General features: G+C 46.1%; 2 protein-coding genes across 2 annotated transcripts; one reads left to right on the top strand and one right to left on the bottom strand.

Annotated features, from left to right (window-relative positions):
* The first annotated feature begins 30,201 nt into the window (after window positions 1–30,201).
* Window positions 30,202–34,046, top strand: LOC109774797 (uncharacterized). The gene is made up of 2 exons (XM_040403507.3): window positions 30,202–30,837; window positions 32,159–34,046. Exons 1-2 carry the CDS (start codon window positions 30,543–30,545, stop codon window positions 33,058–33,060), a joined length of 1,197 nt encoding a protein of 398 aa, XP_040259441.3. The 5' UTR covers window positions 30,202–30,542; the 3' UTR covers window positions 33,061–34,046.
* A 280-nt stretch (window positions 34,047–34,326) lies between these two features.
* On the bottom strand, window positions 34,327–37,570 carry LOC109774806 (transcription factor MYBS3). The gene is made up of 3 exons (XM_020333585.3): window positions 37,088–37,570; window positions 35,179–35,387; window positions 34,327–35,078 (listed from the first exon to the last, which is right to left on the bottom strand). Exons 1-3 carry the CDS (start codon window positions 37,377–37,379, stop codon window positions 34,509–34,511), a joined length of 1,071 nt encoding a protein of 356 aa, XP_020189174.1. The 5' UTR covers window positions 37,380–37,570; the 3' UTR covers window positions 34,327–34,508.
* Between the last annotated feature and the right edge of the window lie 34,519 nt (window positions 37,571–72,089).

The raw sequence follows: 72,089 nt of genomic DNA, 5'->3' as shown, positions 1-72,089 counted from the left end.
TGGAGGTGTCGCTTTAGAGAATATGGACTTCGGGTGTTGTCTTGGTGGTGGTTCGTGCTGCGGTTACAAGGAATTGATCACTCTAGCAGGATCTTTCTTTTTTCTTCTTCTTCTTTTTGTTTTTGGGTTGTGTGCACCCGTAATGACCTTAGCACATTTGCAGAGGATGGGCGTAATTGATATCTTCGCGATATTAATATATTCCCCTTAAAAATGAGATGGGATACAATTTTTTTACAAAAAATAAAGAAATTAAAATGTATATGATCAAAAATAATTAAAAAAGGGAGAATAGGGTTGGATGGAATACAAAAGATGTTAGTTTGTGATTAAGGTGGGTATGCAATATATGATACATACTTTCATCACTCTATCATAATATTTATGCATAAAAAGGTTTAAAGCATAAGTATGTTCAACAGGAAAAAAATATCTTAATTCGTTTGGAAATTTTGATGGCAGTGAAGGGTATTTCTGAAAATAGTGGTTGATGTAAATCTCACTTCCCCTTTCCTAATTTTGTTTTGGTTTAACCATTTAATGCGCCCACACAAGTTAAAACTTTCTAATTATGGGCACTTTTTTTATTACTCTTACAAAATATATTTGAGACATAAGTGCATTATGGAATAGACCAGCCATTTTGTGGGCCAAACACAAATTTAAAAACTTCCAATTATTTATACTAATTTTTTAACTTCTTCATAAACCATTTTGTCGCTAAATATGTGCTATTTTTATTTGTGTATATCGTTCATTATGTTGTGTTACATATTTGTGGTTCTACAAACATGTGTATATTGATAATTCTAGATTATGTATCCTTTTATGATATTATGTGTTCTTATGTATCCTTTTATGTAGTATCTGATTTTAGAGTATAGGACTATCCATCTTAGGTGGAATTAAATAGATAATTCTAGATTGTACGAGATATCAAGTAGCTATTTGCCCTCAAATCCCGTAGTATGCTCTTGCTTGGTGGTTCCACGGGCTCATGCCTCTTATGTATTTTTATAAATGTCATGTTAATATACAATAGTATGTAGAATTCAAACTTGGATGAATTGCAGCATTACATGCCTAAGTTGTGTACCCATTAAGAGATGCCAACAATTTGGCATTTCTCTATCTAGTTTAATGCCAATTCAGATTGCCCTTTGAAACCCACCCAATCTGGTAAAATTTATATTCTCATAGGCTAATTTCAAAATGAAAAAGTAGTGCAACTCTACCAAATTGCTTGGGTATGCAATCGTGGGACATCCTACTCGTGTACTCTTTGACATTTATGGCTTGTGGCTCTTAATATAAAGATGTTTGGATGGGTCTCCTTGATGCCTTAGCTTAGGACTAGTCATCGCCTGTTTGTCACCTGATGTAAAAGATAAAAAAAGGACCATACCACAATTGTATTTTCTTCGGCTGGGTGAATTTTATTGATTCAAAATGAAGCATCAACGGCATACAAGCATAATGAGTACTCACTGGCATAAGTAAGGTGCACAACACTAATGCACGAACACAAAGATCACACGGTAAAGAGCAGAATCATACAAGAACAATGTTATGCCTAGATGGATGAAAAAGAAAAAAACTACAAAGCGATCACAATAACAATCGTTGGCTGAACTATAACAACGACCATCCACGCCAACTATATCATGACATAACAAAGACAACAAGATAAGTTTTGCAGTAGCAATGCCTCCAGGAAGGTAACGACGCTTAATCGTTGTCGTTGCTAGATCGAAAACAGAGGGCCAGATCCTCAGTTTTCGTCCTAACGAGCAAGTCCGAGCAAATATGTATGAGCCATATCTTCAACAAGGTAACAATGCAAAAACACCGACATTCCTAGGTAACCAATTAGGGTCAGACCTAGGTTCACCCCTGAACTCGAGACTGGGTACTTGAGAAGCACCACTAAATTGAAGTCATCTACTATTATCACCACCGTGTTCCACGATCCCAGCAACTCTATGTGTACCATGGTCTTAATGTGAACCACGCAAGTGAAGACCACACTCACACAAACTGGTCGTCGAGACACGAAAAGAGCCGGTCACCACCAAAGGCTCTGAACAGGAAGGTCGTCATCGCACACGCGACAAAGATTGGCGAGGGAGGAAGGTGCACCACCAAAATTCTAATTTGGGACGCTCTGACAGTATGCACCATCTTCTTGCTCCGCTCGCCTATGATGATAGAATCAACCAACAAACATACTCATTGTTGCCGCCATATCAAAAGGTCCAAGACCCTCAGCCCATCAACGGTCTAGTAGCACAAGACCACAATGCCACCCGCGCGCCCGAGCTGAGGACTGCCTCCTTGGGGCGCATACGGCATGTCATTGTCGTCTATGTACCGTAGACGGAGTTGCGGTCATTGACGCCTCGCCACCAGAGACCACCGGTCTAGCCAAAAATGTAGCTGCGGTCGTTGCACAACTATATCATCTGCCTAAAGCCACCACACATAGACCGCATCTCGCCGCCAAAGGCTACCGGAACGAAGACCTCCTCGCTACCACCTTCATTGACCAGTGCCCCGTCTTAGTCTGACCACTACTCTCTAGGACGGCGAGGGGAAGGGAGGACGAACCTTGGTTCGCGGCTACTGAATGCTAGATGCGTTTTGGATCATTTTTATAGACCACAATTATTCTTTTCTTTGTAAAAGTTATAAAAATGTACTCCCTTTGTATCAAAATATAAGATTTTTTGACACTATAATAGTGTCAGAAAAAGTCCTATATTTTGATACGGAGGGAGTATCATTTTATATCAATCATACACACATAATACTGAATGGTGCACCTGCGTTTTTTTTTTCACAGCTTTTTGACTGAAAATCCGGTGGAAACCAAGTTCTGGTGAAAACAAAGTAAAAAATCATGTTTAAAAAATCAAAGCAATCTCACGTGCTTCACAAACATGCCAAACGTCAAATTCAAATTCAGCTCCGCTTGGGAGCCAGAGAAAAACACAAATTCGGCATCAATTTTGCATTTTCACGTGTTTCATTTTTTGGGTGCTGAATTTGTTTTCTTCGTAGCTTCCAAGTGAGATTGAGTTTGAATTTGGATTAGTTTTTCTACATGTTTGTAGAACTTCACCTCTCCAGCACACTATGTTTTTTTAGAATTGCTGAAACATTGTTTCCACTGAAACTTGACTTTCTACCTAATGGTAGTAGTATTTGATCTGACCAAATACCACTGTACCACATCGTAGTTATAGTGGTAATGGTATCTATCGGCGCTTGGTGCCCCCGGACGGGAGCTAAACAGGGTCTACGGAACTGGAAATGGCGAAATGTCACCCTCCCGTTTTTAACGGCAGGAACCAGTCCAGCCGCAAGCAGGCAGGGACTGACCGCCGATAGATTACATTACATGTCGGACACATCCGAGATTCCATCCAGATATTGTGCTAAGAAACTTGCTGCGAGAGGATCAATGGAACTGTGCGAGAGAGATCTCGTTAGGTGTCAAGGATCATTCCTGAGCGACACTGATCGATTAATTAGCCATTGAAACCCGCTGGTTTCGATCCTCTGACTCCCGATCCACGGAAAACAACGACGGTCTAATAGTGTAAGCCGATCCTGTGTTGACAAGCACCAGTTCGTCCTTCATATTCTACTGTAGATTTAGACTAGCTGTAGCTTGCCCTCATCATCGGCAGATCCAGCAAGATCTGGTGTCTGATCAGATCAAATCCCGCGCGATCACGACGAGAAACATTTCGCTTGGTACGCACATGTTTTCTCTTTTGAATTTATGACCGATGCATGTAGAAAAGATTGACTAGGGATTCACTGGTAGATTGGCACACGTTTCCTCTGGTTAGGAACGATGGCACTAGGTCCACTAGGTCCGTACCATCAGTGATCAGTGTATATATCAATGCCCAGCAAAATATTCCTTTCGTTCAAAATTACTTGTCTCGGAAATGGATGTATCTAGAACTAAAATACATTAGATACATCCATTTCTGCGACAAGTAATTCCGAACGTAGGGAGTATATCTTTGATTGGCCATCTGGTTGACAATTGCTGCCTCCCTCGACGAACAATGGCTTATGTTTTGCCGGCCATGGCCTGCGCCTGAAGTTGAAAGGAACTGTTTATTTCATGGGGTAATGGGGGGACATGCATGCACCAGAGCAGGTGCGCTTAATTAGTGCTTAATTACATCTAGTCAGCCCCTTCATTTCATTCGTTCGACTGGTGCGGCTCTCCGGACGACTGAAGTTTTTAGAACTCCAAATGTGCATAATTTGCAGGTGCGACCATCATTTTATATACTCCCTCTATCTAGGTGTGCAAGTCATCTTACGAAAACGAAATATTCCCAAAACACTTAGACACGTTACATTAATTCCCTCCTCGTTTCTTGTTTCATGGCGTATCAACCAATAAGAGATGTGGGCCGTGCATGTTTTTAATGACTTAAGACTAACAAACATAACATGCAGTGGTTAGTTCATTGCATGCAATGCTATTAATTAGCAAAAAGACATTAAGTTCTCTCGATTTCCCCTCTGCTTGGTCGCGGTGCACAACCTAAGATGATTTATACACCTAGACGGAGGGAGTATACACAACGTTTGCCAGCTCGCCATTTGCCCTGTGAAAGAAGTCAACTCGTCAAGAAGACATATATGCGAAGAATAAACAACAAGAGATGTTTGTGTCAGAAAGAGAATCATCATATAGTCAACAACTGAGCATCAACATGTGTGATTGGTTCAAAGAAAAATTTGTTAACTGAACATTACTAACAGAAGATCATATCAAATCTGATCTCCATGAGAACATTTTGATTATGAACTTAATCTGTCCAATTAAGAAGGCATTGACTCTAACCATTCAACTCCAGTTCTTGAGGAAACAGCTTATTCAAGTGAGAAGTACCACACCCATAAGTTACTTGGAGGATATGAATTCGTTTCTTTCGGTACACAGAAATTCATTAATTTATCTGAACGTTTTCATCTATATCCTTCGACATTCAAGTACACGTATAATACTGGACAGCACGTTCTTTCATTTGATTTTTGGTATATCTTACTTTTTTTATACCGTTTGGAAATTTAGCAAGAGTCTCCATGTATACTATAATTCCCCTCACCATGATAGAGTATCACTGAAAGTAAAATAGTTTTTGTTCAATCAATCATCGGCATACAGTATTTAAAAACAAGAGACATGTCAGGTAGTCGACTTAAAATCCAAGATCTCGCTGACATACGAGGTATGGACCAATTGATGGTATACACATCTTACGAGAACAACTATTTCCCCTTCCCCTTCTTTTTATTATCTGTTTTGCCTATTGACGATCACGAAGACGTATAGCAGCCCTGGAGCGTAGCCAAAGAAGGTGTGTGACAAAAAACTGTGAATCATACTTTGTTAATTCCCTGCATTTTGACAAAACAATTGTTGAGAAAAAAGGTTTCCCCCGCTTTGTATTCCAAAGCAACCATCCGATACAGCCAACGATAGGTGCTGGGACGGAAGCAGCACAAGCACGCCCAAAAGAAAGAAAGAGAAAAAGAAAAGAAACAAATGCCGATAACGGCGGATCGATAAAAACGACGAAGCCTCGCGACCGCTGCGTCCACCGGAGTCGCCCACCAAGCTCTGAGACTCCGAAGCGCCGGTACCAATCAACACCTCCAAGAAGGGACACGATGATGGTGACGCTGCTGCTGAGGGTTTCCTCCGGTACACGGCGAGGAGAGAGGAAGGGTGGCCCCGACGCCCTCCAGGAAGGTCCGGTGGCACCCTCAAGCGCCGCCACGTCGGTGTCGGCCAAGCCAACAGGGAGTTCTCCCGATCCCATCCTCCACCTCAGGCACTCCGGAGCTCGCCACCAAACCAACCACCACCCTGCACTAGCACGGACACGAAGCTTCCCATGTTGTCTCACCACGGCACCGCGAAGATGGTCTGCACAACGAAGAAGAGGAGTCAGGACTAGGGCAGCAGCACTGTCAGCATACGGGAGGGCCCCACCTCCACCGTCCATGACGGTAGCCGACCGGACGCCAAAGCAGGAGCCTACCGGGCCCGTGGCCCCACAGGCCCGGCCGGGCCCTCAGAGGCCCGGACAGCTCCCGCCTCCGCGCAACAGCTGGCACGCCGTTGACTCCGCTGCCCCAGTCCAAGCCGCTCCCCAGCCTCCCCATACAGAGAGCGTCGCGGTCGCGCCGGAGCCGACCCGCAAGGACCCATATGGGGCCCTACGGGCCCAGATCTGGGCCGGGGACGCGCCACCGGCCATCCAGCACCACCGGAGCGCCCCGCCGCCAAGAGGCGGCACCACCGCGGCGAGCGCCGCCGGCCTCCGCCACCAGGACGCCGGGCCGCCACTAGCCAAGCACCGCCGCCGCCTCCCCCCACCCCGGGAAGGAGGAGAGCGCGCGGGTAAGGGACGACCCGCCGCCGCCGACACCACCCGGCCGGACCCGGGGGCGACCGCCGGCGGCGGCGGGGGGAAAGGGCGGAGGAGGACGAACGAGAAGGAAGGGAGGGCGCGCGCCGCTCCGGCCGCCTCCCGGGGAGACGGCGGAGGCGGCAAGGTGGGGAGGAGGGGATGGGGGGCGGGGAGGGGAGGGGGAAGGGGGGCCCGCGCCGGGCGGCCGCCGCCGACGGCGGCGGCGGTGAGAAACCCTAGCGGGGGAGCGGGGGAGCCCGGAGGCATTCGTGGCATCACAAAACAATTGTTCAAGGTTCTAGTAAGAGCAACCTCCAAATTCATAATAATTTTATGTATATTTATCATATAGGCAAAGTAAAGCAGATCGTTCAGTTATGTTGGCAGTTGGAAAACGTTAGCATTTCTCACAGAACTCCATTTGTTCATATTATGATATTCGGACACCATTAGGTCCACTCCCAGACCTTCTTGCATTCACCGTATACACTTGTCACACTTAGTATGACCAAACATAGAATATATCTGTTAACAATATGGTAACGCGGTACTAAACATTACCTGAAAATAAGTCTCTAACCTGTGTTGCACTGCGGCATGATCCTCTTAAATCCTCTGGAGTGACCTGTGGCATTCCATACCAAACATAGAATGGAGCAGAAGTTCCTGAGCAGATAGATGTTTCATAGAAACAATCTGACGAACCAAAAGAAACGCTGCCGCCGACCCACCTGCTTAAGTTTTCCCCATCTCAAGTGTTCTAAACATTCCCGCAGAGAAGGCAAACAAAAATGGTTGGATCTGACCCGTCAAAAAAGAACGGTTGGGTCTGACCCGTCAAAATAAATGGTTGGATCTGAACCGCATCAGACAGGTACTGTATTGTTGGGAGAGCAGAGAAATATATCTTTTTTAAAACAAGAGAAATAAATTATAATGGCATCACTGAAGAAATATTTCTACTAGGATAAAACACAAAAGTAAAAAATAATTGTCACAAAATTGACTTTTTTTTCAAAAAGTGAGGATTCCCCGGCCTCTGCATCAGAACGATGCATACATCCATCTTATTAAAGCAAATAAATAGGTTCCAACAAGGTCTCAAAGTCTCCAAAAGAAAAGTAAAAAGTAGCTCACACAGAGCCAGAAAGGCTAGAAGACAAAACTAGCCTAATAAAGGACGCCACAACCGGCTGGCAAAAAAGAGATAGGTAAACTAATTGCCTATCCTATTACATGACCGCCATCCAAACCGGTTGAAGATATCCCGAGCTACCATCTCCCAGCGGATAGATCCAGTAACCAAACGCTCCCTGGCCTCCGTCGGAGTGAGTAGCGACCACGAACGGATCAATGCCGTGGCTCTGAAAATGACCTGCAAAAAATGAATGCGTGTTGTCTGTTAAAAACCAAATCATTTCTGCAATTCCAGAGCGCACAACAAGGCGCAGACTCCTACACGAATATGTCTCGCTAACTCGGGCTCTATCCCGTTAAGCCACGTTCCAAATAACGTGTTGACAGAACTCGGTGGAGTAATATTAAAAGCAATATGGACCGTCCTCCATAAAACTTTGGCTAGCGGGCAATCAAGAAAAAGGTGCCTGATCGTCTCATCCCGCTCACAGAAACTACACCTAGTAGGTCCTGTTCAATTACGCTTTGTCAAGTTGTCCTTGGTTAAAATAACTTGTTTATGGACAAACCACATAAACACTTTGATTTTCAAAGGGACTTTGACAGCCCAAACATGTTTGGAACTAGGAATCGAGCTTGAATTGATAACGTCAACATACATTGATTTAACTGTAAAGACTCCCGACCTAGTAAGTTTCCAGCGTAATTCATCGGGTTGTTGAGAAAACTGAACCTCCATCAGTCTACTGACTAGATGTAGCCATTCTTCCCAACGATTGCCCACTAACGCCCTTCTGAACTGTATATTAAGGGGGATAGATTGAAGTACTGTTGCAACAAAAACCTCACGTCGTTGAACAATACGATACAAAGACGGGTATTGGATGGCTAAGGGTGTCTCTCCGAGCCAAGTATCCTCCCAGAATCGCGTACTAGCACCGCTACCAACAATAAACTTTGTCCTATTAAACAAGGAAAGTTTGACTTTCATAAGCCCTTTCCAAAAAGGTGAATCAGTCGGCCTTACTGTCACCTGAGACAAAGTTTTGGTTTGAAGATACTTGCTACGGAGGATTTGCGCCCAAGTGGCGTCAGTCGCACTTGATAACTTCCACAACCACTTGCTGAGAAGACATATGTTCTTGACTTCAAGATTCTCAATACCAAGACCCCCTTGGTCTTTCGGTCTACAGATGATATCCCATTTGGCTAAACGGTATTTTCTTTTTAGTTCATCACCCTGCCAAAAGAATCGTGATCGATAAAAGTCCAGTCTTTTTCTAACTCCAACTGGGACTTCAAAGAACGACAAAAGAAACATAGGCATACTCGTGAGAACCGAATTTATCAGAATTAATCGGCCTCCGTATGACATGAGCTTGCCCTTCCAGCAACTCAGTTTCTTTTCAAATCGGTCCTCCATGCACTTCCATTCTTTGTTTGTCAGCTTACGATGGTGGATTGGTATTCCTAAGTAGGTGAAAGGTAAAGCCCCCAAATCACACCCAAACAATTGCCTATATGCCTCTTGTTCGTCATTGGCTCTACCAAAGCAGAACAACTCGCTTTTGTGAAAGTTAATCTTTAACCCGGTCAATTGTTCAAATAAGCATAACACCAGCTTCATATTTCTCGCTTTGGCCAAGTCATGCTCCATAAAGATGATTGTATCATCGGCGTACTGGAGGATGGACACACCTCCGTCAACGAGATGAGGTACCAGGCCACCCACTTGACCAGCCTCCTTAGCCCTTCCTATCATAATTGCCAACATATCAACTACAATGTTGAACAGGATAGGGGACATCGGATCCCCTTGTCTCAGGCCCTTATCTGTCTGGAAATAATGACCTATCTCGTCATTCACTTTAATTCCAACACTCCCTTTTTGCGTATATGATTCAACCTGGCGTCGCCAGACTTCATCAAAACCTTTCATACGCAACGCCTGTTGTAGGAATGGCCATTTTACTTTATCGTACGCTTTCTCGAAATCCACCTTAAAAATAACCCCATCCAATTTTTTTGAGTGAATTTCATGGAGCGTTTCATGCAGGGCCACCACCCCTTCTAGGATGTTACTATCCGGCATGAAAGCAGTTTGGGAACGCTGCACCACAGAATGCGCAATCTGTGTGAGCCGATTAGTCCCAACCTTGGTGAAAATTTTGAAACTAACATTGAGAAGGCAGATCGGCCTGAACTGCTCAATTCTCACAACATCCGTTTTCTTAGGAAGCAGTGTTATTGTTCCAAAATTTAAGTGAAATTACTGAAGCTGTCCAGAGAAAAGATCATGGAACATTGGTAGCAGATCCCCCTTAATAATATGCCAACACTTTTTGTAAAACTCCGCTAGGAATCCATCAGGCCCGGGAGCCTTATTGTTTTTCATCTGCGCTATAGCTTCAAACACCTCCTTCTCCGAGAACGGGGCAACCAAAATATCATTATCATTAGCAGTTAGTTGAGGCACATCCTCAATCCTGGACTCATCGAGGGACACACAACTATCCTCCGGAGGTCCAAATAACTGCTTATAATACTCGGTGATGTAAAGTTTCAGGTTGTCCTGCCCTACAATAGTTCCTTCATCTTGTTCAAGCTGAAAGATTCTCTTCTTTCTGTGCTTGCCATTAGCAATCAAGTGAAAGAATTGAGTGTTTGCGTCCCCCTGGACCACTCTGCGGACCTTAGCCCGCAAAGCCCACTTCAATTCTTCTTCGCGGAGAAGTTCTTTCAACCTCTTCTCCGCATCCCGTTTAATTTGGAGCTCTGCGGCTAGCAAAATCATGGATTCGGCTTTTATGTCTAGGGACTGAATTAGAGAAAGGAGCCTTTCCTTTTCAATCTTATAAATCCCACTAAGGTGTTTAGCCCATCCCCATAGGAAACTTCTCAAATGCCTAATCTTATTCTGCCAACGCTCGACAGAATTCGAACCTCCTGCATCCTTAGCCCATTCCCTGGCAATCAGATCCAAGAAACCTTCTCGTTCAAACCATGCCATCTCGAAAGAGAAGGTGTTTTTATTTCCCACGTGATTTGGCTCACCTGAGTCCACGAATAAAGGTGTGTGATCCGAGATTCCGCGCGAGAGAGCCTGAACCGTTACCAGAGGGAACTTCTGTTCCCACTCGACACTCGCGAGGACTCGATCAAGCTTCTCATACGTCGGGTTAGGCAAAGCATTAGCCCAGGTAAATTTTCTACCGGAAAGCTCTATCTCTCTCAAATCCAAGCTTTCAATAATGGTATTGAACATAAACGACCATCTGCCGTCAAAATTATCATTATTCTTTTCCTCTCTCCTCCTAATGATGTTGAAGTCACCCCCAACTAAAATTGGGAGCCGCTCGGATCCGCAGATTCGAACAAGGTCCGCCAGAAACTCCGGCTTAAGCTCGGGTTGTGCGGCACCATAAACCGCCACCAAAGCCCAGTTAAACCCATCAGCTTTGGACCTGGCCCGAAACTTAACTGCGAAGTCACCCATCACTACACTTCGGACTTCCAGTGAATCGCATCTCACTCCAAGCAAGATCCCACCCGATCTTCCTCGCGGAGGAAGGCAATGCCAATCAAAATCGACACCACCCGATAAAGTGTTGAGAAACGGGGGCGCAAAATTATCCCTACCAGTTTCGGAGAGAGCAATGAAATCTAATCTATGCCCAAGAGACGCCTCAGCAAGAAACCTTCTTTTAGCCAAGTCCTTCAGACCTCTGCTATTCCAAAAGATTCCTTTCATATTTCATCATGAAATTTTTTGGCAGTCCGAATCCTAGCACTCCTACGAACCGCTGAAGCGGGATAAATCTTCCGCCTCCACTTACGTTTGGGTTTACTTTGGTCCTCCATCCGGTCCTCATAACCGGGCTTAGTGGGTCTAGCTACTGCATCCTCTAGAGTTACATCCTCTTCCTCAGATTCAGGAGTGGATGGTGCAAGATCCGCACAAAAATTATCGAGCACTCTGACCCCCAACGCATCAATCTCCGCATCATTCATGGGTTTTACCGCTGCTAGGTTTCGAATTGTTTCTAAAGCACGTTCCGCTTCCAAATCTAGGAGATCATTAACCGAGTTGGAAATTTCACTATTAGTACTCCCTAGCGAAACTCCTAATTGGGTTGCATTATTTATAATCTCCTCATTAGAAAAATGCAATATAGAATTAGACACGTTTACTGACATACCAGTAGTGACCTCAATGTCACGAAGCTTGGACGCCCTCATAGCGCACCTCTGCTGCATGTCATCAACCTCCGGGTGCTCCTGGAGACGAGAACACATCCGTCGCCCCACAGAGACCCGGTCGGGGATCCCACCAAAGGCAATGACCTCCTCTCGAGTAATATCTCGCGCTGAAGAGTCAGCCAAAGTTACCGGAGGAGGCGGCGGCGGGCTCCCAAGCCCCACGGACGATAAGCCAGGAGAGGGAAGTGCGGGCGCCGCCTGCCCGAGCACTCCCACCACCCCAAACCTCTGGCTAGCGGGCGTCGCCGTAGTGCCTGCCGAAGGAGAAGGGGGATCGAGGCCACCTGCCCCACTCCCCCACCCCGATCCTCTGGCCAGAGGGCGTCGCCGAAGTGACTGCCGAAGGAGAAGGGGGGATCGAGGCCACCTGCCCCAGACCCCCACCCGGCGCCACAGGAGATGTGGCCACTGTAGCTGCCGTCGGAGAAGAGGGAACCGGGGCCACCTGCCCCGGACGGCCTCCCCCATGGCCGGCCAACGTCGGCGCTGCCGGCATCGCCGGCGCCAGGATAGGAGGCGAGGAGGTCGAGGCCACCTGCCCCGGACTCCCCCCCCCCCCCCCAGGCACAACCTCTGAAGCACACGACATCTCCCAGAATGCGACCACTGGGAGAGCGGGGGAAAGCGAAGCCACCTGAGGCTCCACCTCCCCTCCCCCATCCAAGGTCGTCGCCGAAGGCGTCCTCACCAAGCCTTCCACCACGGGACTATCAGCAGCATCAAACTCCAACACCGGAAGTGAGTACTCAAAAACATCATCAGATTCCACTCGGTCGCTCCATAATCTGGGAGGGGCAGATGCTGACTCAAACGATCCAAACCGCAGAGAACTCATAGGCACCGAGGAATTTGGTTCCGGCTCTACCCCGTGCCCGTCCCCGGGTAACTGAGCAACAGGACCCGATCCGTTGGACCTCTCTCGTCCAGCCTCATCAGTCGGTGCCCCTCTAGCACCCGCGCTGTCATCACCCTCGTGCATATCCACATCAGTCCCATTAACCGCCTCAGCAAACAGATTTGCATCCTCAAACTCAATCTCAAGAGGAAACACCTCTCCCCTGTAAGTCCAGACCACATCTGGGACGAACTCAATGTCCAGAACGCTCACTAGAAGTCGGGCCACCCCATGGGCGCGGGTAAAGGCCATATCCACTTTCTCAGTTTTTCCAACCATAATACCCAGACTAGCCACAACTCGAGCATCCTTCAAAGGCTCAGAGGGAGCCCCGGAAAACCGCAACCAAACCTGAGTAAGGGGCTTGCCCTTAGGCTCCACCTTCTTCCACTCGTGAAATTCCAGAATGCATTTAGTGCCAGGAACTCTGCACAACCCAAAGCTCAGCAATCTCTGCAAATCATCCACCGTTGGGAAGTCAACCCTGAATACATTGTCCTCAATATGAACAAGTTCCCACTGAAAGTCACCTGGAGCCAGTTCCTGAAGTCTCTGCACAATCTGAGCCTCAGACACCTCTCCCTGGGTAGCTTTAACAATTCCAGTGGTCAAACTCTGCGTCTCCACCGGAATCTCTCTCGCAGCCGGGGACTCAAAGAATATCAACTCAGCACAATATACTCCATACATTGTAAGAGCCGGGACTTGATCACGCAGAAGCGGGCAATCCCCCGTGGCATGTGCTGGCTTACCACACGAATCACACAACTCCGCCACACACTCAGCAATGAAGTGACCCTTCTCACCACATCGATAGCATAACATCTTCTCCTTCTTACGCGCCCACTTGGACGCTCTCTCTGAATCAGTCCTGTCACCTGCCTCAGCTGCAACTCCAGTCCCAGGAACCTCCGCGGTAGCCAGTGCCGTCACAACCTCCATCGCCTGGCTAGGCAGTTCAGTCGACTGAACGGGATCAGCTGCCACGACAGAAGCCTCATGGTCAACCACGGCCGGTGGCGGAGGCTGTCTGCGGTACCGACCACCACCACGACCACCACGATGACCACGGTAACCACCTCTCTGCCGATAGTCTGGGCCTGAAGCTCCCTCGACAAAACCACCCGGAGGGCCGAGAAAAGGTCTCTCAGCCGGACCATCACTCTGCCAGGCATAGCCACGACCACCTCCCGTAGATGACGATCCACGGTGTTGGCCGTCCCCATAAGCATCATAACCATCGTCCCCCCACTGTCCCCGGGGCGGATCATAAGACTCTCCAGCGACCGTGTTCTGCCTCGTCTGCATTGGGCCCGAGCGTTTTTGCGTCGGCCTCGCGACGTAGTGAGGCGGCGGCGCGGCACGAGGCTGGACGCCGGCAGAAGTGGCCTGGACAGCCGGCCGTGGGCCATTGGCCGAAGCATGCACCGGCGGCCTCGGCAGAGCAGCACCACGCCCCACAGCCGCAGAAGTCGGTGGCCTCGGCGGAGCAACGCCGCGCCCCACAGCCGTAGGTAGCGCCGAAGCCGGCGGCGGTGGCCGGAGTCCCAGAGCGCCACGACCGACAGCCGGCAACGCACCCACCGCCATCGCAGGTCGCGGGCCTGGCGGGTTTCCACGTCCTGCAGTGGCCGCGGGTCTCAGCCCTGGCGGTGCGCCACGCCCAACCGGCAGCACCGGCCGCTGCCCTTGTTGACTGCCACCATGGCCAGCCGGCGCCGCCCCGGCCCCCGCAGCACTACTAGGAAAAGGGCTATAGATGGAATGGCCACTAATGGCGCACCAGACATGTGGTGCGCCATTGCTATGTAGCAGTGGCGCACCATGTGCTGGTGCGCCATTAGTGTGAAATACATTAATGGAGCACCAGACACACGGTGCGCCATTAGTAATAATTTTTTTTATTTTTCCAGACATACTAATGGCGCACCAGCCACATAGTGCGCCACTACAATATTTTTTTTACTTTTTACTTTTTTGCAAAACTACTAATGGCGCACCTGGGGACAGTGCGCCATTACTAGTGTTCCACGGTGCGCCATTAGTATGTCTGGAAAAATAAAAAAAATTGTTACTAATGGCGCACCACCAGAAGGTGCGCCATTAGTAACCAGGGTTACTAATGGCACATTAGGTGGTGGTGCGCCATTAGTAACCTGGGACGAGCTAGATATTTTGGACAGCCACACCTACCCACTCACTTTCCCCACTTCATTCTCTTCTCCTCCTCCTCCAAGCTTGTCTCGGCTGCCTCCTCCTCCTCACCTCATTTGCACCATAAATTCATCCAAATTAAGTGGTTAAACCCCCTTTTTTGATAGGTAAGTAAGGGGGAAGCTATCTTTATGTTGTTCTCCCTCCAACAACGTGCACATGCACTTTTTATGTCCTAGCTAGATCTATGTATGTTTGTGGTGTTGCATATGTTTGTGGTGTTGCATATATGTTTGTGTTTGCAGGTACCGGTATTTGAAATACGATAGTTGCCAATATTTTGCCGGAATGTTGATTCATTTCCGTTTCGGCGAGAATTTTGGCACTATGCATTCTTTTTGGTCCTATTTTTAGGGAAAGTCATGCCAAATTTTTTCTTGGTTCTAAAATATCGTTTTGCTCTATCCCGCAGGCGACCATGGTCCACACGATGACCGAAGGCATCGTGAATAGGTTTTTGAGCTCCGCGAAGGCCGAGATGCTTGAAAAGAACGAGACGGAGATAAGATGTCCGTGTCGAAGATGCAAGCTGAAGAGCCTTATTGCGGACCCGGATTCCGGGCAGGTGCGGGACCACCTGCTCTTGCGTGGTTTCATGGATGGCTATCGGTGGCAAGGTGATGAAGATGACTATGAAGTCGTCCATGGGGGTCGGGCAAGAAATGAGGATGGGCAGCAAGACAACCACCGCGGCTCGGGCGGGCGAGAAGACGAAGAATCTCCAGGACATGATCACGACGGTGATGCTGTACACAGTCATCATGTAGAAGATGCCAGACATGATGATGAGGAAGATGCGGGAGCAGACGAAGGGCATGATCATGAAGATGAAGATGCCGGCGGAGCAGACGACGATGGACCATCGATGGGCTGGGTGCAGGACCCTCATATTCAAGAGCTGCTTCTCAAGCAGACGGATAACGCAAGAGCTGCCGCCCGAGAGAAAGCCAAGCTGGATCAACTGGAGATAGACGCGGTTACTCCATTGTATGAAGGATGCAGGCCCGAGGATACCCGCCTGAAAGTAACGCTCATGGCTCTGGAGATGAAGGTAAAACACAAAATGACCGACGCCTGCTTTGACGAGAACATGTCATTCTGGCACGAACGTCTTCCCAAGGGGAACAAGTGCCCGACCAGTTTCGAGGAGGCGAAGAAAATCGTGTGTCCTCTGGATTTACCGCACGTGAAATACCATGTGTGCATGAACAATTGCATCATTTATCGGGACGAGCACGCGGAGTCTACCATATGTCCGGTGTGCGGCGTCACTCGATACAAGAAGAGGAAGAAAGCTCCTCGAAAAGTGGTGTGGTACTTTCTGATCACTCCTCGTCTGCAGCGGTATTTCGCGGACCCTAAGGTAGCAAAGCTCCTGCGTTGGCACGCGGATAGGGAGGAGAAGAAGCGAGAAGATGACGCAAATGATCCGGAGATAAATAAAAAAGACAAGATGCTGAGTCACCCTAAGGATGGGAGCCAGTGGCAAGCGTTGAACTTCGAACACCCAGAATTTGGGAACGATCCAAGGAACATCGTGCTGGGCGCGAGCACCGATGGAGTCAATCCGTTTGGCAGCCAGAGAAGCACACATAGCACCTGGCCTGTGTTTGTGTGGATGTACAACCTTCCCCCCTTGTTGTGCATGAAGAGGAAGTACATTCACATGAGTATGCTAATTGAAGGGCCGAAACAACCAGGGAACGACATCAATCTGTATCTGGGGCTGCTGAAAGAGGAGCTAGACACGCTGTGGAAAACGCCAGCCAATACGTGGGACACCGCAGAGAAAGAATATTTCCCTATGAGAGACGCACTGCTCACGACGGTGCACGACTATCTCGGTTTCGGATATCTCGCGGGGCAGGTGGTCCACGGATTTTCTGGATGCGTCAGGTGCATGGATGACACAACGTATCGCCAGCTAGATAGAGATCCCGGGTCTTCGAAAACCGTGTTCATGGGACATCGAAGGTGGCTTCGCGACGATGACCCGTGGAGGAAACGCAAGGATCTGTTCGATGGTGAAACCGAACCCCGAAGACGCCCGCGTACGAGGAGCGGCGAGGAAATAGACGAGCTGTTGAAAAATTGGAAAGATTGCCCACTGCCGGGAAAGAAGCAAAAGGCGCCAGAGCCGGGAAAGAAGCGAAAGGCGCAAGAGCCACTGCTGAAGGTATGGAAAACGAGGTCTATTTTTTGGGACTTGCCGTACTGGAAGATCCACCGTGTGCCTCACAGCCTTGATGTCATGCATATCACGAAGAACGTGTGCGAGAGTCTGCTTGGTACCCTGCTCAACATGCCAGAGAGACCAAAGATGGGCCGAAAGCAAGGGCAGACTTGAAACCAATGGGCATCAGGGAGGAGCTTCACGCTAATGATGATGATGATGATGAGGCGAAGCAGGACACGGAAAGTCGTCGCAAAGGCAAAAAGGCCAAGAAGACCGGAAATGACTTCCCTCCCGCGTGCTTCACTCTAAGTCAGGAGGAGATCGATCAGTTTTTCACCTGCCTCGTAGGAGTAAAACTTCCTTACGGTTACGCGGGGAAGATAAGCAGATACCTAGACTCAGCGAAGCGGAAGTTCAGCGGGATGAAGTCTCACGACTGTCACGTGCTGATGACGCAGATACTTCCAGTTGCAATCCGTGGGATCATGGACGCGCACGTCCGTGAAACGCTATTTGGCCTATGCAACTTTTTCGACGTCATCTCTCGGAAGTCGGTTGGCGTGAGGCAACTCAGAAGGCTACAGGAAGAGATCGTGGTGATACTATGCGAGCTTGAGATGTATTTCCCGCCCGCATTCTTCGACGTTATGGTGCATCTGCTGGTCCATATCGTGGAGGATATCATCCAACTCGGGCCGACGTTCCTGCACAGCATGATGCCATTCGAAAGGATGAATGGTGTCATCAAAGGATACGTTCGCAACATGTCACGTCCAGAGGGAAGCATAGCCAGGGGCTTTCTGAACGAAGAGTGCATCTCCTACTGCATGAATTATCTAGGCATCGAGAACCCCGTTGGTCTGCCCGTCAACAGGCACCTCGGCAGGCTCGCTGGATGGGGTCACCGTGAGGGTCGCCGCGAAATGCATGTCGACTTCGATGGTCGACTCGCCGACTTTGAAAGAGCAAACCTAGTCGCGCTACAACACATAGACGTGGTCGATCCTTGGGTGGTAGAGCACAAAACGTTTATTGAGAAGACGTACAATGACCGAGGCCAACAGAGGACGGACGGAGATATAATCAAAGAGCACAACTCATGTTTCACGCGTTGGTTCAAGCAGAAGCTTCTGTCGTACCCTTTACATGAGGATTCTTCCGCGGAAGAACAACTCATATTCGCCTTGTCACAGGGCGCCGAGCACAACGTATGAGGCGTACGATATCAACGGCTACACATTCTACACCGAGGACAAGGACATGAAGAGCGATGGTTATCAGAACTCCAGGGTAACGATGGAATCCTACACCGGTAACGACGAGGACAGATACTACGGAAGGATCGAGGAGATCTGGGAGCTGAGCTACGCTGGAGAGAAGGTCCCGATGTTCCGTGTCAGATGGGCCAAGAGCGTCATAAAAGAAGACTGGTATTTCACCACCATGGTTATACCCGAAGCCAAATCCAAGACCGCAGGCGCGAACGTCACCGCGAAAAATGAGCCATGGGTACTGGCTTCCCAAGTGGACCAATGCTTCTTCATTACCGACCCGCCAAAGCCCAGTCGTGTTGTCGTGAGGAGATGCAAAAGGAAGATCATCGGAATGAATGGAGTCGCCAATGAGCAAGACTTCGACAAGTACGGCGACCCGAAGATGGAACATGACGACGACGATGAAGTATCAGCATACACCACAAGAAGAAGCAGGACCACCCTACCTAAAGGACGTCCGTTCAAGAGAAGAACTCCATTTACGAAAAATAAGGGCAAGAAGATTGTGAACAGATAGCTAGCTAACATCGATTATATTTAAATTGTAGTCTTCATTTCTCGATTGTATTTCATGGGCACTTTTTGAACTCATGAATGTTTTTAAATTTCATGGACACTCGATCTCGATCCCCCTCCATCTCGATCGCTATCCCACCTCGCCAGATCCGGTCCCCCTCGCTGCCGAGCACCCCCCGCACCATCTCCCCCGCTCCACCGGCCGCCGCCGCCGACCCCCCGCATCCTCCCCCACTCCACCGCCGCCGACGACCCACCGCACCCTCCCCCGCTCCACCGCCGCCGAGCACCCCCCGCACCCTCTCCCCCGCACCCTCCCCGGCCCGCTCCACCGTCACAAATGAATGCAACTAAAATTGCAAAAAAAAAACAAACTTGATTATATTTTCAAATAACAAATTTGATGATATTTTTTAAAAAATTATTACTGTTTTTATAAAAAAAATATTACTGTTATGATTTAAACAAGTTTGAACATATTTAAACACAAATAAATATCAAACCGCATTTTAAATGCATAAAAACAAAAATTGGGGAGCCTGGGAATCGAACCCAGGACCTCCTAGTGTGTGTGCTGCGTGCTGACCAGTCGGGCTAGTGGGCATGTTCTGATGGAGATAGGGTTAGGTGGAATATAACCTGACCAGTCGGGCTAGTAAATTCTAATGGCGCACCAGGGTGAGGTGCGCCATTGCTATCGTCGTACTTATGGCGCACTTGGGGGAGGTGCGCCATTCCCCCACTCCACCTATTCCCCTCGCACTGTGGCCTCCCTCCCTCCCTCGCCAGATCCCCCACTCGACCCCAACCGTACGCCGCCGCCCCCTTGCTCCGCCCCCTCTGTCCGCCGCGCCTGCACGCCGTCGGCGACGCCGCCGCCGCTGTGGTCTTGCGCTGCCCCGACGCCACCGCCCCGACCCCCGCGGGACTCCACCCCCGCCGCCCCCGCGCCCCCCGAACGAGATCGGCCGAGCGCTCCTCTCCTCTCCTCCTCCCTCCGACAAGCGAGGGCCTCCTCCGGCCCCTGCAGCAACCGGCGAGCGCAGCCCCGACGTGCCCACACCCCGCCTGCCCCTGCCGTCCTCCGCCACCGGTCACCTCCGCAGCAGCCGGCGAGCCAAGGACGGTGCCGTGACCCTCGCCGCCACCTCCCGCCGTCTCTTCCTGCGCGTGGCCAGCGGCTGCTCTCCTTCGACCACGGCCTGCGGTGAGCCTCTCTTCCTTGCCTCTATGCTTCTTGTCCATGTCACTGTTCCCTGTTCCTCTCTTGTTCATGCTGCTAGTTACACGGATCAATGGATGTTAGGTAGATGTATGTATGTTGATGTTAGTTAGGTATATGATGCTTGATGGATGGATGGATGAGTTGTGCTAGTTGCTTGCTAGATGGATGGATAGTAGTTTGGTTCTGTTTTTGCTGCTGTTTGGTTCTGAAGATGAGTAGCAAGTATAGTAGGAAGATGATGCATAGTAGTTTTATGTTGTTGTAGTAGTTGTAGTTGTAGATACAGTAGCAGTATCATGTGCTACAGTAACAAGTGTCATGTTGTTGTATTAGATACAGTAGCAGTATCATGTGCTGCTGAAGATGAGTAGTTGTAGGAAGATGATGCCCTAATGGAAGTGACATGAGTATTTGGCCTGCCCATCATGTTTGTTGGTTGTTTGCTGTCATGTTGTTATTACTTCCATTAGGGCATCTGTTGGTTCATTAATCTTAAGCCCATTATTCCATGGAATAGCTGAACTATAATACTATTATTCATTTATGATAGTTTGTGAGATACAGAAATAGATAAATTTAAGTTTGTAATGGCTAACAGCCAGACATGTGAATCTGTTCTTGATACTCCTTTTCCCTTTTCTTAGAATCATCATATACAAATTAGAACCTTTCTAACATCTGCATATTTCAGGTTTCCGAGGAGGTAAAGGAAGTGAAGTCCAGACAGTGCAGCAGCAGCAGCAACACCTCCAAGGTGAGAAATATGTTCCTATTTATCTTTTTTTGCTCAAGTTCTTCAGTACATCATATAATATAGAGAAGTGCAGATCAAGTGGTGCAATCATATACATCTGGCCACTTAAGTCATCCTTCCCTTTAAGCAGAGTGATGCCTTTCGATGTCACACAATAATGTTTGTTGCAAGAACATTCTTCTCTTAGTGTTCGTTTGTTTACAAAGATCCTGCTTATATATACTGATGATGAGTCTTGTTGAAACCTTACATATGTTGGTTCCTGCTTATTTGCTCCAATGGCACAAACTTGAGCTGCTAGCATAAAAAGTGTTGCAGGCGACAGACAGTGAGGAGCTACTGTCAAAAACTTGAGCTACTGTAAAAAAATTCAGTTATGGCATCTAGAATTATGTCAGTTTTGTTTTGTAACTAGAAGACCAAAGTGTTAGGAATTCTGTCCAAACTGTAGTTTTCAGTATTCTGTCCAAACTGAAAACTGTTAAAAAGACCATGTGTTTTTTGGTCAAAATCTGCATGTAAAACTGAATTAATCAGTCATAAAGAATATCCTCAAGACCATGTGTTTCTTGGATTTCTGTAATGATGATGGAACATTATAAAGCATTGTACTCCAGTGTGTATGAAGGATACAAAAATTTAGCAACTTCTCTGATTTTATAAAGTTGTTCTTATATGGGTGAAACTTCACTTGTTTTTAGGCTAGTGCAGGGTGTTGCTTTATTGTGATGCCTCTGAATTACTTGTGATCACATTGAGAAAGACTTGCAAAGATGATGATCATCTTTTACAGAAAACAATTTCTGTAAACACGTCAGTAACTTTGCTAGTTTGCTGGGTTTTGTCTCCGACCATTGTGTCGTGATGAATTTGCAGGTACCCCGAGAGGCCCTTGAGTTTGCTGGAATGTCGATTAACTTCCGTTCCGGCAAATTCGGGTACTCCATATGTCCTATTTTCAGCAAAGGTCATGCTGAAATTTTCCGTGAATTTTAGCATGACTTTGCTAAAAATAGGACATATGGGGTACTTGCGACTAATGCATGGGCCGGGGTATCTTAGTACTTAGTTAAGTAGGATCAACTGCCCCGCCATTCTTGCTGCATTAAACCATAGGTGGCAATAGAGCCAAGTGATTAGGCCCAACTTAGAATTCTCCTTAGCATCGATAAACCCTAGATGATAAACCTAACATAGGTGGCAATAGAGCCAAGTGATTAGTGCCAAGTGATTAGGCCCAACCTAGGGTGCCTCGGCATCGATAAACCCTAAATGATGAAAACTTAACTGAGCATTTAGGGTGCCTCGGCGTCGACAAACCCTAAATGATGAAACCTTGGCTTCTATAGGGTGCCTCGGTGTCGATGAGAACCTAAATGATGTACGCTTAGGCTTTTAGGGTGCCTCGGCGTCGACAAACCCTAAATGACAAAAGCTTAGCTTTTAGGATGCCTCGGTGTCGACAAACCCTAAATGATGAGACCATGATCTTGTTCCTTGACAATAACCAACTTTTTGACCAAACTTTTTTCCTATTTAGAGCGAAACATGGCCCACAACGATGAGGCCGGCGGTTCGGGCAGCAAGCAATTCTGGGAGCTGTCCCAGGAGATGGAGGAAGAACCTCACCGCTATGAGGACGCCGCGGAAGACACCGATCCTGACTACACAACCCCTAGTGGCGTCGGGGATGACACCACTGATGGTGCCGCCGAGGATGCCACCACGGATGATGGCGGCGCACGCACAGATGGCAGCCAACCGAAGAGGCAACGGAAGGACCGGCGCCCGAACGTGCTCGGCACCGTCAAGGAGGAATTTACTGAAGTGAACTCCGACGGGCATCCAACGGCGCCCCAACATGTAGTCAAGGGGTACTCGGTTCAGCTCGGGTGCATTCTCCGGAGCACCGTCTCGATCAACACCGAGAACCTAAGGCATAAGGACCGAGGGAATTTGCGCAGCCTCCTCTTCACGAAGCTGCACGAACGATACAAGTTCCCCGCTGAGTTTGCAAACACACGCCTCTCAGGGAATAAAGTGAACAGTGCCGCCCTCATGAGGATGAGCACGGCCCTGTCTACATGGAGAAGCACGGTGAAGGCAATGATTGAAAAAGGTGATAGTTATGACAAGATCAAGGCGAAATATCCTTTGATGAGCGAAGATGACTACAAGGAGTTCAAAATCAAGTGCGAGAGCAGCGCAACCTCCGAATCAAGTCAGTGGGGGAAACAAATGCGGGAGTTGAACTTAGGGGTCCACCAACTCGGTCCCGGCGGTTACAGAGTGGCGGAGCCTATATGGGACAAGGAGGGCGCGGAGCGTGCTGAGCAAGGCCTACCGCCCCGCTTCGAGAAATTACGTGACAAGCAGACCAGGAACTTTGTCAGGGCCCGATACAAGGAGGACCCGGTAACAAAGGAGCTTACCACGGATCCGAAGACCAGGGCGCTTGAGCTTGTTCTGGTAAGGAATACACCCCCGCGTAATTAGCTCCATATGGTTGCATTCTAATTAATGAAGCCAAATTTCTAAATGGTTCACATTCCTTCCGCAGGAGGCTAAAAGCAGTAGCGCGGGGTCGTCTCAGAGCTCCCCTTTTGACACCCCTTTAAATAGGGCGTTGAACGTAATGAAAAACAAGGATAAGCTCAGTAAGCCGTCGTCAGCTGGTCGTGTGGCCGGCAAAGGCTTGTCCACAAAATGGTCGTCATACTATACCGCTGGTGGGCGAAAGGAGAAAAAGACCAGCTCGGAAAGCCAGTCGCGCGAGGTTCAAGAACTCAAGGCACAAGTGGCGCGGATTCCGGAGATTGTCCAAGAGCAAGTGCAACAACAACTGGGAACGACGCTCACCGCCATTGTGCCTACCTTGATTCAGGGGCTGACGACGTGGATTGCGGGCGGCCAACAGGGGCCTCCCCCGGTTCCCAGCTTCACGGCCAGCAACTCGCACAACGCGCAGGCGGCGCCATTGGTGTCTCCGGCGGAGGCGGTATTCGTGTCTCCGGCGCCGGCACGGGCATTGGAGCTTAATGCACCCGGGTGTACGCCGGCCGGCACCTCGCCAGCAAGCGGCCCCTCCGTCAGTTGCACGCGCACGCCCGCCGTTGGCGGTGCCTCGACATTAGCCGAGCTCGACGGCATCACGGTAACTAAGCCTCTCGGCCGATGACTTCATCTCCTTGCCTTTGACTGGGCATCCCTGACGCCCTACATGTTTTCGCAGGGCGCCACCGATGTTCCTTGCACTCTCCTGCACTTCGTGGGTGGTGAGTTGGTCGATGTCGCCAAGGGCAGAATCGTTCAACCGGGCAACCGCGTGTTCCACGGTAATTCGATGCCACCCACCTTGTATAGGGTTGAACTGGTTCGGGTGCTGCCAGGCTGCGACGAGTTGTTACCTCCGATTCGACCCGCTGGGGCCGACGAAGATGATGTGATGACCCTCAGCGCCTGTGTAAGCTGGCCCCTGCTTTGGCCGAAGAGCCAGATTCGTTTGGGGGCGGGGGACACCACCCCACAGACAAGACCGCCAGTCGTGCCAGCGCCAAGCCATGGCAAGAACGCCGCAACGCTACCGGACATGCCGGACATCCCTATGGCACAGGATCCGGACATGCATATGGCACAGGATCCGGACAACGACGACAACGACGGCGGTACATTTTCCAACGTCGATAAGTACTTTGCCGAACATGGGTATGGTGACAAGTTCTGCGGGCCTCCTTCTCAAGAACCCAACCCTTAAAAAGACGACCGCGATCTAGCTGGTACGGCGGAGAAACCCAATTGCAACAGGCGTCGTCTGGCGTTCAGTACTCAGGAGACGCCTCCAGCTGCCGCCTTCACCGAGCCTCAGATAGCTGAGGTGCCAAATATTATTAGCCCCAACACGCTCAAGAAGGCGGTCTGTGAGCAGAACTCGATCCCATTACAGCAGATCAGGAAGAAGGGACGGAAACGAAAGACTAACAAGGGCGCCAGTGCGAGCCAGCCGGCACCGAGTACGATCCGTGCTCAGGACGGGCCACCTTCACCTAAGGATATCTCGAGGAGGGTGCATGTGGCGGGTAGGCCGATGCTACCGACAAATATGCTCAATGCTGCAACCGGTGCTATGCGGAGTCTGCATGATAGTGTTCTTTCTTTGGAGAAGCGGCGTCTCAGAGAGAATGATGTGGCATACCCGGTTTTCGTGGCCAAGGTGCCAGAGGGCAAGGGCTTTGTGGATAGCGCCGTCGGGGGTACGATCGTCCTGCGGTTTGATGACATCTTTGCTATGCTTAACCTTCATCCGCTGCACTACACCTTCGTTCGGCTGTTTTCGCTGAGTATGGAGATGCGGATCATTAGAGACAAGACCCCGGACATTGTGATAGTCGACCCCTTCTACATGCGTGCCAAGATCTTGGGCAGCGCTGGGGACCGGCAAGTCGCGAGTTCACACCTCGAAGGCGTCATTCTGGCAAACCCAGATAAGGATAACTTCCTCGTGCCTTACTTTCCCGAGTAAGTCATCTCCTAACCGCCCCGTAACATATGATTTCTTAGATTTCGATCGTTCTTTTTTTTCTAACATTCCGTGTTCTGTGCAGTGACACACATTGCACACTCATCCTCTTAAGCCCGAAATATTCCATGGCCACGTATTTCGACCCGGACCGTGACTCCAAGATAGACTACACAAATATCAAGAAAGTTCTTGATGATGCTCTCCCCGGCTACGCCGCATCTGGAGGCACCTTTAAGAGGCCAGTTCGTAGCTACGGCAGGCACATGTTCACCCACAATACGACGTTCCCCTGCGTCAAGCAGCCGCCTGGCGGTCAGAAGGATGCCTACTACTCCCTCCATCACATGCGGGCGATCGTGCGGGACCATAATCACCTTCTGCTACCAAATAATCTCAAAGATTGGGCCGCAAGCTTGGCGGCAATCCAGGACGCGGACATCCGACAAGAATTCTTTCGCATCCAGTCGGAGTTTGCAGAAATCATCCATCAAGATGTCCTTCGTACCTCGGGGCAGTTCTACCTCAAATTTCAACCGTCCAACAGTGAGATAGACACAACGCTACAAATGCAGGCTGACAACGCCCGCGACTTCATGACCATCACGACAGACGGCGGCTTCATCCACGCTCCGGTCCCATGAGTCGAGTCGAAAGTAGTGATGCTATGTGTAGTTCTGAAACATTGATTAGCTCATGTTGTAATTAAACTTTAATGAACTTGTATGTCTCTTTGGTTTGGACAGTCGTTCAACTTAGATGTAATCGATGCTATTTATTAGTAGGACCATGAATCGTGCTATTAATGTCTTGATTTTCTCTTCCGATCCTTTTGTTGCATACTTATATATTGCTTATGTATTATCTGTTGTTTGGCTAGTGCATAGAGATGCCGTCGTATGTCGTGTACAAGGGTAAGGTTCCCGGAGTCTACGACGACTGGGAGGAGTGTCGGAGACAGGTTCACCGTTTCAGCGGTAACAGTTACAAAGGGTACACCACTAGGGCGGAGGCGGAATCTAGATACGCGCGCTATCTAGCGGGAGAGAGGAGGGAGCGTTGGAGGAACCGGATGAAGACCAGTTTCATCGCGATGATGCTCATCGTGATGACCGCAGCTCTCTTCTATGTGATGGTAGTTTAGATGATCGATATCGACTTGTAATGTGAAGACAAACTCGCTACTCACGGTCTCGAGACTTGTAATGTTCTATCTTTGTTCGGTCTTTTGAATTCGGAGACTAATATGATGAATTGTATTCGGAGACTAATCTTCTATTGTATTCGATGAATCTGCTATTGCTGTGTGGTGCTGCTTATATTCTGTCCAATAATATATTTTGTAATCTGTGCAAAAATCAGAAAAGAAAAAAAATCCCTAATATACATACTAATGGCGCATCACACCAACGTGCGCCATTAGTATGCCAAAGGATACTAATGGCGCATCACACCGCAGTGCGCCATTAGTATGCCAGAGGATACTAATGGCGCATCACCCAGCAGTGCGCCATTAGTATGCCAAAGGATACTAATGGCGCATCACCCCGCAGTGCGCCATTAGTATGGCAAAGCACATGGGTATATATGGCCCCCTGGGAGGCATACTAATGGCGCACCGTGGCCTATACTAATGGCGCACTGCCTGGTGCGTCATTAGTGTGCGCCATTAGTAAAAAATACTAGTGGCGTGGTGCTAGTGGCGCACCAGTAGTGCGCCATTAGTAGGCAAAACTGGTGCGCCACTAGTAAGCCTTTTTCTAGTAGTGCAGGATTCTTCGGATCGGCGGAAGGAGCGTTCCCCCGCCCAGCCATGGCGAGAGGAGGAATGCGAGTGGCACGGCCAGGTCCGCACCGAGGGAAGCCAAGCACCGCCGTACGCTTCGCAACCCTAGGCGGCGGCAAGGAAGAGCGATCGCGACGATCGTCGTTCCTGCATGGCCCGATATGCACAGCAGGAGCGTCCAGACTTTCCTGGGCCACATACCCATTGAAAGTCGGTCCACTAAGCCCCTCCTCAGCTCCCCCATGTTGGGCCTCATACCCACGCACGGGCTCACAGCCGGCCCGCTCATCGACAGCCCCCTCTCGGCCCAAGATGAAATTCAAACGAGCAGCCCGGATCACAGCCGCCGTGCTGATCTCCGGCGCCGGCGGCGCTGTCTCCGATCTCCCCTTCCTCTTCTTTTTCTTACGGACAACCCGAGTCCAAGCATCTTGCGGGAAAAAATCTGACAAAGTCAAGGGTTGGATGCATACCTTAGGTAGAGGCCCTTTCCAAGGCCGGATCGCAGTCGCCGCCGTCCTCCGGTGAATGATCCGGCGAACAACCTCCACCCTATCCTCGGTACGCAGCCCGATCCGCGCCAGATCATCGCCCGGCACAATGTCGTCGACCAACGTGGCCATCTCTTCTTCCGAGTACCTAGGGTTGAACGCCTCGCAGATCACGTCGGATGGCGTCGGTGAGTAGTCGGCCGGCGATCTGCCGGCGGGATCCCCGTCGTCGTCCTCCTCGTCGTCCGAGGCCGCGAGGACCCAGAATCGTCCCCCGACACGCCTCGTAGAAGGGTCTGCAGGCACCGGCGGCCGGCTCGCGGCGTTCGCCGCGGGCGCCTCCCGCGTCGCCTCAGTCCCCATGAAGCCAATGAAGTGGTCACGAAAACAATATCCCTCGTCACAAAATTGACATACCTCGATAATTAAAAGGTTTTATCTTTCAAGCAGATGTGTCAAATTTTGAAAGAAAAAAAATACAGTCATACTAAACAAATAGTAGTAAGCCCGGATATATTACTCCCTCAGTCCCATAATATAAGAGCATTTTTGACACTACACTAGTATCAAAAAAGATCTTATATTATGGGACGGAGGGAGTAATATATTTGTAGGTTTAAACAGAAAGAAGTCATATCTAACTGTTAATTATGCATGTAAGGTATATATGTAAAGGTAACAAATAACTGTGATTAATGACAGGCAAATTGTAGGGTATTTTCATTCACATGTATATCTCTACCTTTATATTAATAAAAAAATACTCCACAAAAACAAAGTCGTGACGGCATCTCCAATGCAAAACCCCAAAACGGACACCTCAAATGTTCGCGGACCAGTTCGGACGTGATCTGCAGCCATGATACGAGAAGGAGCCGAATGCTTATTCACAAATAAGTCTCATTTGTCCGATTGGGAGGAGAGAGGTGGCCATGCATGTGGTTTCTTTAGTTGGATATGTGTGTGGTGTGCGGTTGGGAGAAGAGAGAGAAAGAAAGGACGACCACGTGGTTGCTTTTTGTTGGTCAAGTGGATGTCCGGACACCCGCATAGCCCCCCCTCTCCCAACTTACTGCAGATACCAGAAAATGGACAATGGAAACTGATCCACGAATATATAGAGGTCTTATTGGAATGTAAAAGTGGTCCGAACACTTCAATCCAAATATATATACAGAGTTTTGAGAGCCTTTTTAGGAGATGGCCCTACAGTACAAAAGTAAAAAGATCTGGACCGTTAATACAACCTGTAAGACTTTTTTTGCGAAAGAAAAACCTGTAAGACTTTTTTTGTGAAAGAAAAACCTGCAAGACTTGACAAGGAAGGCTCATTCCATGGGGAGCGTTGTTTTGGCTCCTGGATAAACAGTAAATTCAAAACAAATAGTAAATAAATTTTAAGAATTCTATTTTTTTTTTGTAGATGTTCATGATAGTGTAACAAATGTGCTTGACAATTTTCATGCGAAAAGGTGTAACATTTGGAGGCAACAGTTGAACGTTTGATTTTTTTTTTCACAGATCGAAATGTTTAAGCTTTCGCCCTAAATATTTAGGGATAGCATTTGGGTGTGACAATAAACACATGTATTTTTAAGAAAATGACAATTACAAAATATATTTTTGGTGAGCAGGAGCATTTGCTCCCTAGAGCCAAATTGGATTTCCGCATTCCATGATTGTTCAAAGTTCATGAACTGGGCTTTTGTTTCCTGGGAACTCCTATTCCATTCTTTATGAGCGAATAACCCCTACAATGCGTTGTGGGCCAGCAGTCCATCTAGCGCTTCATGCGCGTATGGTTTTCAGTGATTTTTTCATTTCAGTTGGTTTTTCATCCACATTTTTTTGGTTTCGGTTGGTATTTGTTAGGAAATTTTTAATATTATAAGATACATGAACCAAAAATATTTGAGGATTTAAATAATACGAATCTCTTTTAAGAAATATTCACATAAATTTTAAACAGTGTTTTTAGCGGGGTAAATTTTAAACAGTGTTAAATACTTATTTAAATGTTCATGAATTTATGATGTCATTGATTACGGCTCATGCGCATGCGCTGTTGTTCCCTTGGTTCGGCTGGCTCATGTCGCTCGTCATGTGGGAGACAAGGTGCACGATTTGGAGCAAGCCCTGGCCCGCATCGGCTCATAAATGGGCCTGGTGGGTCACCGCTCGTGAGCAGTAGCAGCCGTGAGTTTGGGAGAAGTTAGTTAGTTTTTCGAAAGAAATTACTTTTCATATTTTCAAAATATAAAATTACTTAGAATAAATAATACCTCAATTTCGAGAAATTTTTAACACATTTTCATAAAAATCTTCAATTTTTTTGAAAAAATCATTAATCATGCATTTAAAATTGTGCAAAGAGTATAGAAAAATGTTTGTGATGTATACAGAAAATGTACAATGTATATTAAGAAAAGTAGACACCAAAAAACATATTTTGAATAATGTCATTGATTAAAAAAATTGAAAAACTCAAAAATTCATAAAAGTGTACAATATTCGGAATTATTTTAAAAACATTTATTTTAGAAATTATACACAATGTAAAAATGAAAACAAAGAAAATGTGAAAACAAAAAAGAAAAAGGACAAACATTAGCCGATATGCGAAAGAGCACAAAAGAGAGCGATCTCTAGGGTTTTGTACGTGGAGGAAAAAACAAATCAGACACGCACCCAAACCCTAACCAAACAAATCCAAACCAGGGGGAAAAAGTGACGGGGAGCCGCGGCGTACAAGCGGCGTCGTCGATCGGTGCCTGCGGAGTTAAAACGTACTACTAGAATGACTGGGGGCGAGGACAATCCGATCGAAGAAAAGAGAAGAGGCTGGGATGGACAGCGGCAGCGCGCGGGCCGTCCCGTCGTCGAAGTCCTCCCAGAGCAGAGTAACCTTCGGCGACGAAGATTCAACCGAAGAGAAGAGAAGAAAGATGGAGAGCGGCAGCGCGCGAGCCGTCGCGTCGGCGGGGGCTCCGCAGAGGAGAGTGCCATTGGGTGAGGACGGCCGTCCGCTCGACGGCGTGATGCGTGCCAGCCTCATTCGCCACTTGAAGCATGGTGACGGCTCTATCTTCAGAAGCAACGGTTATTGGACGAAAGTCTATCGCCTCCAAGATACCAGCGAGAGTACGTACGTAATTTTTTCATCTTATATGATTGCTGAATGGCTCCTATATGTGGTTTTTGGTTTTGCCAAATCATTTATTTTTTCCGATGTAGGAGGTTGGCTCCCAGTTTCCTTAAACTTTCTGTATGTACTAGGAGACCACTAAGGTTTCACTTCATGACTGCGACCTTTAGAAGTAAACATTACAAACGATTTAGTTTACACCTTACAACCAGCAACAACTCAAATAATATTTGTTTCAGTAAAAACCAGAGACATCAACCTCTGCATTTTTCAAGATTTTGACAAAATCCTAAAAGCACCTCTTTTATAGTACTGTGGCCAAAATCCTAAAAGCACCTCTTTTATACTGTGGCCAAAATCCTAAAAGCTCCTCTTTTATACATACTATATACTCTCCTCGTTCCAAAATATAAGATGTGTTTAAAAAGTTAAATGATACTATTTTAGTGTTACAGTTATTGATATTTTACTCTCTATATACTTGGTCACTTGGTTAAACACAGATAAGGTTGACTTCTCTGAAAATTAATGAACGGATGGTATTAAAGTAGAGGTGCTATATGATCTAAAAAGATGGCTAAGAGCATCTACATGCACTGTTTCTGTTGATTAAAAAACCCACGGCACCTATTGATCGAAGTAGGGATGCTATATGATTTCAAGAAATGGCGCTACTGAGCATTTGTAATCACTTGTTTCTGTTATTTATAGACCATTTAAACGCATGGGTCCTCATGATTGCACTGTATTTCTTTTTTTATTTAACTTGCCTAATATTAAATCAAGATTGTCTTTTTGGATGAGTGTGAGGATCCAACCCCATTTAAATCAATCTCGACCCACTGTTTTCAAATTTTGTACTGTTTACCCTAAAGAGACCACGTTATAGTCACAGTTTCTAGATTAAAAAGAACTGTGCAGCTATATTTGAGAAAGCTCTTGCATTTATATATTCTGCACAAATGTTCGAACTTTCTCATTCTCATGAAGGACAAATGCTCCAAATATTTAGTTTCCTCTGATTTTCTCTAGTCGTCAATTTATTTTGTGACTGAACTTCAGAAATATATATGCACAGTTAGTGCAAACTGTGCTTGATATATGTTTTTTACCTAACTTCAGGATATCGATAATATTGCGTTGATAATTTGTAAGCTTAATATTATCATATTTCTGTTTTGATTCCACTTTCTAGCCTTGCTTGCATCAATCTATGTATCCTGCCACTAGTTCTCTTCATCTCCTTTTAATTGAAATTTTGGGGTTAACAATTTTTATAATCTACTGCATGTACGATTCCCATTGCTTCTCAATCAGCTTGTCTGGAGCCAATGATGATGACCGAGCCGTTAGCCTCTTGCATGCCTGACGGGATGGTTTGTGAAAGGCAACATTTTCGCACCATGCTGCAGATATTCTCCCTGAAGCTAGCTTACACTTCTTCACATGTTACTGGCCCAGTCCAGTTGTACGGATACGTGGCTGTCAGGGATCTTTTGAACCCTATGCATAACTACATCTTCAACCGCACAAGGGATGGTCCTTTCGTCGTGGAGCATGACGGCCTTATGCAAATGACCGGCCCTAAGAGGGGCATCAGAATGGGGGCTCCCGTGCTGATTGAGTTCGACATGAAGGTCAGGAGAGGATTCGGAGAAGCAGAAGATGATTTACAGCTCATCGATTGTGTTGCATGCTTCAACGACATAACCTCGAGACATGCCACGAAGAACAAAAGACGGATCGATGGCGATTGCGGGGCGGTGGACATAACCTATGCACTTATGAGGGGCGCCGCGGAGGCCACCGTGCAGGTTGGGATATCAGAGCTGGCACAGGACGGTGGCTTGATAAGGCTGAACGCAGCATTGTTTTACACCAAGGAGTTGAGCGCGCAGATCCAGCTGTTTGACGGAGTTGTCGCCGCCGAGGCGTCTGAGCTGAGCAGGACTGTGCTTGCCGTGGCGAAGGGAGGTCAGTTGCTTGTATCGTTGATGCTCGATCAGACTGGTGGCTCGGGTGATTGCGCTTTCAGTCGTAGCTGCACCTTCCCTGTTCAAAAGCATGGAAACCATGTCTCCGTTTTCAAGCTTGGGCTGGTCACTATCGAGGTGAAGGTAACCTGGTCGACTTTGGACATCCCCATAAGCCTTTTGGGTCCAAATTGCTTCCCGTGGGAGTTCATGGCAGCTGAGGACGTTGAGTATGAAGGTGACTGAATAGCACTTTCTCTTGGTGGGGTGTCCTCGCTCCTAACTAATTAAGTATTATAGGATGTTTGTTATCTGGATGTCGATGTCATTTCTGAATGCCTATGTGTATGTGAAATAGCCGCGTTTTGTAGGTTGCTGGTACCTCTGCTCAAGTTTGTTTGTGTTTGATTTTCCGATGCGCATGTTTGGATGCCCCCTGTGGTTTCTTTAGACTGATTCTCATCACAAGAAAGTATTGTCATAATACTTGGGACTTTCAGACTGGGTAGTAGCAAATATAATTCCCCTGTAAGCGCATTCATAAGACACATGACATCTGGATTATTATTTTTTATGCATTTCGACACTCTGTCCTGATGCAATTCTTTGCCTTCACACTTGTTAATGTTGGCTTGCCACTAGCTGTGGCAGCCAGATTTACGGTTGTGCGAGTTCTTGTGGGCATCACTGGACACTTTGACAGCCCTTCTCTTGCTGGTGCCTGGTGGTCAGGAACAACAAAAATCTGAGTAAATTGTACAGAACGACAACCATTGTGCCACTATTTTACAGAACCATGACTTGTGTGGATGCTAATTTGCACAAAACAGCGACTTTTGTGCTGAAGTCAAGTCACTAATTGTGCGGGGGTTTTTTTTTTTGACGCGTCAACGGTGGGCTTACGCCTACCTGAACTTTTATTACCAATTGAGGAGCGGTTACATGAGGACAGAGTTACATATGGGGGGAGGAGAGACGAAATTACAAGCAAAGAAAAAATAGGAAGAGAGGGTAAAGCCCTCCCTCCTGAGGATCAAGTTTACAAAGACACAAACAAAGACGAATACAGAAAAAGGAACAGCAAAACTTCAAAATCTCCATCCCTTGGTAATTACTCCCTTCGTAAACTAATATAAGAGCGTTTAGATCACTAATTTAGTAATCTAAAGGCTCTTATATTAGTTTACGGAGGGAGTAAAAGCTAATATACCAACAACCCAGTTTCAAACAAAAAGTCGAGGAATTTAACAGTCTACAAAAACATATATGCCAACAACCTACATAAATCATTCTATTAGCTTTATGTTTCAAGCAGATCTGTCAAATTTCGAAAGAAAATACAGGAATATTAATATATATTTTTATTAGTAAACCCACAAAGATATGTAAATTTGTAGACTGAAAGAAGTCATATGTCTAATTATAAAGTTTGCATACAAAAATCTCCAAAGTATTGAAGTTGTATCAGTAAAGGTAGCAATAGTGTGAGTTTACTGACAGGCATATAGGATATTTTCATTGACATGTGTGACTCTACCTTTATTAATGAAAAAATAAATAAGATGGTGATACATTAGCTTAGAAGCTGTTACGGTACAAAAGTACAAGCGCAGGAGCTTACGCAACATTATAGAGTATCAGGACCATTAATACAATCTGTAAGACTTGACCAGGAAGGCCCATTCCATGGCTCTTCAAACTGCATGGATTGGGCTGTTGTTTCCCTGACTAAGGTCAGTTCTAGTCATTGGTGGGCTCACATGAAAAGCTGATTGTCTTGTATTTGTCGGCCCGGTAAGCTGAAGGGAAAGAGCAGAAGGTTCCATTGAGCCAGAGGTACCCCCACCAATGCTGAGCTTGGACATACTGACAACCTCATCCGCCTTAATTGCCTCCTTTAAATTTACAGGAGTGGGCTTTAGGACTTCATGGGTTGCGTTTGCTGCTTCCACATTAGAAACGTTCGCAGGCCAAAGTGTTAGTGGAACAGGGAGCAATGCAGGGTAGAACGCTGGAACTGTCGAGACAGATGCGGCCTTGAATGATACACCATTGTTCATCTCCAAATCTGGTGCTTCTAATGAAGGCCCTGCATATTCAGATTCCTCGTGCTGCCTTAGTTGCAAAGTTGGCAGATCTTTATCACACTCTGCTTCCTTCTGTCGCCCGAGATGAAACAGCGAAAGTTTATTTGAACTTGTTGTTTCATCTTGAGTGGTGCAGAGCGTAAACTCTTCCGCGCCATCAGGGGACTCATCCATTGGCTTCAGGTTGAAGAGGAAAGCACAAGTATCAGCACATAGTTTAACATATGTGGAGAAGGCAGATAATCCCTGTTATTATGCACAGCAAAAAATTGCATACCATTTCCGGGACCATGTCAAACAAGCTTGACCTCCTCTTCCGTCTTGAGAAGTTTGTCTGTCTAATGAAGTACTTCTGGGCGTGGCTGGCCACCTGAGTTGGGGTCCTTGAGACAACAAAACTACGAGATATCCCACGCCAGTCTCCTTTGCCAAGCTTCTGCAGACCCAGTAGAAACAACCTATGCTCTTCTTCAGTCCAAGGTGTACCTGAAGCACAAATAGGTCTATGATTGGAAGCTGCACTGACAATAATAACATAGAGAAGGAGACTTGCCCATGTACATTTCAAAAAAGAAAATCAGCATTGCTATCTGAACTTGATATAAACCACGAGCTTTTGGCTTTGTTACCTTAAAAAGAAAAAGTCAGTTCAGAAAACCATTGTGTCTGGCCTCAGCTTTCTACGCAGTCGGTCACAAAGTTCATGCGCCATTCCACACCACCACAACGTCCAAAAGCAAAATGTGAAACAGACCGAAAGAACCATTCTAGCATTCCTGAATGACTAAAGCAGAAAAGAAAGTGTCACCTACTTAATCTGTATCGCTGTCCCACTAAATCTCCCTTGTTTGAATTCATGAGTGATTCAACTGGAAAGTTCTACAGCACAGCACAATTACATGATGTGGTCATGCAAGAGGTAGGCACTTTTATATCAACTAAGATGTTGCCCCATATAAAACAAGGGCACTCCATCATAAGTATTTTCCTTATGTTTGTAGCGGCATATTTCATTCAATTTCAGAACCATTAGCACAGAAGACTTAGCACCAAAATACAATATCACAACAGGAAAAGGAAAGCTGACATCTAACACTCTAACAGACCTACCTTAGTCTATAAGCAACTAAAAGGGCACTTGGCTCCTACAGTCCCTTTGAAGCCAAGTGCCAATAATAAAGTACCCCAGGGCGGGAGTACAATCATACAATAAAATAGCATATCACTGCAGACATCTAGGACTGGTCAAACCAGCTGGAAATTAATATGGCTAGATTCTTTTAGAATCAGGTGATTAAATAAAGGTCAAAGAGACATCAGGGCGGGACTTGTGGGGCTCTTTATTCGTGGCCAGTCACTGTCGCTCCGCAATGTGATCTACACAGGCCCTGTGTGTGATGCACATGTGCATGCTAGTTAATCAGGTGAGAAAAGATATGGAGGTAGTACGTTTGTGTTGATTTGTGTCGGCTATTCTGGACGGTTCATAAATATCGCATGGCAACAATGGTATCAGCAGGCAAACAAACAAATTCTAAGCATGTGTTCAAATTATTGACACCCATTCAAAATAATTTCTTATAGGAAACACAAAAAATAGAAAACTTTTGGAGCGCTTGTTGGTTTCTTCAGTGGAATTGGGACTTGGCACGCTTTGATATTTAAAGGAGGTTTGCTTATCATTAGTATGGCATCTTGGTTGCATATGAATCTCCGGAGAAGCGAAAGTATACGAGGAACTAAAAAGAAGGGTGAACTATGCGATTAACCCACAAAATTATGTTTTCTCTCGTGCACAAGATGCGATGCCTGAAGCAATATAGTACAGAATTTGAAGGAAGCTAACTAAATGATTAGAGATTAAAAACACTAAATAATTGGGGGAGACGACAAGAAAATCGTCTCTTTCCTCTCCTAGCTGCAGGTTTTATTTTATTCATCCATACGCTAAGCGCTGCATGAGGCGCCGCGGTAGGTAGATGCACCTGAAGGCGATGAGTTAACCAGAAGCAAACAGATGCGGAGACGGTACGGGGCGCTAATGGCGGAAACTAAGACGCCATTTTCCTCGGTCGCTCAACGAGGTAATTCGCCGAGGAGGAGAGAGGGAATGTTCTACCGTGGAACAGGAAGATAATAAGCAAGATACGAGCAAACGAGGCATTGAGGGAAGATCTTGGTGGTACCTTTCTTGCGCTCGGCCCGGCCATTGGTCGAGCAGGAGGCGTGCATGGGGTCGTCGGAGACGTACCCCGGCGCGCCCTCGCCGCCCCCCGGCCCCGCGGCCGGCGACGAGCCCCCGGACCCGCCGCCGCCGAGCGACGACGCGATGCAGCTCATGCTCGCGCTCTTCTTCATCGCGGCCACCGGCGGCGACGTGAGGTGCACGCCGAAGAGCCTCACGCCGCCGCCGGAGCGGGCGGGGCAGGTCCGCGCGTTGTGGCCGTTGTTGCTGCAGTGCGAGCACCGCCTCGTCATCCCCACCGCCGGCGAGGCGCCCCAGGGCGTGTTCGCGCGTGCGTGCGTGCGTACGAGGAGCGCTGGGAGCCAAAGGAAGCGTACCGCCAGATGTGTCGCCGTGCGCGTTCAGTTCGTTGCCTCCTCTCGCGCTCTCTCTCTCTCTCTCTCTCCGGAGGGAGGGGTGGTGATATTTTTGGGTATTTATTGGGAGGAGGGGTTGAGCCTCGGGAGGAAATGACAAGAACGGCCATGACCTCCATTTATTAACGGATCGATGGATGGCGGTAAACTCCACTTGTGCACAACCACTCCGCCCTGCAGAAGTATCCGAGGAGCTCGCGTGTGCCTTTTTTTTCTTTATCGTAACTTGCTAAAACGCAATCAGTGTGCATTTTAAGCTTTTTATATAAAGTTTTTTTTCTGAGGATTAGCTTTTTATATTAAGTCGACGCCAACCTTCGAGCGGGTGAACGGCGACGCACACTCGCTCGGTGCAACCCTAAATGACTCGGCATATCGGCCGGATCGACATAATGACCATTGGTTCGGCAATTTTGATCGAAATAGACGGTTCAGAAGAGTCGCCACTCCGCCCTCCCGATCATCATAATTTTGAAACGCGCTTCAAATACAGCCGGCAAGCCTCTGTATTTGAAGGTTGTGAGGCGTTGATTTGGAGCATGCTCTATTGTCAACCGCTCGCGCGGAAGGGAAATCACCCCTTCTCATCCTCGTACATGGCCAATCTTCCATCACTGCTAATGGCGCGGATGGGTAGACGCCAATCTCATCTGGAAGCGAGCTAAAGATGACGGCCGTCGCATGCCAACTGCCCACGACAATTACAGCCATGTTTTCAGCCACTTTTCCCTGCCGCCTGCAGGCTGCAGCTATAAAAAGGTCATCGCCATGAATGATCTAGCTCGTATCCTCGTCGCCTGCAGCTTCCTCTATGGCCGGACAGGCAGATTGCATAGGAGGAGAAGCGGATCCTGGTCGAGGAGGAACCGCATGAGGCGGCCGCCCTCCTAGCCGAGGAAGAGGAGTGTCACGCGCTGGAAGCCGCGCATGAGGATCCCACGCTCCTCAATGAGTGGGCGAATTGGGATCTCAAAACACATGCCACCGTTGGAAGCCACGTGTGACGATTCTGACTTTACGCATCTCGCCGATAGCCTCCATATTACTATATGGAGTGTGCTTCATAGCATTATGGAGGCAATCAATATGGTGACTCTACTCAAGATACTCTCAGGTTACATCTGTCATTTGGTATCGAGGTGGAATGGTGGATTACGATAACCTGGTTTCAAAAAACTTTTGTATATTTTCAAGAAGAGAGATGAAAACACATGCTGCATTGTGCTTATCAAGTAAAGTAAAAAACTGACGAGATGTTTAGAATCCACTAAAATTTGAAGGAACGGAATGGTTTATGTACGAAATTTAAAAGCCAATCCTCCCCCCCCCCCCCCCACCCCCACCCGCGCGCGCGTCCACCCTAACACGCCTATGTGAACCCTTAGGCGTTGGGCGCCGCTCTGCCTTGACGTGTGTTTGCCACCAAGGAAGCAAATCGTTGCAATAGCAGAGGACCTCTTGCAACTATGCTAGTGAGCGTTATAGAGGTGGTACAAAGTAGGGGCAGCTCGCCTTTGCAGCAGTGGCGCCGGCTCATAGGATCCACCAACCGCTCGTAGGAACATGCATCCCGACTCACAATGACCATCTTCCAGCAATGAGGGACGACGAACTCAAGCTTGCAACAATCAGCCCCTAGCCTTGCAGCACCAGCAAGTGTCCCCCTTGTAGTGGAAGCATCGTTGAATGGGCCTTGCACAACCGGTACCCCTTGCAACAACAATGTCCCCCTCCTCCCTCTTCCTCATTGTCGGGATCCTTTCCCTCTCTCAGTTGCATCTTTGCAACATCTAAGAAGAACCATGGGGAGGCCACAGATGCATGAAAGTAGCCTTGCAGCACAATGGTTCGATGTGTGCAATAGCCTAGTGGCGCGGCGGTCCAAGGGCAACACATGATGGCAACAACGACAAGCTTGCTTGTAAAATGGTGGTTGATCGGCGAGGATTTGTGTGTGCGCCCTCGGGTTGGGGAGAAAGAAAATGTGAGGACCAAACCGACATGGGGAGGATGAGGCAGGGGGAAGAGTGTCGCATGGGGCCCATGAGGACACATAGCAAATGTGTTGGTGGTCGCCGACGCGAGCGCATCATCGCTATTCTGGTTCGAATCATTTATAACACTATAATTCAAAGCACACCATAGGGAATTCTTTTAGAGTTCCACTTCTATGACAATTGTAAAATCTTTTGTTCCAAACGGGTGACTCTATGTGTTTCTTCATTTATACCATCTCTGTCCTATAATACAGTGTCTTTTTGTTTCACAAAAGTCAATCTTCCCAAACTCTGACCAAGTTTATAGAGAAAACTATCTATATCTTTTTTAGGGAAAATTTATCTATATCTACAATACTAATATATATCACATGAAAATATATTTCATAATGTCCACTCAAAAAACGTTTCATAAAAATCTAATGGTACTTAATTATTTGATGTTCTAAATATTGATGATTTTTTCTATAAACCTTATAAAAATTTACAAAGTTTCGCTTAAAAATTCAGCACGCACTATATTTTTCCCAAACTGTCTTCACATTTTGTTTTGTTAACTGGGCACAAAATATCTCCAGCCATTTTTCTGTATTCATTCACGACGAGTGCTTGGCAGGGCATTCACGACGAGTGCTTGGCAGGGCATTCACGACGAGTGCTTGGCAGCAGCAGCAGCTCCCCTATTTTCTATAAACCTTATAAAAATTTACAAAGTTGACTTTTTTTTTGCGAGGTAGTACAAAGTTTGACTTAAAAATCCAGTGCGCACTATATCTTTCCCAAACTGTCTTGACATTTTGTTTTGGTAACCGGGCACAAAATATCTGTAGCCATTTTTTCTCTAGACACGACGAGTGCTTGGCAGGGCATGAGACAGCAGCAGCAGCTCCCCTAGAAAATTTAGCGGTTCGAAGAAGGCGATAAGAGGCGCACGGAGAGCCGCACACGTCGCTCGCACAACGTGCTCTCCGCGCAGCGCAGCGCGGGGCAGGTTGACCCATCGACCGACCCGGCGCGTCATCTCATCCCGTCCCCGGCGCGTACGTAGGGCGGGCGTGGCACGCCGGCGTGCACGGCTCGACTTAGTTCCCCGTGATCGCGGACAGCCGGACACTTGTGCCCTGGGCCATGGCCGGCCGTCGGCGTCACGCTCATCATTACACCACCACTACCACGTTAATCAACCCCATGCATCCACGCATCCTTTCTTCTCAAAGTAAAGACACATATGTCCGGTGAAGTTCACGTAATTACCATGGACGGTGCATAACATATGTACCGAAGAGAAGAGAGGTGTCGATCGGTGGTGCTGGTGCACGTGGGTTCAACGTTTTTCCACGATGAGGCGACGTGCCGGTCGATCGACATGGCGTACCCTGCGCGCCCCAACGAAGCACACACGTATGCTGGCGTTCACTGCACGGTCCGCATCACATCACATCACATCGATCGGGGTGGATCGATCGACTTCCTCCCAAACTTTTGGCATCCATGCATGTGCGTCGACTCATCTCACATGCGAGGCTGCCCATGTACGTGTAGCACGCACGGGCACGGCATTCCCATTCTTTTCCGCCCTCCCCGCGCCGTGCGTGCGTGCGTGCATGCATGCATGCACCGAGACGATGAGCTTTTCTAGTTTTCTTATCTTGTTGGAAAGGCCAACCAGGGAAGAAAAGAAGAAGAAGAAGAAAAGAGGTTCACACGTACCGTCGCCGGGCCATCTGATCTGGATATAATACGGCTGCTTTTCGTGCCATGCACATGATCGAAAGCTATGGGATGGGGGTAGTACTAGAAAGAAAGCATCTCTGACTTCCTGGCTCAGGCTCACCCTATGCGCGCGCTAGCTGCCTTCGATCCATGCCGACTTTGGCTAGCTTTTGGATGCTTCTCCCTATCCTTCCATGCGTCTGCTTTCATCTTCCTCGATCCCAGCTTCCTAGCAGCAGCCTCCACCGGCACGTACGCGCGCGCTACTCAAACACGTGGACGTCTCAGAGTGCGCAGTGAAGGCGGAGTATGTAGATTAATAAAGAGGTAAACTAGGAAGATTAATAAATAGCCGAGTATATAGATCAAAATTGCATATGACTATACTTTTTGTTTCAAAAAAAAGGCTATTACCCTCGCAAAATAAAAATTGGAAATAAGGCATATTTTTCTAAAAGACAAACCTTGCTATGTTTAATCAAGTTTTTAAAAGGACGCGACTAACATCCCGCTTTTAGGGACAGATCTGAACTGCCTATCTTGTTCTCCTTAAAAAAATGTGTACAAAGCAGGAGTTGAACTCAAGACCTCCCTTTCAAGGCGGACAGGACCAACAAATCATATAAGCAGATTTATTGATTGACATCTAATTTGTATACATATAACTAAGTTTGTCTTAACTGAAGCAAGACTGGTCATGCTGGAGGTACAAGGCTACTCGTGCTAGATTTATCAGGTAATTCACACTAAACTTACCAGGCTACTCATGCTAAACATATCGGGTTGTTAAATGTTAATGCCCAAGATACCATGATTTTTAAACATAAGTTATCAGGTTTGTCGTTCAAAAACTGTCATGTTATTTACATAGAAATTACTGGTGTATACTTCAACAACCCTCCTTCCTCAGGTCAACGTTACCACGGTGCTTGTGCGTAACTTATTAGATCTGCGGTGCGTAAAAATAACATGCTATTTACAGACAAAAATCAGGTATCTTTCAACGCCTCTTCCCCTCCCCGAAGGTCAAAGTTACCATGGTATTATATACGTAAATTTACATGATTGTGGTGCATTAATTATCACCTATTTACAAATAAGCCATCCGGAAGCGGAGCCGAAAAAGATTGTGTTTGAAGAGAGCGGAATCCTCAAAGTAACCGCGTAGAGCAGGACATGACAAATCTCTCTGTTGCGATTCAACGCCGGAGTATGGCCTGAGATTGATCCCCTGAACCTAGGCCGCTGCCTAGCAATGTGGTCATTGACGATCAATGCAGCAACCACAAGCTCTTTGTCGTCCAATTAACAAATGAAGTTGTTGAAAAAAGAACTCGTCCCCACTATCCATGGTAACTTGCGAGCAAAGTGTTGAACACCTTGCGGTCATGGTGGAGATGCCACCGGTGAAGAGCAGGTCGGTCACCCTGTGTTAGGGCCGATGGGCGTCGCCGGCGGCCTTAGTTTCTCTGGTACCAGAGGTGGCAAAGAAAGCTCACAAACGCTGGCAAGAACTCCTCCAAAAGCGGCTGGCAGGGCGGGGGGGGGGGGGGGCACTACTAGGGAAAACCTTATACGCAGAATTTTATCAGTAGCGGGGGACAAAAACAGGCGCTACTACTATTTACCAGTAGCGCGTGGCAACCAAACGCGTTGCAGCTAAGTTCATAGCAGTAGCGCTTCTCACGGAAGACGCGCTACAACTACAATTCCCCTACTGTTCTTACCAAGCTACCAATAGTAGTAGCGGGCATAAGAAAAGCGCGCTGCTGCTAAGGTTGTTGTAGTAGTGTTTTTCACAAAGAAAGCGCTACTACTAATGAAAGGAAAATAAAATGGAAACATATGGAAAAGTAAATGAAAATGAAAGAAATAGAAAAGGGAAAGGAAAAAAGAAAATGTGAAGGAAAACAAAAGAAAAAGAAAAATAAAGGAGAAAGGCGTAGCAGTAGCGTGTTTTTAGGACATGCGCTATAGCTAACTTAGCAGTAGCGCATTTCTGGAACGTGCTACTGCTACTTTTGACTTAACCGCGCGGTTCTTTCTTCCCCACGGCCACTTCCCCCAAATCCAACTCCTCCGTTGTCGCCGCCGTCGTCGCCCTGCATCGCCGTCGGCCGCCGCGCGCTCTCCCGTCGCCCTCCGCACGCCCTCGACGCTGCCCCCAACCCCGACCTCGACGCCGCCCTCCGTCGCGCGCCCGAGCCCCGACCCCGACCTCGACGCCGCATGCCCCTCCCTCGCCGCCGGCACCCGAGGTGAGCACGCCTCCTCCTCCCCCTCCCCTACCTCTGCCTAGCTAGGGTTCCTAGGGTTCATCAAATTTTAGGGTGCATCAAATTAGTTAGGGTTCATCAAATTAGATGCTAATTAGGGCAGTAGTTCCTAGGTAGGTTCATCTAATTAGTTAGTAAGAACTAGGGCAGTAGTGTTTAATAGAACTAGTAAGAAAATTAATAGAACTAGTTGAACTAGTTTATTTTTAGTAAGAACTAGTCTATTTTTAGTAAGAACTAGTTTATTTTTATTTATAGTAAGTTTATTTTTAGTAAGAACTAGTTGAATTAATAGAACTAGTGTGTTTTTAGTAAGAAAATTAATAGAACTAGTTGAACTAGTTTATTTTTAGTAAGAACTAGTTTATTTTTATTTGTAGTAAGTTTATTTTTAGTAAGAACTAGTTGAATTAATAGAACTAGTTGAACATGTCACATTTGTTGTTATTTTTTTAGTTAAAGCAATTATTCCCGCATTGTCGTCGACTCGGCGGAGGACACCTGCTTGATCAGAGGGGCCATGTCCGGGACTGGGCTCCGCCGGACTGGTACTAGGAGGTGCTATCTACCGGGGGGCGCAGCTTGGTGAGGAGCCAGCCCGTCGTTGACCCGAACCTTCTTTGGTGGCGGTCGCGTGGGCCAGTGACGGTGCAGAGGCTTGAGGACCCCGCGGAGGTGGTACGTCATCGTGTCAGCGAGGAGGACGAGCACGTCCGTCGCTACATGGTTGCGTTGGAGGGCAGGTTCTCTAACACCTGGCAGGTTCTTCAGGGATCTCACTGGAGCTATGATCCTGTGATGGTTCCTTCTCTTTGGATGTCCACCGCCCGCGCCGATACCCGTCGTTCGCTAGAATTTTAGTTGTATTAGTGATGTTATATGTATGATACTATTCGAGATGTATTAGTGATAATATTCGACGATGCACGGACGCAAGAGATGATTTAGTTTTGCTTATTGAATGCATGCTAATTTGAATACTTATTTATTTTACGATTTGGTTCTGCTTATTGAATGCTCAAATTGGAGAAGTACTCCTATTTTGAATGCTCAAATTGGACCCCATTATGCAAGGCGTATGCATTTGATTAGTTGACAACTTATAGGGTTTTTGTTTTTGCAGAAATCAAGGAGCCCCTCCATCGTCCCCGCCGTCGTCCCCGTCACCGACCCCCTCCGACCTCGAGGTGAGACCAGCCAAATCTCCATGTTAATATGAGTCCTATAAGATATTTTGAAATATTTTTGTTCATATTTTCATGTTGGGAATCGTAGCATAATTTTAAAATTTTCCTACGTTCACCAAGATGCATCTATGGAGTATACTAGCAACGAGGGGAAGGGAGTGCATCTACATACCCTTGTAGATCGCGAGCGGAAGCGTTCCAATGAACGTGGATGACGGAGTCGTACTCGCCGTGATCCAAATCACCGATGACCGAGTGCCGAACGGACGGCACCTCCGCGTTCAACACATGTACGGTGCAGCGACGTCTCCTCCTTCTTGATCCAGCAAGGGAAAGGAGAGGTTGATGGAGATCCAACAGCACGACGGCGTGGTGGTGGATGTAGCGGTTCTCAGGCAGGGCTTCGCCGAGCTTCTGCGTGAGAGAGAGAGGTGTTGCAGGGGAGGAGGGAGGCGCCCAAGGCTGTTGTGTGCTGCCCTCCCTCCCCCCCTTTATATAGGCCCCTGGGGGGGGCGCCGGCCCCAAGAGATGAGATCTCAAGGGGGGGCGGCGGCCACAAGGGGGGAAGGGGTTGCCTTGCCCCCCAAGGCAAGGGGGAACTCCCCCCCCTAGGGTTCCCAACCCTAGGCGCATGGGGGGAGGCCCAAGGGGGGCGCCCCAGCCCACTAAGGGCTGGTTCCCTTCCACTTTCAGCCCACGGGGCCCTCCGGGATAGGTGGCCCCACCCGGTGGACCCCCGGGACCCTTCCGGTGGTCCCGGTACAATACCGGTAACCCCCGAAACTTTCCCGGTGGCCGAAACTGGACTTCCTATATATAATTCTTCACCTCCGGACCATTCCGGAACCTCTCGTGACATCCGGGATCTCATCCGGGACTCCGAACAACTTTTGGGTTTCCGCATACATATATCTCTACAACCCTAGCGTCACCGAACCTTAAGTGTGTAGACCCTATGGGTTCGGGAGACATGCAGACATGACCGAGACGCTTCTCCGGTCAATAACCAACAGCGGGATCTGGATACCCATGTTGGCTCCCACATGTTCCACGATGATCTCATCGGATGAACCACGGTGTCGAGGATTCAATCAATCCGTATGCAATTCCCTTTGTCAATCGGTATGTTACTTGCCCGAGATTCGATCGTCGGTATCCCAATACCTTGTTCAATCTTGTTACCGGCAAGTCCCTTTACTCGTACCGCAATGCATGATCCCGTGACTAACGCCTTAGTCACATTGAGCTCATTATGATGATGCATTACCGAGTGGGCCCAGAGATACCTCTCCGTCACACGGAGTGACAAATCCCAGTCTTGATCCGTGCCAACCCAACAGACACTTTCGGAGATACCCGTAGTGCACCTTTATAGTCACCCAGTTACGTTGTGACGTTTGGCACACCCAAAGCACTCCTACGGTATCCGGGAGTTGCACGATCTCATGGTCTAAGGAAAAGATACTTGACATTGGAAAAGCTCTAGCAAACGAAACTACACGATCTTTTATGCTATGCTTAGGATTGGGTCTTGTCCATCACGTCATTCTCCTAATGATGTGATCCCGTTATCAATGACATCCAATGTCCATAGTCAGGAAACCATGACTATCTGTTGATCAACGAGCTAGTCAACTAGAGGCTTACTAGGGACACTTTGTGGTCTACGTATTCACACATGTATTACGATTTCCGGACAATACAATTATAGCATGAATAATAGACAATTACCATGAACAAAGAAATATAATAATAACCATTTATTATTGCCTCTAGGGCATATTTCCAACAGTCTCCCACTTGCACTAGAGTCAATAATCTAGTTACATTGTGATGATTCGAACACCCATTGCGTCCTGGTGTTGATCATGTTTTGCCCTAGGGAGAGGTTTAGTCAACGGATCTGCTACATTCAGGTCCGTGTGTACTTTACAAATATCTATGTCTCCATTTTGAACACTTTCATGAATGGAGTTGAAGCGACGCTTGATATGCCTGGTCTTCCTGTGAAACCTGGGCTCCTTCGCAAGGGCAATAGCTCCAGTGTTGTCGCAGAAGAGAGTCATCGGGCCCGACGCATTGGGAATCACCCCTAGGTCGGTAATGAACTCCTTCATCCAGACTGCTTCCTGTGCTGCCTCCGAGGCTGCCATGTACTCCGCTTCACATGTAGATCCCGCCACGACGCTTTGCTTGCAACTGCACCAGCTTACTGCTCCTCCATTCAAAATATACACGTATCCGGTCTGTGACTTCGAGTCATCCAGATCTGTGTCGAAGCTAGCGTCGACGTAACCCTTTACGACGAGCTCTTCGTCACCTCCATAAACGAGAAACATATCCTTAGTCCTCTTCAGGTACTTCAGGATATTCTTGACCGCTGTCCAGTGTTCCTTGCCGGGATTACTTTGGTACCTTCCTACCAAACTTACGGCAAGGTTTACATCAGGTCTGGTACACAGCATGGCATACATAATAGACCCTATGGCCGAGGCATAAGGGATGACACTCATCTCTTCTATATCTTCTGCCGTGGTCGGGCATTGAGCCGTGCTCAATTGCACACCTTGCAATACAGGCAAGAACCCCTTCTTGGACTGATCCATATTGAACTTCTTCAATATCTTGTCAAGGTATGTACTTTGTGAAAGACCAATGAGGCGTCTTGATCTATCTCTATAGATCTTGATGCCTAATATATAAGCAGCTTCTCCAAGGTCCTTCATGTTGGGGAACGTAGTAATTTCAAAAAAAATTCCTACGCACACGCAAGATCATGGTGATGCATAGCAACGAGAGGGGAGAGTGTTGTCCACGTACCCTCGTAGACCGACAGCGGAAGCGTTATCACAACGCGGTTGATGTAGTCGAACGTCTTCACGATCCGACCGATCAAGTACCGAACGCACGGCACCTCCGAAGTTCTACACACGTTCAGCTCGATGACGTCCCTCGAACTCCGATCCAGCCGAGTGTTGAGGGAGAGTTTCGTCAGCACGACGGCGTGGTGACGATGATGATGTTCCACCTACGCAGGGCTTCGCCTAAGCTTCGCGACGGTATTATCGAGGTGTAATCTGGTGGAGGGGGGCACCGCACACGGCTAAAATATCGTATATCAAGTGTGTTCTTAGGTGCCCCCCTGCCCCCGTATATAAAGGAGCAAGGGGGAGGCCGGCTGCCTATGGGGCGCGCCAAGGAGAGGGGGGAGTCCTCCTCCTAGTAGGAGTAGGACTCCCCTTTCCTAGTCCTACTAGGAAAAGAAGGGGGGAAGGAAAGAGAGGGAGAGGGAGAGGGAAAGGGGGCTGCGCCCCCCTCTCCTAGTCCAACTAGGACTCCTCTGGGAGGGGGCGCACCACCTCCTGGCTGCTGCCCTCTCTCTCCCCTCAAGGCCCACTAAGGCCCAATACTTCCCCGGGGGGTTCCGGTAACCCTCCGGCACTCCGGTTTAATCCGAAACTTCTCCGGAACACTTCCGGTGTCCGAATATAGTCGTCCAATATATCAATCTTTACGTCTCGACCATTTCGAGACTCCTCATCATGTCCGTGATCACATCCGGGACTCCAAACAACCTTCGGTACATCAAATCATATAAACTCATAATAAAACTGTCATCGTAACTTTAAGCGTGCGGACCCTTTGGGTTCGAGAACTATGTAGACATGACCGAGACACCTCTCCGGTCAATAACCAATAGCGGGACCTGGATGCCCATATTGGCTCCTACATATTCTACGAAGATCTTTATCGGTCAGACCGCATAACAACATACGTTGTTCCCTTTGTCATCGGTATGTTACTTGCCCGAGATTCGATCGTCGGTATCTCGATACCTAGTTCAATCTCGTTACCGGCAAGTCTCTTTACTCGTTCCGTAATACATCATCCCGTAACTAACTCATTAGTCACAATGCTTGCAAGGCTTATAGTGATGTGCATTACCGAGTGGGCCCAGAGATACCTCTCCGACAATCGGAGTGACAAATCCTAATCTCGAAATACGCCAACCCAACAAGTACCTTTGGAGACACTTGTAGAGCACCTTTATAATCACCCAGTTACGTTGTGACGTTTGGTAGCACACAAAGTGTTCCTCCGGTAAACGGGAGTTGCATAATCTCATAGTCATAGGAACATGTATAAGTCATGAAGAAAGCAATAGCAACATACTAAACGATCGGGTGCTAAGCTAACGTAATGGGTCATGTCAATCACGTCATTCTCCTAATGAGGTGATCCCGTTAATCAAATGACAACTCATGTCTATGGCTAGGAAACATAACCATCTTTGATTAACGAGCTAGTCAAGTAGAGGCATACTAGTGACACTCTGTTTGTCTATGTATTCACACATGTATTATTTTTCCGGTTAATACAATTCTAGCATGAATAATAAACATTTATCATGATATAAGGAAATATATAATACTTTATTATTGCCTCTAGGGCATATTTCCTTCAGTCTCCCACTTGCACTAGAGTCAATAATCTAGTTCACATCGCCATGTGATTTAACATCAATAATTCACATCACCATGTGATTAACACCCATAGTTCACATCTCTATGTGACCAACACTCAAAGGGTTTACTAGAGTCAATAATCTAGTTCACATCGCTATGTGATTAACACCCAAAGAGTACTAAGGTGTGATCATGTTTTGATTGTGAGATAATTTTAGTCAACGGGTCTGTCACATCCAGATCCGTAAGTATTTTGCAAATTTCTATGTCTACAATGCTCTGCATGGAGCTACTCTAGCTAATTGCTCCCACTTTCAATATGTATCTAGACCGAGACTCAGAGTCATCTAGATTTAGTGTCAAAACTTGCATCGATGTAACCCTTTACGATGAACCTTTTGTCACTTCCATAATCGAGAAACATATCCTTATTCCACTAAGGATAATTTTGACCGCTGTCCAGTGATCTACTCCTAGATCACTATTGTACTCCCTTGCCAAAATCAGTGTAGGGTATACAATAGATCTGGTACACAGCATGGCATACTTTATAGAACCTATGGCCAAGGCATAGGGAATGACTTTCATTCTCTTTCTATCTTCTGCCGTGGTCGGGCTTTGAGTCTTACTCAATTTCACACCTTGTAACACAGGCAAGAACTCTTTCTTTGACTGTTCTATTTTGAACTACTTCAAAATCTTGTTAAGGTATGTACTCATTGAAAAAACTTATCAAGCGTTTTGATCTATCTCTATAGATCTTGATGCTCAATATGTAAGCAGCTTCACCGAGGTCTATCTTTGAAAAACTTCTTTCAAACACTCCTTTATGCTTTGCAGAATAATTCTACATTATTTCTGATCAACAATATGTCCTTCACATATACTTATCAGAAATGTTGTAGTGCTCCCACTCACTTTCTTGTAAATACAGGCTTCACCGCAAGTCTGTATAACACTATATTCTTTGATAAACTTATCAAAGTATATATTCCAACTCCGAGATGCTTGCACCAGTCCATAGATGGATCGGTGGAGCTTGCATATTTTGTTAGCACCTTTAGGATTGACAAAACCTCCTGATTGCATCATATACAACTCTTCTTTAATAAATCCATTAAGGAATGCAGTTTTGTTTATCCCTTTGCCATATTTCATAAAATGCGGCAATTGCTAACATGATTCGGACAGACTTAAGCATAGATACGAGTGAGAAACTCTCATCGTAGTCAACATCTTGAACTTGTCGAAAACCTTTTGCGACAATTCTAGCTTTGTAGATAGTTACACTACTATCAGCGTCCGTCTTCCTCTTGAAGATCCATTTAATCTCAATGGCTCGCCGATCATTGGGCAAGTCAATCAAAGTCCATACTTTGTTCTCATATATGGATCTTATCTCAGATTTCATGGCCTCAAGCCATTTTGCGGAATCTGGGCTCACCATCGCTTCTTCATAGTTCGTAGGTTCGCCATGGTCTAGTAACATGACCTCCAGAAGAGGATTACTGTACCACTCTGGTGCGGATCTTACTCTGCTTTACCTACGAGGTTTGGTAGTAACTTGATCTGAAGTTACATGATCATCATCATTAACTTCCTCACTAATTGGTGTAGGAGTCACAGGAACAGATTTCTGTGATGAACTACTTTCTAATAAGGGAGCAGGTACAGTTACCTCATCAAGTTCTACTTTCCTCCCACTCACATCTTTCGAGAGAAACTCCTTCTCTAGAAAGGATCCATACTAAGCAACGAATGTCTTGCCTTCGGATCTGTGATAGAAGATGTACCCAACTGTCTCCTTTGGGTATCCTATGAAGATACATTTCTCCGATTTGGGTTTGAGCTTATCAGGATGAAACTTTTTCACATAAGCATCACAACCCCAAACTTTAAGAAACGACAACTTTGGTTTCTTGCCAAACCACAGTTCATAAGGCGTCGTCTCAACGGATTTTGATGGTGCCCTATTTAACGTGAATGTAGCTGTCTCTAATGCATAACCCCAAAACGATAGTGGTAAATTGGTAAGAGACATCATAGATTGCACTATATCCAATAAAGTACGGTTATGACGTTCGGACACACCATTATGCTGTGGTGTTCCAGGTGGCGTGAGTAGTGAAACTATTTCACTTTGTTTTGACTGAAGGCCAAACTCGTAACTCAAATATTTTACCTCTGCGATCATATCGTAGAAACTTTTATTTTCTTGTTACGATGATTCTCCACTTCACTCTGAAATTCTTTGAACTTTTCAAATGTTTCAGACTTGTGTTTCATCAAGTAGATATACCTATATCTGCTCAAATCATCTGTGAAGATCAGAAAATAATGATACCTGCTGCGAGCCTCAATATTCATCGGACCACATACATCTGTATGTATGATTTCCAACAAATCTGTTGCTCTCTCCATAGTTCCGGAGAACGGCGTTTTAGTCATCTTGCCCATGAGGCACGGTTCGCAAGCATCAAGTGATTCATAATCAAGTGATTCCAAAATCCCATCAGTATGGAGTTTCTTCATGCGCTTTACACCAATATGACCTAAACGGCAGTGCCACAAATAAGTTGCACTATCATTATTAACTTTGCATCTTTTGGCTTCAATATTATGAATATGTGTATCACTGAGATCCAACAAACCATTTTCGTTGGTGTGTATGACCATAAAAGGTTTTTATTCATGTAAACAGAACAACAATTGTTCTCTAACTTAAATGAATAACCGTATTGCAATAAACATGATCAAATCATATTCATGCTCAACGCAAACACCAAATAACACTTATTTAGTTTCAACACTAATCCCGAAAGTATAGGGAGTGTGTGATGATGATCATATCAATCTTGGAACTACTTCCAACACACATCGTCACCTCGCCTTTTACTAGTCTCTGTTTATTCTGCAACTCCGTTTTCGAGTTACTACTCTTTAGCAACTGAACCAGTTCAAATACTGAGGGGTTGCTATAAACACTAGTAAGTACACATCAATAACATGTATATCCAATATACCTTTGTTCACTTTGCCATCCTTCTTATCCACCAAATACTTGGGGCAGTTCCGCCTCCAGTGACCAGTTCCTTTGCAGTAGAAGCACTTAGTCTCAGGCTTAGGACCAGACTTAGGCTTCTTCACTTGAGCAGCAACTTGCTTGCCGTTCTACTTGAAGTTCCCCTTCTATCCCTTTGCCCTTTTCTTGAAACTAGTGGTCTTGTTAACCATCAACACTTGATGTTTTTCTTGATTTCTACCTTCGTCGATTTCAGCATCACGAAGAGCTTGGGAATTACTTTCGTCATCCCTTGCATACTATAGTTCATCACGAAGTTCTACTAACTTGGTGATGGTGACTAGAGAATTCTGTCAATCACTATTTTATCTGGAAGATTAACTCCCACTTGATTCAAGCGATTGTAGTACCCAGACAATCTGAGCACATGCTCACTAGTTGAGCGATTCTCCTCCATCTTTTAGCTATAGAACTTGTTGGAGACTTCATATCTCTCAACTCGGGTATTTGCTTGAAATATTAACTTCAACTCCTGGAACATCTCATATGGTCCATGACGTTCAAAACGTCTTTGAAGTCCCGATTCTAAGCCGTTAAGAATGGTGCACTAAACTATCAAGTAGTCATCATATTGAGCTAGCCAAACGTTCATAACGTCTGCATCTGCTCCTGCAATAGGTCTGTCACCTAGCGGTGCATCAAGGACATAATTTTTTCTGTGCAGCAATGAGGATAATCCTCAGATCACGGATCCAATCCGCATCTTTGCTACTAACATTTTTCAACATAATTTTTCTCTAGGAACATATCAGAAATAAACAGGGAAGCAACAACGCGAGCTATTGATCTACAACATAATTTGCAAAATACTATCAGGACTAAGTTCATGATAAATTTAAGTTCAATTAATCATATTACTTAAGAACTCCCACTTAGATAGACATCTCTCTAATCATCTAAGTGATTACGTGATCCAAAGCAACTAAACCATGTCCGATTAACACGTGAGATGGAGTAGTTTCAATGGTGAACATCGCTATGTTGATCATATCTACTATATGATTCACGCTCGACCTTTCGGTCTCTGTGTTCCGAGGCCATATCTGTACATATGCTAGGCTCGTCAAGTTTAACCTGAGTATTCCGCGTGTGCAACTGTTTTGCACCCGTTGTATTTGAACGTAGAGCCTATCACACCCGATTAACACGTGGTGTCTCAGCACGAAGAACTTTCGCAACGGTGCATACTCAGGGAGAACACTTTTGTCTTGAAATTTTAGTGAGAGATCATCTTATAATGCTACCGTCAAACAAAGCAAGATAAGATGCATAAAGGATTAACATCACATGCAATCAATATAAGTGATATGATATGGCCATCATCATCTTGTGCTTGTGATCTCCATCTCCGAAGCACCATCATGATCACCATCGTCACCGGATCGACACCTTGATCTCCATCGTAGTATCGTTGTCGTCTCGCCAACTTATTGCTTTTACGACTATCGCTACCGTTTAGTGATAAAGTAAAACTATTACATGGCGATAGCATCTCATACAATAAAGCGACAACCATATGGCTCCTGCCAGTTGCCGATAACTCGGTTACAAAACATGATCATCTCATACAACACATTATATCACATCATGTCTTGACCATATCACATCACAACATGCCCTGCAAAAACAAGTTAGACGACCTCTACTTTGTTGTTGCATATTTTACGTGGCTGCTACGGGCTTAGCAAGAACCGTTCTTACCTACGCATCAAAACCACAACGATAGTTTGTCAAGTTGGTGCTGTTTTAACCTTCGCAAGGACCGGGCGTAGCCACACTCGGTTCAACTAAAGTGAGAGAGACAGACACCCGCCAGTCACCTTTAAGCAACGAGTGCTCCGAATGGTGAAACCAGTCTCGCGTAAGCGTACGCGTAATGTCGGTCCGGGCCGCTTCATCTCACAATACCGCTGAACCAAAGTATGACATGCTGGTAAGCAGTATGACTTATATCGCCCACAACTCACTTGTGTTCTACTCGTGCATAGCATCAACGCAAAAAACCAGGCTCGGATGCCACTGTTGGGGAACGTAGTAATTTCAAAAAAAAATCCTACGCACACGCAAGATCATGGTGATGCATAGCAACGAGAGGGGAGAGTGTTGTCCACGTACCCTCGTAGACCGACAGCGGAAGCGTTATCACAACGCGGTTGATGTAGTCGAACGTCTTCACGATCCGACCGATCAAGTACCGAACGCACGGCACCTCCGAAGTTCTACACACGTTCAGCTCGATGACGTCCCTCGAACTCCGATCCAGCCGAGTGTTGAGGGAGAGTTTCGTCAGCACGACGGCGTGGTGACGATGATGATGTTCCACCGACGCAGGGCTTCGCCTAAGCTTCGCGACGGTATTATCGAGGTGTAATCTGGTGGAGGAGGGCACCGCACACGGCTAAAATATCGTATATCAAGTGTGTTCTTAGGTGCCCCCCTGCCCCCGTATATAAAGGAGCAAGGGGGAGGCCGGCTGCCTATGGGGCGCGCCAAGGAGAGGGGGGGAGTCCTCCTCCTAGTAGGAGTAGGACTCCCCTTTCCTAGTCCTACTAGGAAAAGAAGGGGGGAAGGAAAGAGAGGGAGAGGGAGAGGGAAAGGGGGCTGCGCCCCCCTCTCCTAGTCCAACTAGGACTCCTCTGGGAGGGGGCGCACCACCTCCTGGCTGCTGCCCTCTCTCTCCCCTCAAGGCCCACTAAGGCCCAATACTTCCCCGGGGGGTTCCGGTAACCCTCCGGCACTCCGGTTTAATCCGAAACTTCTCCGGAACACTTCCGGTGTCCGAATATAGTCGTCCAATATATCAATCTTTACGTCTCGACCATTTCGAGACTCCTCGTCATGTCCGTGATCACATCCGGGACTCCGAACAACCTTCGGTACATCAAATCATATAAACTCATAATAAAACTGTCATCGTAACTTTAAGCGTGCGGACCCTTTGGGTTCGAGAACTATGTAGACATGACCGAGACACCTCTCCGGTCAATAACCAATAGCGGGACCTGGATGCCCATATTGGCTCCTACATATTCTACGAAGATCTTTATCGGTCAGACCGCATAACAACATACGTTGTTCCCTTTGTCATCGGTATGTTACTTGCCCGAGATTCGATCGTCGGTATCTCGATACCTAGTTCAATCTCGTTACCGGCAAGTCTCTTTACTTGTTCCGTAATACATCATCCCGTAACTAACTCATTAGTCACAATGCTTGCAAGGCTTATAGTGATGTGCATTACCGAGTGGGCCCAGAGATACCTCTCCGACAATCGGAGTGACAAATCCTAATCTCGAAATACGCCAACCCAACAAGTACCTTTGGAGACACCTGTAGAGCACCTTTATAATCACCCAGTTACGTTGTGACGTTTGGTAGCACACAAAGTGTTCCTCCGGTAAACGGGAGTTGCATAATCTCATAGTCATAGGAACATGTATAAGTCATGAAGAAAGCAATAGCAACATACTAAACGATCGGGTGCTAAGCTAACGTAATGGGTCATGTCAATCACGTCATTCTCCTAATGAGGTGATCCCGTTAATCAAATGACAACTCATGTCTATGGCTAGGAAACATAACCATCTTTGATTAACGAGCTAGTCAAGTAGAGGCATACTAGTGACACTCTGTTTGTCTATGTATTCACACATGTATTATTTTTCCGGTTAATACAATTCTAGCATGAATAATAAACATTTATCATGATATAAGGAAATATATAATACTTTATTATTGCCTCTAGGGCATATTTCCTTCACTTCATTGAAAAACACTTATTCAAATAGGCCTTTATACTTTCCAAGAATTCTATATCATTTCCCATCAATAGTATGTCATCCACATATAATATGAGAAATGCTACAGAGCTCCCACTCACTTTCTTGTAAACACAGGCTTCTCCATAAGTCTGTGTAAACCCAAACGCTTTGATCATCTCATCAAAGCGAATGTTCCAACTCCGAGATGCTTGCACCAGCCCATAGATTGAGCGTTGGAGCTTGCATACTTTGTTAGCATTCTTAGGATCGACAAAACCTTCCGGCTGCATCATATACAACTCTTCCTTAAGGAAGCCGTTAAGGAATGCCGTTTTGACGTCCATCTGCCATATCTCATAATCATAGTATGCGACAATTGCTAACATGATTCGGACGGACTTCAGCTTCGCTACGGGTGAGAAAGTCTCATCGTAGTCAACCCCTTGAACTTGTCGATAACCCTTAGCGACAAGTCGAGCTTTGTAGATGGTCACATTACCATCTGCGTCCGTCTTCTTCTTAAAGATCCATTTGTTTTCTATGGCTCGCCGCTCATCGGGCAAGTCAGTCAAAGTCCATACTTTGTTTTCATACATGGATTCTATCTCGGATTTCATGGCTTCTAGCCATTTGTCGGAATCCGGGCCCGCCATCGCTTCTTCATAGTTCGAAGGTTCACCGTTGTCTAACAACATGATTTCCAGGACAGGGTTGCCGTACCACTCTGGTGCGGAACGTGTCCTTGTGGACCTACGAAGTTCAGTAACTTGATCTGAAGTTTCATGATCATCATCATTAACTTCCTCCCCAGTCGGTGTAGGCACCACAGGAACATTTTCCCGCGCTGCGCTACTTTCCGGTTCGGAAGGGGTGACTATCACCTCATCAAGTTCCACTTTCCTCCCACTCAATTCTTTCGAGAGAAACTCCTTCTCTAGAAAGGACCCGTTCTTGGCAACGAAGATCTTGCCTTCGGATCTGAGGTAGAAGGTATACCCAATAGTTTCCTTAGGGTATCCTATGAAGACGCATTTTTCCGATTTGGGTTCGAGCTTTTCAGGTTGAAGTTTCTTGACATAAGCATCGCATCCCCAAACTTTTAGAAACGACAGCTTAGGTTTCTTCCCAAACCATAATTCATACGGTGTCGTCTCAACGGATTTAGACGGTGCCCTATTTAAAGTGAATGCGGCAGTCTCTAAAGCATAACCCCAAAATGAGAGCGGTAAATCGGTAAGAGACATCATAGATCGCACCATATCCAATAGAGTGCGATTACGACGTTCGGACACACCATTTCTCTGAGGTGTTCCAGGCGGCGTGAGTTGTGAAACTATTCCACATTTCCTTAAGTGTGTACCAAATTCGTGACTTAAATATTCTCCACCACGATCTGATCGTAAGAATTTTATTTTCCTGTCACGTTGATTCTTGACTTCACTCTGAAATTCCTTGAACCTTTCAAAGGTTTCAGACTTGTGTTTCATTAGGTAGACATACCCATATCTACTTAAATCATCAGTGAGAGTGAGAACATAACGATATCCTCCGCGAGCCTCAACACTCATTGGACCGCACACATCGGTATGTATGATTTCCAATAAGTTGGTTGCTCGCTCCATTGTTCCGGAGAACGGAGTCTTGGTCATCTTACCCATGAGGCATGGTTCGCACGTGTCAAATGATTCGTAATCAAGAGACTCCAAAAGTCCATCTGCATGGAGCTTCTTCATGCGCTTGACACCAATGTGACCAAGGCGGTAGTGCCACAAGTATGTGGGACTATCGTTATCAACTTTACATCTTTTGGTATTCACACTATGAACATGTGTAACATCACGTTCGAGATTCATCAAAAATAAACCATTGACCAGCGGGGCATGACCATAAAACATATCTCTCAAATAAATAGAACAACCATTATTCTCAGATTTAAATGAGTAGCCATCTCGAATTAAACGAGATCCAGATACAATGTTCATGCTCAAAGCTGGCACTAAATAACAATTATTGTGGTTTAAAACTAATCCCGTGGGTAGATGCAGAGGTAGCGTGCCAACGGCGATCACATCGACCTTGGAACCATTCCCGACGCGCATCGTCACCTCGTCCTTTGCCAGTCTCCGTTTATTCCGTAGTTCCTGCTTTGAGTTACAAATATGAGCAACCGCACCGGTATCAAATACCCAGGAGCTACTACGAGTACTGGTAAGGTACACATCAATTACTTGTATATCACATATACCTTGGGTGTTGCCGGCCTTCTTCTTGTCCGCTAAATATTTGGGGCAGTTCCGCTTCCAGTGACCACTTCCCTTGCAATAAAAGCACTCAGTCTCGGGCTTGGGTCCATTCTTTGACTTCTTCCCGGTAACTGGTTTACCGGGCGCGGCAACTCCCTTGCCGTCCTTCTTGAAGTTCTTCTTACCCTTGCCCTTCTTGAACTTAGTGGTTTTATTCACCATCAACACTTGATGTTCTTTTCTGATCTCCCCTTCCGCTGATTTCAGCATTGAATATACCTCGGGAATGGTCTTTTCCATCCCCTGCATATTGTAGTTCATCACAAAGCTCTTGTAGCTTGGTGGAAGCGACTGGAGGATTCTGTCAATGACCGCGTCATCCGGGAGATTAACTCCCAGCTGAGACAAGCGGTTGCGCAACCCAGACATTCTGAGTATGTGCTCACTAACAGAACTGTTCTCCTCCATTTTACAGCTGAAGAACTTGTCGGAGACTTCATATCTCTCGACCCGGGCATGAGCTTGAAAAACCAGTTTCAGCTCCTCGAACATCTCATATGCTCCATGTTTCTCAAAACGCTTTTGGAGACCCGGTTCTAAGCTGTAAAGCATGCCGCACTGAACGAGGGAGTAATCATCAGCACGCTGCTGCCAAGCGTTCATAACGTCTTGGTTCTCAGGGATTGGTGCTTCACCTAGCGGTGCTTCTAAGACATAATCTTTCTTGGCTACTATGAGGATGAGCCTCAGGTTCCGGACCCAGTCCGTATAATTGCTGCCATCATCTTTCAGCTTGGTTTTCTCTAGGAACGCGTTGAAATTGAGGACAACGTGGGCCATTTGATCTACAATACATAGTGTAAAGATTTTAGACTAAGTTCATGATAATTAAGTTCATATAATCAAATTATTTAATGAACTCCCACTCAGATAGACATCCCTCTAGTCATCTAAGTGAAACATGATCCGAGTCAACTAGGCCGTGTCCGATCATCACGTGAGACGGACTAGTCAAGATCGGTGAACATCTCCATGTTGATCGTATCTTCTATACGACTCATGCTCGACCTTTCGGTCCTCCGTGTTCCGAGGCCATGTCTGTACATGCTAGGCTCGTCAAGTTAACCTAAGTGTATTGCGTGTGTTCCGAGGCCATGTCTGTACATGCTAGGCTCGTCAACACCCGTTGTATTCGAACGTTAGAATCTATCACACCCGATCATCACGTGGTGCTTCGAAACAACAAACCTTCGCAACGGTGCACAGTTAGGGTGAACACTTTCTTGAAATTATTATAAGGGATCATCCTACTTGCTACCGTCGTTCTAAGCAAATAAGATGCAAAAACATGATAAACATCACATGCAATCAAATAGTGACATGATATGGCCAATATCATCATGCTCCTTTGATCTCCATCTTCGGGGCACCATGATCATCTTTGTCACCGGCATGACACCATGATCTCCATCATCATGATCTCCATCATTGTGTCTTCATGAAGTCGTCACGCCAACGATTACTTCTACTTGTATGGCTAACGCGTTTAGCAACAAAGTAAAGTAAATTACATGGCGTTATTCAATGACACGCAGGTCATGCAAAATAATAAAGACAACTCCTATGGCTCCTGCCGGTTGTCATACTCATCGACATGCAAGTCGTGATTCCTATTACAAGAATATGATCAATCTCATACATCACATATATCATTCATCACATCTTCTGGCCATATCACATCACATAGCACTTGCTGCAAAAACAAGTTAGACGTCCTCTAATTGTTGTTGCAAGTTTTTACGTGGTTTGTAGGTTTCTAGCAAGAACGTTTTCTTACCTACATATGACCACAACGTGATTTGCCAATTTCTATTTACCCTTCATAAGGACCCTTTTCATCGAATCCGTTCCGACTAAAGTAGGAGAGACAGACACCCGCTAGCCACCTTATGCAACTAGTGCATGTCAGTCGGTGGAACCTGTCTCACGTAAGCGTACGTGTAAGGTCGGTCCGGGCCGCTTCATCCTACAATGCCGCCGAAACAAGAAACGACTAGTAGCGGCAAGAAGAATTTGCAAACTCAACGCCCACAACTTCTTTGTGTTCTACTCGTGCATAGTAACTACGCATAGACCTGGCTCATGATGCCACTATTGGGAATCGTAGCATAATTTTAAAATTTTCCTACGTTCACCCAGATGCATCTATGGAGTATACTAGCAACGAGGGGAAGGGAGTGCATCTACATACCCTTGTAGATCGCGAGCGGAAGCGTTCCAATGAACGTGGATGACGGAGTCGTACTCGCCGTGATCCAAATCACCGATGACCGAGTGCCGAACGGACGGCACCTCCGCGTTCAACACACGTACGGTGCAGCGACGTCTCCTCCTTCTTGATCCAGCAAGGGGAAGGAGAGGTTGATGGAGATCCAACAGCACGACGGCGTGGTGGTGGATGTAGCGGTTCTCAGGCAGGGCTTCGCCGAGCTTCTGCGCGAGAGAGAGAGGTGTTGCAGGGGAGGAGGGAGACGCCCAAGGCTGTTGTGTGCTGCCCTCCCTCCCCCCTTTATATAGGCCCCTGGGGGGCGCCGGCCCCAAGAGATGAGATCTCAAGGGGGGGGGCGGCGGCCACAAGGGGGGAAGGGGTTGCCTTGCCCCCCAAGGTAAGGGGGAACTCCCCCCCTAGGGTTCCCAACCCTAGGCGCATGGGGGGAGGCCCAAGGGGGGTGCCCCAGCCCACTAAGGGCTGGTTCCCTTCCACTTTCAGCCCACGGGGCCCTCCGGGATAGGTGGCCCCACCCGGTGGACACCCGGGACCCTTCCGGTGGTCCCGGTACAATACCGATAACCCCCGAAACTTTCCCGGTGGCCGAAACTGGACTTCCTATATATAATTCTTCACCTCCGGACCATTCGGAACCTCTCGTGACATCCGGGATCTCATCCGGGACTCCGAACAACTTTCGGGTTTCCGCATACATATATCTCTACAACCCTAGCGTCACCGAACCTTAAGTGTGTAGACCCTACGGGTTCGGGAGACATGCAGACATGACCGAGACGCCTCTCCGGTCAATAACCAACAGCGGGATCTGGATACCCATGTTGGCTCCCACATGTTCCACGATGATCTCATCGGATGAACCACGGTGTCGAGGATTCAATCAATCCGTATGCAATTCCCTTTGTCAATCGGTATGTTACTTGCCCGAGATTCGATCGTCGGTATCCCAATACCTTGTTCAATCTCGTTACCGGCAAGTCCCTTTACTCGTACCGCAATGCATGATCCCGTGACTAACGCCTTAGTCACATTGAGCTCATTATGATGATGCATTACCGAGTGGGCCCAGAGATACCTCTCCGTCACACGGAGTGACAAATCCCAGTCTCGATCCGTGCCAACCCAACAGACACTTTCGGAGATACCCGTAGTGCACCTTTATAGTCACCCAGTTACGTTGTGACGTTTGGCACACCCAAAGCACTCCTACGGTATCCGGGAGTTGCACGATCTCATGGTCTAAGGAAAAGATACTTGACATTGGAAAAGCTCTAGCAAACGAAACTACACGATCTTTTATGCTATGCTTAGGATTGGGTCTTGTCCATCACATCATTCTCCTAATGATGTGATCCCGTTATCAATGACATCCAATGTCCATAGTCAGGAAACCATGACTATCTGTTGATCAACGAGCTAGTCAACTAGAGGCTTACTAGGGACACTTTGTGGTCTACGTATTCACACATGTATTACGATTTCCGGACAATACAATTATAGCATGAATAATAGACAATTACCATGAACAAAGAAATATAATAATAACCATTTATTATTGCCTCTAGGGCATATTTCCAACATTTCAACCATTGAAATGCAATGGCCATTAAGTTTGAATGCTCATATGATGTAGATAAAAACATGTATATCTTGTGTTGCTCAAATAGGATATGTGCTTGCCCAAGTGGCCGGTCATGTTTGCAGGTTACACCTCCGAGTAGCCTATGTTTTGCCGGAGTGTTGATTAATTTCCGTTCTGGAAAATTTCAGGCGCTCGATATGTCCTTTTTAGCAAAGGTCATGCCGGATTTTTCCGTGAATTTTGGCATGACTTGTGCTAGAATATGTAGGAAATATCGAGAGGGCCTAGATTTTCTAGAAAGATAATTAAACGACATTTCAGGTTGACTTTAAGTCTGTCGAGGCTCCACCATATATGAGAGGACGAAGAATCCCGACTGTTGTCGTGGGTCGCTTCTCCTTCGTTCCCGTGTGCTAAACATTTTGGTGTAATGCACTCGGGGACGAAAGGAGGAGCGATCATCACCAACGGTCGAATGTATACACCACGTGAGCTGAGAGTTTTCAAGAAAAGACTCGGCAGACCCATATTCAACCCGTGATGAATAATAATGATCTAATTTAGTTTTTATAGTACATATATTTAATTGTACAAGTTTAATCTTTGAATTATGAACATAGAAAATATCGTACTCGGACGGCGAAAGTCTCCCGGGAGAGTGCGACTGGTGCAACGACGACCGAGGTCTGTGCGACAGGCCTCACCTGGACGAAGATCGGCGCTTCAGCATTAAGCTCCAGGAGACTTTCGATGTTGAAACGGTACGCAACGACGACAAGTGTTTTTTTCGTAATTAAGCACGACTTCAACTATTTCAACGTGTAATTTTCATCTTTTATAATTCGACTAGCTTATCCCATGCCATGCAAGACGCTATGTCTTGGAGAGGATGGGTTTTGAAGACCATGAAAGTTTCGAAACAAAGAAAATTCACTTAAGGATCCATCATGGTATGGATTTTGAAGCAAATCTATACAATTCTGAGAGCGTAACCCATTTTGGTTGCACAAATTGGGAAGCACTTTACAAGATGTATGGTTTTTATGAGGGTATGCTTGTCACAATGGATCTCGGTGATACTGACATCGACCAAGACAATATGGACATTTGGGTCCTTGTTGATACGCTTCCAAGTCTACCACTATGCGAGTTTATCAAACATAGTTATTAACTAATTTATATTGTTTATTTCAAAATAGTTGACAGCTTATTTTCATTGACAGCTTATTTTCATTCTTCAAACAATGTGCGGAAGATGGTACACAGAACCTACTACACCGGATTTTTAAAACCGGTGAAGACATGATAATCAAAGAATGAAAAAATGTATGGTTAGTCGTAGGGAGGTTCTTGGAAGCAAGATTGTGCGAAAAGCAAGAATTGGAGATAGGAGAGTCAGGGGCTATCTTGTTTTATGCTATTTTACCTAAGAGAAGGTAGTAGGTTCTATGAGAGAGAAGTAGGTCCTAGGTATAATGTTTATTATGTGGTACAATGTGTTAGAGTTGATGATGATGATGATGATGATGATGAGTTGTGATTATGACTAGTGACCAACTTGCTATGTGATGTCTCATTGATGAAAACGATGATCATGAGGAGGTGTTATATGACAATGATGTATTGTGATGATAAATTGTTAATGATATGATGATAATGATATTTATTATATCATTGGGTGAAAGAACCGCGGATTAGTTTCAAGTGGATGTCCATCCACTTGAAACTAGTACACGGTTCTTTCACCCAGTGATGTAATAACTCACTATGATGTAAAAACAATCTCTAAATTGCTGCCGTATGAAAACTTGTATAAAAGTGTATGAATACAACATGAAATAAAAAAATATAACACGGAATAATAGTAGTAGCGCGGGCTGCTAGAAGCGCTACTAGTAATTACCAGTTGCGCGCTACCCAGGAAGCGCTACTACTAAGTGGATATAGCAGTAGCGTGGGTTAACCCACGCTACTGCTAACCTTTAGCTGTATCGCCTTACTAGTAGCGCTGCCTCCTGCGCTACTGGTAGGCCTAAAACCCGCGCTACTGCTAAGTTTTTCCCTATTAGTGGGGGAGGATTTGTGTGGATTCGTCGGGGCTTGGGCGGCTGGCCTACACAGTGATGGAGTGGCCGGAATATGGGCGGCAGCTATGACGGGGGGGGGGGGAGGTGCAAAGCCAAGTAGGGAAGGGAACTTTCTCACCGACGAACGGGCCAAGGGAGGACAAAGAGAGTGGCCCCGCCTGTCCGCGCGTTGTCCGTTTGGACGCAAACGCATCCTAAATTTGGGTCGAAAATGGATCAATGACGGACAAAAAACAAACACCCATCCGTTTACGAGTGCGCGTTGGGCCGTGATTTGTGTTTGTTTCGACGCAAACAGACGGCGCCAAACCAAATAGGGTCACGCGTTGGAGTTGGCCTTAAACTTAGCCACCTACACATCGAAATATTACCATGTCAATCCAACCGTCACTAGATCACAACAACGATTCCTAGCTTCGGCATAAAAACTTGCCAACCATCTTCTCGCTCATCGAAGTTGCTAGTGCATCAGAGCATCTACAACAGAGCTTCCCAAACCCACTTCACGTCCGGACGGACAGCCCAGTTACTGATTGATCAAAAAAAATCTGACGTAGACAAACTCCTCATACCGGTTTCATACGTCCGGGCAGACCGATACCCTTTATATCCAGTTCATATTTAAGGCAGATATGGGGATGCCCGAACGTGTCCGTCACATCAGACTGGCCGCAGGGATCCACACGGAAACACTCAGAAACCCATCAGTCCTACGGGGTCTCCTTCGATTTTTGACAAGGAAGCACCGCGTGGCGCCTGAGGGCCCAAGTCTGGCTATTTAAGCCGAACAACGACCAACAACCCTAGCCACATCCCATTTTTCTCCCCTCCGTGCCGCCATCCACCCATCCGCTCGCAGCTTGTCGTCCGTAGCTATGGCCCGACAACGGATAATCACCTACACTATGCTCACTCCGGAGTGTCGACTGAAGCTCCTAGAGCAGATCCGGGCACGACGCGCCGCTCGGTTTGCAACCGGCTAGCCTCCGGACTCTCTAGAGGAGGAGGAGGAGGAGGCGCAGATGTGGCGATAGAGGAGGAGGAGGAGTTCTGGTTGCCCAAGCCGGATTCAGCATGGCCGACGCGCTGGCCGAGTTTGAGGTCGCCTAAGCGGAGGATGCGGTAGAGCAATGAGCCATTCTGGACTCCATCCGCTCGACAGCAGAGGTGAAGGCAAACCGCTGTTACATCGCAACCGATGCGCGGAGGTGGATGCAATCTTTACAGACATGGAGTCCGACGACGAGCCGTAGTCGCTGCGGGAGGCGGCCATCCGCCATTTGGTCGCTGGCATGTCGGAGGTGGGCTTTTTCGGTTCGGCCATCTATGTGGCATGTATTTACGTATCTTTGCGGGTTGCATGATTTAATATGAATTTAAGAAGTTAATTTAAACGCATCCGCGGACATTTGGGGAGGTTGGGTTATAGAAGCTCTCAGCGTCATAAACCGGGACATCCCTCTCACGCTTTCAACGCTCAATTCTGAACCCCAAGTTTCGATTTTGGGTTGAACTTTTGTCCCGACTTGCAAGGCAACAGCCGTCGACCACCGAGCCAGAAAGCCCGTAGTCCTGTCCACTCGTCACAATCACATTCACATTTCGCCTGACGCGTCGTCTTCTTCTTCTTCCCTTTCCGTTGGGGAATTTTCGCCGAAGCGGGAACGGAATATCCCCGCCACTGAAACGAGTGGCACGTATGTCAACTTACTGCATATCCTCCGTCCATCCATCCAAAAGGAAGGACGCCGTCGTACTGCTCATCGATCATGCGCTTCATCTTTGCGCCCGGCGGCCATAGCTTAGTTGATAAGGCAGGTGCACGTGCCCTCGCCAGCTTACCGATCCATCTTTGCTTTGCTTCAGGCAACTGCGCGCCACTACTTAATCAACTCGCCGGAAAGCTTCGCTTTGGTAAAGCGTGTGTAGATCGGCCATGATTTCCATCGCGATCGCACGCTTTCTCTAGCTAAAACAATGCATGTATAGAAGCGGCTGTGTGCATCATTCGATGCAGAGACCGAGGGTTATCCTTCTTTTTGAAAAATATAGAAATGGCTTCAGCTACGACGGTAATGGTTTCTCCAACACATATGGTACTGCATCTCTGATTGAAAAAGGAAAAACTCCTGCGTTCGTCTCAATGATTCGCATATACTACTCCACTCGCTAAGGTATTAATTAGTGCATCGGCTCCGGTCGAACACCTGTATGGACCCTAGTGGATAGATAAGATAAATAAGAGCACATGATTAACGAGAAAGCGAGATCCGATCCTGCGCACACAGATGGAACAAAAGGCAGGAGATTGCGAAAACGACACGGACGTCGGGAGTTAACCACTGGATTGCTATCCTAGCTAGCTAGATGCCGGAAAAGACGCAGAGGGTTTATTGGTTGCTGGTGACCTGGCTATGATTGTAGCGCCAATAGGCCAACACTCTCTGTTTGGAACTACATATGATTGCTGACTCAGTGGCACGTCTTATGCTTGGAGTACGTGTGCCATGTTTTTCTTGGATCTCTTCGGGAACGACTCTAGGGCACGTTGGTGAAGTAATTTCATGTGCAATACCAGGCATTTATATATATTTTTTCTTGTGTTATGTTTGGAGTTTTTCAGTACAGTTTCTCCAATACGAGTTTTTCAGTACAGTTAACTGCTATGCACAGAAGAATACGTATGCACTGTTTGCTCCTAGATTATTTTGGCTGAAAACTTGGAGTGTGTCGAGACAAGTCAGCTTAGGTTTATTTATGCAAATAAACCGACTTGGGCATAACTAGCAATCGCTGTCAACCACGGTCCACAGATCCAGTTCTTACTCAAAGTTGAGTAGTTTCGTTTCGTGCTTCTCCCTGTCTCTTACTAATACACACACATTGATTTGTCAGCTAGTGTAATTTTCCACGAAGATACTACTCCCTCTGTCCCAGAATATAAGATTGTTTTATGGAGGGAGTAGGATTTAGAATTCGGCCGGACTTATCCTTCTCTTTATAAAGAAAAAAATCTATGATTTACGATTCAGCTGTAAACCTAGTTTGTAACATAGTCAACGAATACATACAAATTAGAATACCAGCAAAACATGGTTTCGTTGGGGCTAATCCAATTCATAGAAATTTAGAAGAAAAGTATAGGAATATAAATTTATTTCCTTCGGTAGCACTCTTCATTCATTTGGTTCCAATGATGAAGCACAATAAAGGTGAAAAAAATCCTTTTGATCTCACTCTGAAAAAAGGTACGAATTTAACAATCCACTTGGATCTTTTTTAGAATCCCTACGCATAAAGTATGACAACAGGGGTCTTTGTGTCATAATAACGTCTTAAATATTTTTTGTGGTTGGACTTTGACTTTTGATTTTACTTTGGTTAGTAAAATTTCTATGATTCCATTCTTGCAAAGCAAACACGCAATTCAGATTTCATGTATTTTGCAGTCCTCTGTTTTGCACATGTATTTGTATCATATTCTTGCATTTTTCATATACAGTTCAGAATCCTATTTGTCATTGCTTATAATGTCATCTTTCACTGATAAACAACAATAAAAAGTAAAAGTTGTGTAGGATGACACGATTCCATTAGATTCACTAGGAACCAATGTTTTTATTCCAACTCCGCACATGACCCATGAAGATGTTGTCCTTTTTTGGATAAATCCGTTAGCAACGCTAAATACATGCGAGTATAACCTACCGCGACAAGTAAAATGGGTAGACAAGTCAAATAAAATATTGAAATGGTAAGCTCATGAACTCATGACCTTATCTTTGAGTTTAGATAACTATCAAGTATGAAAGCATACATATATATTCTGAGTGAATAATCCCGCTATGAAAAAAGGTTACATTTTGGTATTCATGTTCCGAACATGATTTCATATTTTTAGTCATAGTTTTTCATGCTTTCCTTTCTGATTTTTTTACCACATATATTATATTAAACAATAATACGGAGTACACTTCCATACATACATGCGGAAACTACCAAAAATACCGGGACATGACAAGTGTCCGGGAAACTTTACAGAAAGAAACTCGCACAGAAGACTATTACAATTAAGCCCATTGGAGTTTCTGCAAACAACCAAATCTAAAACCGCCGTCTATCGCTAGCGTCGCACACACTAAGTGAAGAGGTGGAGAACCAATAAACCAAAATCCAAGCTAGCGCCATAGCCTTGTAGGCGTTCTGAGCCGATGACCAGATCTGCAATGCAGGTGCTTGACAATGTGGCGTGTCAGCCGAGGATGCTCCCCACGCCGACTTGGATCCAGATCTGACGCATCCCACCGCTGTTGTCGGGGAAGAACGCCAAATCAGCCGCCGTCGGGCCACCAACCTTGTACCCACACCAATCTGTCCCACTTACCTGCGCCGCCAGAAGAGATGACGCCAGAAGAGATGACAACCGCCAGACACAGGAAACATAGGGCCTACCGATTCGAACGAACGGCAAGCAGATGATGCAATCGGCTCAGCGGCGCCACTAGGAAGAACGTCGCCATGGTGGGAACCTTTCTAAAATTCTGACCATGTTACGCCAACAAGTTTTCACATTTTTCGTCATATTTTTCACACTTTCCTTGATTATTGAGCAACAAAATATGACTATATATTGACTAAAAATGTACATACGGAAAAAATAAATTGAAGCAGACATGCGCAACATAGATCTCTGATAAAAAATAATACAAGTTGTCATTTCTAGCTTCATCTTTTGCATCCGGACATTTCTTCAAACCTCTCGATAAGAATGTATAGATTGTACCAACATCAAAGATTTTTGTCCCGCAAAAACAAAAAACAAAAAACCTCAAAGATTTTGAAGAACAGCATGAGTTATCCATTCCAAAAGTTAAAAATCTTTTTTTTTTTGCGGGTACAAAAGGTAAAAATCTAATAAAACTTAATGCAGAGTCGCTGAGGACGTGCCACTACACACACGTGTTGTACTATTGAAAGATTATTTTAGCACAAAGGAACAAACCAAGAGAACCATTGAGAATACGTATTAAACTTAACATCACAATCTTCACACACCACCTTTGGACATGTGGAAGGATCACCAGACATGATTCTGCTAGATCTAGAGCCGCGAACCAAAAACACTACATGTGTACTGACTGTCTGATATAATAACCACGCCAAAAACACAGGTAGAACTGCAATAGTTTAATTTCTCTGCGACACAATCTTCATCGAAAACAGAGGCAGTGTTGTCATTTACCATGAAGAAACCGCAAAGACTTGCCTATTGCAAAGGGTGCGTCTAAGTCTCGCTCCTAGCGAAACAGACGGCATGCTACATGGAGCCGGTGGTGGCCCGACCTAGTAGGGACGTGGATCGTCATGCAGATGTCACTTGAATTTCAGTTTAAAACCATATATTTCAAAAACCTAAATTTACTAAAAAAATTGCAAACCATGAATTTTAAGAAGTGTTAACCTAGTAAAAAAAATTGTTTGCACACCTTAAAAAATTGTTGATAACTTCCAAGAAAAATGTTCAGGGCAATGAAAGGATGTTCCAGCGTTTCAAATAATATATGTCCGATTTTTTTTAATGTGTACACAGTGTATAAAAATGTTAGCGTAATGTGAAAAAATGTTTCGTACCATTCAAAAAATGTACATGACATTTTAACAAATTATTCGCTTGTTTTTAAAAAATGTTTGTAAAATTTGAGAAAATGTTTATACAATGTAAACCAATGGTCTCCTACGGTTTTTCTTTATTTCCATTAAAAAAAGTACGTGACATTTCAAAGAAATGTTCACATGTTTCCAAAAAATTTCTTTCAAAGTTAAAAATGTTTATACAATGTAAAAAAAGTCAGCATGGTTAAAATAATGTTTATTGCAAATAAAAAGTGTACAATGTGTATTAGAAAAATGATATTGTATATTTGAGAAAGTGTTCAAAATATGTTGTTTATGAAAGAAATGTACATCACATTTTTGCAAAATGTACACCGATATCAAAAAATGTTTCATGTGTATGCAAAAAAATACTGAAAAAAATAGTCATGTGTTACAAAAAGAAAACCGAGAAAGAAACAAAAATAGAAACAAATAAAACCAAAGAACAAAGAAACCCAAAAAAGAAATAAATAAAAACAGAGTGTAATGAAGAAAGAAGGAAAACATAATAAAAGCAGGGAAAAAAGACAGAAGAATTAAAAACCCAAAGAAAACCGATGGAAAACCAAACAAAACGAGAAAACCGAAGCAGAGTGAACCTAAAGCGATATGAGTGGCAACGAGCGACCTATGCTACTCAGCGGCCCGATAGTCACCGCCCTCAACGATTTCCAATAGGCCGGCCTGGCGCAGGATACCTCTTTAGTTATGGCAAAGTTGTATAAAGTTTCATTTTTTTCATTCATTTTCGTTTTTTCTTTCCTATTTCATTTTCGTTTTTCTTCACTTTTTCATGTTTGTTTTTCTTTACTTTTCTTCGTTATTGCTTTATTTTTCATATTGCTAACATTTTTAGTTCGTCAAGTATGAAAATTGTTCACAAATTTCAAAAATATGTTCATCCAATTCAAAAAAAAAAAATTACCGAATTCAATTTTTTTTCATCAAATTCAAAGTTTTCACCGAATTATAAGAAAATCATCAAGTACAAGAAATGTTGATCACTTTTTTTTCTGCAAATGTTAATGAATTTCAAAAAATATTCATCGAATTCAGTTTCTTTTCATAAATTTCAAATTTTAATCATCAAATTGAAAATGTATTCATCAAATATAAAAATTGTTCATCACAATGCAAAAATGTTGATAAATATTTTCATAAAAAGTCATGAATTTCAAAACACTCATTAATTTCCAAGAAGTTCGTCAAATTTAAAATTTAAATATTCACTTATGGTAATTCATGGATATGTTTTGAATGGGCAAACATTTCGTGAAATTCATTAATATTTTCTTTGAATTCATGATTTTTTTGGAACTTGGTGCACTTTTTACCAAATTTATAAGCATATATACAAATAAAAAAATACCCAAAGGGAAAGATCCATTTAATCTCAACTATCAAAATGGCCTTCGTGTTTAAGCGCTTCGCATTACGCTGGTCGTTAAATAGGAAGCCCCTCCCATAGCTCTCGTGTATTACAAGTTCATATTAAATCTCGCATACATGCTCTCGTATATGGGCCTCAAGCCAGTAAAAGGATTTCTTGGTTTCTTGGTTTTCGTCTCGTGCTTTGCTCGTTGCCCCCATTGGGAACCTTTATTTACGGAATCATTAATTAAGGGTACCCTTTGCAAATGGCACTCCCATCTTGTCAGGTTGCAACAAGTAGCGCACTGCATGTGCGCCACTTGTCGCAACCATGAAGTTTTTTTCGTAGATTCAAAACGTTTTATCTCTTAAATTGCGCGCCTAAATAGTGAACTGTTTTCACCGTTGGATTTCTCTCGTCGAGATCATCAAAACTGGATTCATATTAATAAGTTTGGACGAACTTTGTACTCAAGAAACCTAAAGAAAAAAATGTGCCTCCACGAGAAGCAAATCGATGCCTCTCATGCACAGGCGGAGCTTAGTTGGGGCTAAACTATGCCATGGCCCGCCCAACTTACAGCATATGCATGAGTAAAAGTGTGGTTAGTGAGCAAAACAATGTCCAATGTATGAGTGAATGCCTAACATGGCCCGCCCTGGTTTTCTGTTCTAGCTCCGCCACTACTCTCATGGAAGAAAAAAACCGTGTTTTTTTCCTTTCGGAGAAGCACCTCTCGAGCAAGCAAATCTGTGTCTCCATCAGAAATAAATTTGTGCCTCTCACGAAAGGAAAACGTGTTTTTTTCCTTTCCGAGGTTCACAGTTGTGTCTCTCACGAAACAAGTCTTTTCCTCCACTATAAGCAAATCTACGCCTC

The sequence above is a fragment of the Aegilops tauschii genome, chromosome 3 (assembly GCF_002575655.3).
Source record: "Aegilops tauschii subsp. strangulata cultivar AL8/78 chromosome 3, Aet v6.0, whole genome shotgun sequence".
Classification (NCBI taxonomy): Eukaryota; Viridiplantae; Streptophyta; class Magnoliopsida; order Poales; family Poaceae; genus Aegilops; species Aegilops tauschii.
This window is presented reverse-complemented; position numbering and strand designations above follow the sequence as displayed.

What these genes read in the sequence shown, in the direction of transcription:
- LOC109774797 (XM_040403507.3), top strand. Translation starts at nt 30,543, where the DNA reads ATGGACAGCGGCAGCGCGCGGGCCGTCCCGTCGTCGAAGTCCTCCCAG. An exon ending in CCTCCAAGATACCAGCGAGA is followed by an intron (nt 30,838 to 32,158) that starts GTACGTACGTAA and finishes CTTCTCAATCAG; the next exon opens with CTTGTCTGGAGCCAATGATG.
- LOC109774806 (XM_020333585.3), bottom strand. Translation starts at nt 37,379, where the DNA reads ATGACGAGGCGGTGCTCGCACTGCAGCAACAACGGCCACAACGCGCGG. An exon ending in CCGGGCCGAGCGCAAGAAAG is followed by an intron (nt 35,388 to 37,087) that starts GTACCACCAAGA and finishes TTTGTGCTTCAG; the next exon opens with GTACACCTTGGACTGAAGAA. An exon ending in TTGACATGGTCCCGGAAATG is followed by an intron (nt 35,079 to 35,178) that starts GTATGCAATTTT and finishes TTCAACCTGAAG; the next exon opens with CCAATGGATGAGTCCCCTGA.